We start from the raw sequence: 72,089 nt of genomic DNA, 5'->3' as shown, positions 1-72,089 counted from the left end.
TTTATGTTTGCTTCTAGGGAGTAAAGTTCTAAATCTTCAGTTGTTTCTCTTGGATTGACTCTTGGATTACGCCTCGTGTGTATTGCTGCCAGTTTGGTTTTTGTTTGATTACGGTAACGTGGAATATTTAAGTTATTTTATTGGCTGCCACTAAGGATTTATGGTTAGGGAAAATAATTTGGTATGCTTTGTTGTTTTTTTTAATGTTGCTGTAGTTTATCTTTTCTCGTTTGAACCAGAGTCCCATTTTTGTCTATTGAAAGTTGGTGTGTGAGTGTGGTGCCTGAACCTGCGGAGAAGAAGTAGAGGGCGAAGGTGGTGAGGAAGGCAGCCGGGGAGGGTGTGGGCGATGAGGTGAAGTGGATGTGTCGAGTTTGCGTTTTTGGGTGTTTTGAGGTGGCGAGTTTGCTGGTTTGGTGGGGGTGGTGTGTTTCGTGTTTCCGCCATACTCGGTCGTCCTTGTTTTCGAGTGACCTCCCGGAAGTGTTTTGCGCTTCCGCAGGCGTGGGTGAGTAAGGAGCTGGAATGACTGCAATCGTGACGTTGCGGGTGTCAGTCATGTTGTTTGGGTGTTGTGTTGGAGAGTTTGAGAGTGTGTGTTGTGGTGAGTGGTGGTGGAGAGGAAGTGGGGAGTGGTGTTTGGGGGAGGTAAGTTGGTTTGTTGTTTTTACTGGGTGACTTGTGTTTAGGAGGTGGAGGAGGGTGCGGTGTTATTTGTTGTTTGTTTTAGTAGGAGGGTTTGGGAAATGGATTAATTATTAAAGAATTATTTTGTTGCTGGAAGGCTGGGATTAGGTGAGACAAGTGGAAAGCGGGGATTAGGAGATATTTAGTCGAAGGAGTGGAGGTATGTGTTTAAATAGGCGAGTGGGGGGCGTGGGTGGTGAGTAGGAAAGAGCCTGCGTTGCGTTTAGGAGGTGGAGGATTAGGTGTTTGTTGTTTTTAGGAGTTGGGTCAAAGAGTGTGTTTGAGTGGTGGGCGTGGGTAGTGAGTAGAAATGAGTAAGAGCTGTGTTAAGGAGATGGGGGGTGGGGGGGGGGGGGGGGGATAAGGTGTTGGTTGTTTATAAGAGTTTGAGATGAAAGGGTGTGTTTGAGTGTTGTTGTTTTTAAGGATTTAAGGGGTTTGTGATTAATTCGGTGAGAGTGATTTTAAGAGTATGTGAATAAGGATGAAAGGATAACGTGATAATTACAGATGATGGAGTTCTCTTTGGCTGGCTATCAGGCAATGCTCTGTGCTGGCTTGGGAGTACAAATTGCAACTGCGTCACCCTCGCCTGACTGACTGATATCGGAGATTTAACGTGCGCTTTCCGATTGTAGCGTATTTCGCACACGGGCCTGGCCGGACCATTTAGTGTATGGAATTTTTGGAATGGGATGCACTCTGTAGTGTTATATGTAACAGCATAATCGGTTTAACCTCCCTGTGCACTCACCCCAAATGTTGTTATGGTGGATTATAGGGGATTAAGAGACACAGATAACTTAATCGCTTGGTATAGTCTGTGTCATTAAAGTGAACCCTCTTGTGTACATGATTAAATGCATAGGGATGATTAAAATGATATATGAGTGTTTGATGTGAATCTTGGTAGTGTATGAAAATGGCATTTGCAAGTCATACTGCCGAGCAGCTAAACTATCCCTTAAAATCCCAAAATAAGCTTAAACCTACCCATCTCCAAATCAGAAATTAAAAGTGTCAACAAACAAAAAATCACCAAAAATGGCATAATCTATATCAAAACTCAAATAGCCAAATCAAAAAGGTTCTTAAAGAAAACCCTAACCAAACCAAAAGTTCTACATCCGTCCAAAAAAATCGACAGAGTAATTACTAAACTCCAAACAGGCTATACCAACCTAAATAACCACCTCAAAATAATAAGAAAACACGCAACAGGAACCTGCCCACATTGCAAACAACAAGAAACCCCAGACCATGCACTCATACACTGCACCACTACCTCACACACCGAACTACACTACAAACCACCCTCAATCTAACTAAGGCCCTTACTCTAGAAGCAATCCTAAACCCACAAAATAAAATAGAAAAATTCAAAGCCTTAGGCGTATACTTAATCAAAACAGGACTAATAAATCGCATTTAAAACCCCAATAAACTACCAAAACCAAACCACATAATCAAACTAACAAACTTCCATACTCAGGTCCCTTAGTTCGCCCCCCAAACCCTCTTGGCATTTTTTCCAAATCTCAAAATTTCCAAAATTCTATATAAGCAACCACTAAAACACCCCTACTGGATTGCCAAACAACTTTTCCCCCTTTTTCGGAAACACATTAAATGGCTTGGCCGGGCCCGTGTGCGAAATACGCTGCAGTCGGAAAGCACACGTCAAATCTCCAATATAAATAAGTAAGTAAGCATACTGCCATAACAAAATGTCTAATGCTCAAGTTAATGTTCGATTTGTTGCTAACTCCGAAGGTGGACAGAGCTAAGTTTTCAACCGACTCAGATTCCGAATTAAGAACAGAAGAAACACCACCATACATCGGCGTTTCTGCAGGAATGACTGTTAGGCGACAATCAACGCTGCACACATTTTATGAATCTGACAGATAGTAGTTTTCTATATATAGACATGCAAGTGACTATAGGTAATCCCCCTATTGTTACCCACTTAACCACGGCTGACTACACCTGTACCCTACAACTATAGGTGAGGGCACAGTGAGGTGTTCCCGCGTAATCATCACAGCATTTGCTCGTGTGAAGGATTTACGAAAGGCATATAATGTGTTGATTGTTAACATTGTACTGGGTGATTTGTTCTATGGTTCATTGCACATTCACATTACAGCATAGCTTCATGATAACATTCCTTATTAACCTGAACACTCATTTTGAAAATGACGATAATCGACGTATGTACAAATACCACTCTCTTGGAGTGGTATTTTTCATGTTATAACGTCACTCACTTACTCCCTATTGAATGTGTGAGTGAGTGCCAGACAATACTTAGCTTGTATATATTATGGTAGATATGAAACTTATGATTGCATGTGGTCGGACTCTCCGCAGAAGTAGGTACACTGTGAAACAGAATGAAAGAGATTAGTACATGTGCGGTTAAATTCAATGTTGTACCACATTATCATAAGTAATTTCTTAGAGGTTCGTAGAAGACGTCTTGTATAATAGAAACAAGTTCGGTTGGGATGAAGAACAGTACTTCACATTTAAATGCCAGTATGATTCATTACAGTTAACACTTTCTCACGCTTTATTTCATCGAATACATTAGGTTGTATTTATGCGACATTTTTCATCACGATTTCATTTGTATGTTTTATGTTATAAACTAATTAGACAAAAACCTGTCGATAATTTCTTTTATATGTCAGTAGAGTAACTATAGGGAATGCTTGGTACAAATGTGATGATGTATTTTCTACTTTTCTGCCCTTCTTTTTTGAGTAGACCACTGAATTGCGTTTCGTTGCCTTGACAACATGTGAACAATACAAATAACAGTGTCACAGAACCCATGGTAACCTATACACCTTTCCCTTCCCTTCTAATTAGACAAAAACCTGCTGGCTGTATTTGATTCCAAAGTTGAGTGATCACTTTGTAATTGAGGTACAATGAATGGTTTTCATTCCTACTGTGATTTGTCGTAATACTGCTGAACCATGCTGAATGTTGCGTCATTCGTGAGATAACGTGAGATAAACGGGATAGAGCAGATAATCGATGTATGTACAAATACTAATAATAATTTGTACATGTTTGTATAACGTCACTCACTTACTCTCTATTGAGTGAGTGCTAGTTAAATACTTAGCTTGTATATATTATGGTGGATTTGAAACTTTTGACAGATTAATACATGCCTTGATGTCCAACAAGAACGGATCTTGTTTATTTCTACGCCGTCCTGAACATTCGTTTACTTCTATTTCAAGTGTGATTGGAGGCAAGCTAAAGATCAAAGGCTACGCCAAGTATGTACATGTATTAGGCAACAGAGTCGTCCATTTCGCTTTGATCCCCCAAAAAACACCCAACCTTTTGGTAAGAGTTAATCCGACCAAGACTGTGCAAAAATAGCTCGATAACGTTCACCCCTGCCTTTGAGGGTGTCAATGATATATAGCAATCAGTGGTTGGCATGTGGCATTTCTCGTGTCTGGGGTAATAATTCAACCTATGATTGGGTAATAATTTCATGCCTGTGGAGAATGTATTACCTGTTATGTAATATACACGAGGAAAGGTCAGTTGAGGTATTAATAAAGATAACATGTTGTTTGATTAATCACCGTTATCTTGCACAGTGTTACGAGGCGTTCAGATATACGGTTTACAGGATGCACATTTTACAAAAAAGCATGGAGATAAGATAAGGGAAGAGTGGGGCAATATTCAATGTTATTTCAACTCTTTCAAAAGATGCAAAGTTATTTAAGGTTCAAGTCTTTTCAAATGTGAAAAATACAACGTGATCCAAACGGTATCCTGTCTATAATTGAAATAGTGATTAATGACAATAAACGTTTACCATATAGGGACCGAACCATGATGATCCTGATTTCTACAATGAAGTTGACAAAACTGTGAAATCTTGGACAAGTGATCACATTATCCTGTGTGCACGTGATGATTGGAATATCATTCTAAAAGCACGAGAAAGGGTACTGAAACTTAAATCTGAAATGGACTTGGCTGATGCTTGGGTACTGAACCCCTTTCCTAAGCTATACACGTTGAGACAAGTCAGCCCTTTAAACCAAGCTCGACCTGACTACTTTCTAGTTTCTCACAATATGAGACAGAATTTCTGAAGGCAAATTGGGATGTAGCCACAATGGGATGTCACCATGATTTCACCTGATTTCTACAATGAAATTGACAACACTATAATATCTTCGACAAGTAATCACTTAATCCCGTGTGCACGTCGGGATTATCATTCAAAATTGTCCAACACTTTCGCGAAATATATAACACGTGACATTTTCGTGAACTTGACGATCTATAAAGAATTTGAACATCCATAATATTATAGTTTGTCATGTTGTAAATGAAAGTGTAATACAAATTATTTATATATTCAATGTTGGGAAAGATCCATGTGGTGAAATATCAGTGCGGGGTATTGTCCTTGTGGGAAATGTCCAACACTCTCGCGAAATATAAAACACGTGACATTTTCGTGACACTTTAATAAAATATTCTTCTTCTTCTATATATTTCGATATCTTCTATATACCGTGTTAAAATTTATTTTTTTGAAATAGTAATTTTCAAAGATAAGATGTCTGAGATATCAGTACTTGTCTATTTTGGGAATTAAACAAATGTTTAACTGTTGTAAATCAATTTATATATGAAAAAAAACCAGAACATGTAGAAGTATTCTTTGAGTGCTGAGTGCCAGTGCAGTAAAATTTTAAAATATTATCGATGTAATATTCTGCTCAAAACAAGCTAAGTTTTAAAATCAACTACGTCTGTACAGTTAAACTATGATTTAAGTAAATAGTGAGAAAATTGACACGTTCCCTCCAAATTGAAACAGAAAACACATGCGACCCTATAGTGGTCAAGAGGGGATATTGCTTTACCGCGAGAAAGCAATAAAGTGATAGAGCAATAAGGCGAGAAAACGATGATATAAACATATTTAATTCCATAAAGTGGAGGGATTGGCACACAAGCAAATTTTGTTTATCTGAATGCCTCTCCCAAACATGATACATATACAAATAGCAATGTATTGAAAGTGACATGAGTAATAACATACATTGTATAATTGGCATTAAAGATAAGTATTGTTCAGTAAGTGTTTAATTACTGGATTATCTTCCATAACTACAGTTACATTATTATTTACATTCAGTACAACAACACCGCAGTATCATATAACAAAGCAAACATCTGAGACAAAATCTCTAAATTGGCAAGAAGATAGAATAAAACTGTGCACCGATTTCAAAATTTCAAGATTTGTTACTGTCGTTAAATTTGCATTACCATTTAGAATTGAATTCAAATCGTAGCCTTTTACGAAATAATACATGTTTTGCCTTACTGTACTGTTTAAGGGACACATAAGGAAGAAATGAAATGCATTTTCCGTATGATAGCCACAACAACATCATCGGGCTGTCGGATAGAAATCTGGCAAATTTGTCAAATAAGATCACTGCAGCCAAGCATGAGACGGGAGTGTATAACCTGACAGAATCTTGATCCATAATTTGTATTAAAGTATATACCCTTCCTATCATTGCCTTTTATAAAACTTTTAAAACTTCCTAAGCTGCTGGCATTGCTGTATTCAATAGGTAGTGAGTTCCAAATATTAACTGTATCTGGAATAAATGATTTGGCATAATTATTTGATTTACACTTTGTGGTTTGCAGCTGTGTGCAGTTTCTCAAATTATAATCACTTTCATCCGACACTCTATTTGGAACTAAGGATGAGAGATAGTCCGGTACTAGATTGTTAACCATTTTATAAAAAAGATATTTAACTTTTAAATATGCCGTCTTTCTTCTAATGACGTATGATTTGTTTCTTAATAAAGTTTACCGTGACTTGTGCTACGAACAGCCCCACAAATAGTTCTGAGTGCATCTAGATTTAGTTTTTCCAGTAGTAACGCCTGTTCTTTTGTGCAGTTGTCCCATATGTGGCAACAAGAATCAAATATCAGTAATATGAAAGATTTATACATAGTTTCCAGTGTTTTTCTATTTAAACGATACTTGAAACTCCTGAGACAGTTAATCATTGGACTGACTTTCTTGACTAGGCTATCAATGTACTCGATCCACATAAAATCTTCTTAGAGAGTAAGTTCTAGATGTTTATGAGAACGAACTTCCTGAACAGTACTGTGTTACTCTAAAAAGCGATGTCCCCTCTCGGCCACCATAGAATGCAGTGACAGTAGTTATGAACATGTCTGTGTTTAATGTAGAGAAGGATGTGCTAGTGGTTTGTACATATATAAACCCAGAAGGATCAACTTGGTATATGGATAAAAGAACAAAGTGTGGAATGACTCATCCACTAGATTTTTTACTAGATACCCTCCAAAGTATTGGTGATGTCTATGTTCTAATTGGGGGAGACTTAAATGCACGAACAGGAACATAGCAAGATTTCATAGAGGATGATATAGCAGAGAGTAGAGTTGATTGATATAGTAGTTCATGCAATCAACCATTGTCTGTATTATGGGCCTATGGCCTTCTTACTGAATAAACTGTCTGTCTGTCTGTCTGTCTGTCTGATATTGCAGAGAGACTAGGTATTGATCATTTTTGGCTATTTGTTTGACAAGATAAACACTGAAAGATTCTCTTAGGGCCATAAAAGTCTTTGGGAAAAAGTTATTAGAACTATGCACTACTCGGGGTTTATTCATGCTAAATGGAATAAATGTTGTTTATAAAACGGAGAGCTTTTTATGATAAAAAATATTGATTATCATCTCTCACTTTCAATGTTAATATATTTTCAGTTCTTCTAAACTGTTACGAAAAACGTTAAGATGATCATAAGGTAATGAATCCGGTGAGCGTTAACCTGTGAGATCTATCACGAATGTGATGCTTTCCCCATTTTCTGTCATTTCCAATGGGGTGTTCTCACTTTGCCCGCAGATATTGTTCAGAACTCTTTAGTAAAACACAGGTTACTGATATATGATCACTTAATGATAGTAGACAAATCCAGTTCACCTACTGGTAAATTACGAGGCCCGCCTTGTTTCATGCCGTTCACCATGAGTTAATATCACCAATCAAGAGTGGTTTGACTTTGGCACAGCTATTATTGGAATCCTCTACTTTAAATGTATCTCCATGAGCAAACCTACTCTCGTTAATTAATTGCTGCTCTTTCCCAGCGTCACGACTATGTAGTCAAAACAGACGCAAGCCATCATGAAGTAATTAGGGTCAAATAAAATAATGCCCCGTGAAACCCCATACATTCAAATAATGGAAGTTGTCCTACTGGCTTTTAATGTCATATCACACAAACTTTTCAATGACAGAAACATTGTCCCGGATCATGAACTCCCTTAACACCATCGCAAAAGATCATATAGAAGTCAATGGTCGTAGAAATAAGATGACTCTTATTGATCACAACAGTTCTGATATTTTCCTTAAAAATCACATCTGAAAAAAATACACTGGCAAGTACCAAACATAATGTGTTTAACATTTTCATCAAGAAATCCAAAATGACTATCCTTGTTACTGTGTGTACGGGGAATGAACTTCTGGGCAGTAGTGTAGATCTGGTCCTTTTGTACTGAAATACGCGAACCCCTTTGTATTGAAAAATGACGATAATCAATGTATGTACAAATACAACTCCCCAGGGAGTGAGTGAGTGACGTTTTACGCAATATCACGGCGGAGGAAACCAGAAATGAGCTTCACACATTGTACCCTTGTCGGGAATCGAACCCGGGTCTTTGGCGTGACGAGCGAACGCTTTCACCACTGGGCTACCCAACCGCTTTACTCCCCATGGACAGATTTAATCTGATTCTAGATGCTCACCGGCACCATCAGCATCAATACGACCTACACTGGTAAAAGAAGACGCCTGGATTCTAAAATTCAAAGAAATACGGAGCATTCGGGTAGCCTTGTGTTTAATGCGTTAGCTCGTCACGACGAAGACCCGGGTTCGATTCCCGACATGGGTACACTGTGATAAGCCCATTACTGGTGTCCCCCGCCGTAATATTGCTGGAATATTGCTAAAAGCGGCGTAAAACCATACTCACTCACTAACTCAAAGAAATACGATTATAAACAAAATGATAACTTGAAATTAAATATCATCTGTCATCAATGTCTCGTAAGAAAATTTCCCACCCACTAAGAAACCTAGTAACAGCCATGTCGAGTCTTTTCCCGCAAGTAGAAACGGACTGTATCTTAAAAGTATGATGATAACCATTGTCACTAGTAGGTAACGGTAATCTAACACGTGAGAGTAAACAAGGTCCAACAATAGTACAAATTCTGTATTAAAATGTATCATGACACATTTGTCATCATCAATCATATATTTGTGTTTGTCCAGCATAATCATTGTATCCGTACCATCAAATATTCCATGCCCATATCAATATTTCAATTCACTTCATTTTATTTTAAATCTCCTCTTTCTATTGTAAACAAATCGTAGAGCCATGCGATGCGATGATTTCTTTTCTTGTATATGCACCCACAACGAGCAATGCTTTCGCAATAGTCCGGACCCGTGAAGATTTCGGGGTAGAATAGGTCTTCAGCACCCCATTCTTGCCATAAGAGACTACTATGCTTGTCGTAAAAGGCGACTAACAGGTTCGGGTGGTCAGGCTCGGTGACTTGGTTGAAACATGTCATCGATCCCAATTGTGTAGATCGATGCTCATGATGTCAATCACTGGATTGTCTGGTCCAGACTAGATTATTTTACAGACCGCCGTCATATGGCTGGAATATTGCTGAGTGCGGCGTTAAACAAAAAAAAATTAAAATGTAATGGTCCACGAAATATGTACAACGTCCCCTATGGACACCGCGACCTGTAACCTTCTCGTAGAAGTAGTGGTTGCAGTAATAGGATATGCAACGTGACCCAAACTGGACCAGAGTGTTGTCAGTAACCCATGAAAACAAGTTGTATTTAACAATGTAAACCAATTCGTGACTGCAAATAAAAGCTGAAACCATGAACGAACCTTGTTTTTCAGGCAAATTGCATACAAATAAAAGCGACAAAACCCCTTCCATATACACAAGCAGTCTCTGCCAAACACGATTGTGCGATTTTCTGACTACATCGCGAGCTTGTGTTTATGAAGCATTATCAAATAGTGGAGACATCAAGGTTTCGCGTCATACATCAATTACTACTCCCTTCTTGTCATCCATGTGTCATGTAACAAGCCTGCATCTATGTATTTGTCGCCTGATGCTCAGTTAATGACTTTATTACAGGTATAATTAGTGGTATAAACACTCACATTAGCCGACCAAGACTGTGCAAAATAGCTCGATAACGTTCACCCCTGTCTTTGAGGGTGTCAAGGATATACAGCAATCAGTGGTTAACACTTGGCATTTCTCGCGTCTTGGGTAATTATTCAACCTATGATTGGGTAATAATTCCAGGCTTGTGGAAAATGTACTACCTGTTATGTACTATACATGAGGAATTGCCAGTAGAGGTACTAATAAAGATAACGCGTTGTTTGATTAATCACCGTTATCTTGCACAGTGTTATGAGGGGCGTTCAATAATTCTTGCAGCTTCAATATACATTTGTAAGACCAAGTCGCAGAATATATTTTGAACTTTCATTTTTCAGTATAATCTTCATTCACCTCAATACACTTATTCCATTTGTCCTTCAAGCTTTTAATACCATGTTTATAGAAAAAACCCTCACCACGCTTCTGTGGCAGCCTTTCTGTCCTCGTCATCCTCGAAGTGTCTTTCACGTAGGGCAGATTTAATTTGCCCGAACAGGAAATACTCAGTGGGGGCTCTGTCTGGGACTGTGCAGTTACATCATCCACCCTACAAGTGTTAATCGGCACAGCTCCCATGGCCAAGATGTATTAACACACACTGGGAATGTTGTACAAGCTTCAGAGTGAGTGAGTGAGTGAGTGAATATGGATCTACGCCACTTTTAGCAATATTCCAGCAATATCACGGCGGGGGACACCACAAATGGCCTTCACATAATGTACCCTTGTGGAGTATTGAACCCGGGTCTTTGGCGTGACGAGCGAACGCTTTAACCACTAGGCTACCCCGCCGCCCCTACAAAACTCAGAAAACAGAATAGCTGACCTCATCCGAAGATGGAGCTGCAACAATCTATAGACTGTATGAAAACAGACGTGGCCGAATTAGAGCAAAGGTGGTTTCCATGGAACATGATCTATCGATATATGAGACAGAAATCAAACAGCTACGTTAGGACTTTGCAGAAAAAAAGGAAGTCCCGGAGAATGACAGGTAATTCCCAAAGATATTCATGACTGGAACCCAAATGTGTTATTTTACGGAATTACAGAAACTCCCCAAGAATATACTGAACTGAGAGAATGTTTCGTGAATACACTGAACTTTCATCATAACAGGGTTGGCGAAATGTTTCTTAAAGTGTCCACAGGTTGCCTCTATCAGAGAATAAACGTCATCATCGTCCTACAACACCTCGCAGTATCATTGCTACGTTCGTAGTTAGCGAGGCTGTCTTTGACCAGGATCAATATCCAGACTGACACCGCCCCTTTGCTGATTTAGAGCAGAGAGGTTGCAGGTATCTGAGAGAATGAGCAGACTTGGATGGGTGGTAGACATTAACCTGGTTCTGGAAACTAAACAAAAACGAGAACCAGGTTCAACATAGCGACAATATGACTGAATGATTGATTGACCTTCTGGAAAGAAATTGGTGGGTAAGTAAGTAAACATATAACTTTATGGATAACACTTCTGGTTTATTGCACTGAGTGTAACCACATGGCCAAAGACGCCAGTAAACCAATTATTATAAAACATTCCTTTCTATGCAAAAGTTATTTCACGCATAACATTCGTGGTTGTACTCAATACAAGTTCTATAAGATTACGTAGAAGGTTCAATTAGAAGGTTTCTTGTATAAATACTTTTATAATTCGTGGGAAGGCAGGACCTTAGGATGTATTAAAATGATCCTGTAATATTTCACTTTTGTAATCTCTTACTGTGTTGCATGAAACATATAATCCATACAGATCGCAGAGAGAATGAAATCCAGGTATTTTGCTTCAAATCATGTTTACAAACGATGCCTATCTGTTCTATATATGAAGTCTATATCGTTTTACAGAGATTTAGAGCATCGTTTTAACTGCACTGTCTTCATACACCAAACTATAGTATATAGAATATTAAAGTATAATGACTTGATTATTAATATCAAATAATTAAACTTCTATCACAAAATTGAAGGGGCGCGCATTGTAGAAATATGCGAAGAGAAAACTTCACTTTCCTTAAGAAAAAGAAGCCACAGATTTACAGTTTACAGGATGCACATTTTACCAAAAGGCATGGAGAAAAGATAAGGGAAGAATGGGGCAACACTCAATGTTATTTCAACTCTTTCAAAAGATGAAAATTTATTTTAGGTGCAAGTCACTTCAAATGTGAAAAACATTAGCCTGTCTATAATTGAAATAGTGATATTACTACTAATAATAAAAGTGTAATACAAATTATTTATATATTCAATTTTGGGAAAAATCTATGTGGGGAAATGTCAGTGCAGGGTATTGTCCTTGTGGTAAATGTCCAACACTCTCGCGAAATATAAAACACGTAACAACACGTGACACTTTAATAAAATATTCTTTTTCTTCTATGTATTGTCATTCAGTTTAAGGGGCGGTCGGGTAGCCTAGTGGTTAAAGCGTTCGCTCGTCACGCCGAAGACCCGGGTTCGATTCCTGACATGGGTACAATGTGTGAAGCCCATTTCTAGTGTCCCCCGCCGTGGTATTGCTGGAATATTGCTAAAAGCGGTGTAAAACCATACTCACCCACTCACTCACTCACTCATTGAGTTTAAATGCTACGTCACAAAGGCAATTTCTCATCAGCTTTAATGAGCGATATATATTTGTTGATAAACCTCACTGACACAATGAGGTAAATGCATATTTGATATGAGTCAAATACCTAGCTTGTATATAATATGGTAGATATTAAATTTATGACAGATGAATATGTGCCTTGATGTCCAACAAGAACGAATCTTGTTTATTTCCACGCCGTCCTGATCCACGTTTACTTCTATTGCAAGATCAATGGAGACGCCAAGAATTTATTACCCAAAAGACAGTATCGTCCGTTTCGTTTTGAACCCTCAAAACACCCACCCTTTTGGTAAGAGAAAACTTGTCAGTGAGCAAATAACTGTGCCCGCACTACTGAAGGGTTTGATTGGATATCAGTGTCAAAAGATGTTCTGATAGTTGTGAAAAACTTGTATTTTGTATAATTTTGATATTAAAGTGTTTTATGATACAAAAGAGTTGGGACACTGGCTGGGTTCACGTTTTATGATAATATACATTGTGCATTTTGAAGACTTATCTCGTGAACCTGTCCAACACTCTAGATTCATATCATTTGATTTTTGATGGACTAAATGTTCTAGAAAAGTAGGATATTTGAAACTTGGTGAAAACCAGATGTAGTTGAGCCCAAGTTCGTCAAAGGTTTGTTTGATTTATGTGATCTTAGTATGTTTTAATTTTCCAAATAGGTCGTCATCAAATAATAACATGTATACAAGAAAGGACAATTTACAGCATCTCACATTCACATTTACAGCATCGCTGCATGATAACACTCCCCACGCTCATTAACCTAATCAGTCACTGTTCTTAGGAAAGATGCCTTTCACACTCTCAGTAGCAGATTATAATCTACATGTCTCACTAATTCAACACATTGTCGCTGAAGGCAGGTGTACGATTGATTGTGTAGGGACTTTACTGCTTGAGGTGTTCAGAAACACTGTTGTGGCAAAATGATAAAAACCGAATCAAAATAGGTGGATTATTCATAAAAAAAATAGATTAATAACAAAAATGGAAGGATATATATATATTTTTTTTATCTCATTGAGATATTTTATATTGAGTTGAGTATATATATTGAGTATTCATTTATAAGGTTACCACGTCAACAGAAAATCAACAACTTCTATTCATCATGTATTCAATAGCTGATCTTAGTCATGTATTTCAACACGGCGTCAGCAGCACCTACATTCTATGCCTCCAAGAAGGATAATGAGGGTTTCTCTTACAGACAGAGGCCAACAGGTTGAGGTGTAGGTTTTGCCGATGTAACGGTGTATGATGTAATGACTGTTATGTCTTGCAGACAATGGCTTTCAGGTTAAGAGTTATAGTTCCATGCTGTGAAGCGATGGAGAGTGGAGGCGACAGTCTATTTCAAGTTACTCAGATTTACACCCAGAACCATTTATTCTCGTCACAATCAACTAAGCAGGTACATCTTCTATGTGTACCAAGACGCTGACGAGTGTGTCTGTGGCTGAAGTTGTCTGTGACTGTATTGAATGTCTTAACCCCTTTTCAACATGATTATGTTTCAAGGAGATGCATTTGATAGGGTGACAGAGGCCAAAAGGATGAAGTGTAAAGTTTTCTTTTTTTCTTGCAGAAATGACCTACAGGATAAGGTTTAGACTTCTGCATGCTGTGATTCTGTGGAACAATGGAGAGTTGAGGCAGTCTACTTCACAATCATCAACGTAGGTACAACTTCTCTCTGTACCAAGACCCTGACGTGTGCATCTGTGGCTGAGATGTACCCTGTGATGGCATGGTGACTCTGAAATATGCATCTCCTGCTGAGATGTACCCTGTGGTGGTATGGTGACTTTGAAATATGTATCTCCTACTGAGATGTACCCTGTGATGGTACTATGACTCTGAAATATGCATCTCCTACTGAGATGTACCCTGTGTTGGTACTGTGACTCTGAAAAATGCATCTCCTGCTGAGATGTTCCCTGTGATTGTACTGTGACTGTGACTATAATCAGCTAGTGATTGAAGTGATTGTTTGACCCTTCGTGTCTTCTGTTACTGTATCCATTGAGTGCTCCTTATATTTAAATGAGAGGACAATTGTACCACAACCTTTGTACAACGTCAGATGGGACAGACTCGACAGACTCGACAGACATGGATGAGAATAACAGAACTTGTGATTACCCGCATGGAGGCTTGTATCCGGAGGCAGTGCGGTATGGTTTAGGAGGAACTGGCATCGCCCTTGCACTCTGTAGTGTTATATGTAACAGCATAATCATCACAGCATTTGCTCGTGTGAAGGATTTACGAAAGGCATATAATGTGTTGATTATTAACGTTGTACTGGGTGATTTGTTCTATTGTTTTGCAAGTGGTTTTGAGATTGTGCCTTTATTTTGTATTGAACTTTTATGTAACGCAGTCTTCAATAGGGTTCGCACCTGGTTTCGTTTAATGTTTATGTTCCTAAGTTTTTTCAGCATCTCTGCAGTGGCATGTGAACGTTTTATTGCAATTCAGTTTCCCTTTCAATACGTTTCTCATGTAAGTTATTCGCGATGTGTTGCTGTCGCATCTGGAATATGGATCTTCTCAGGGTTAATGCCGGCCATACGCGGTGTTATTAGACATTTAGAACAACCAGTGGCAGCAATTCTGCTGGTTGTGGTGGTGGTGCTCTACACCCGCATCTATATCGTCTCCAGAAGACACACTGCGAGAGACTTACAAAGTGGCGTGAGAGTGAAACACAGCAAAGCCACGGCGGCTGTATTAACGGCTGTGGTGACCGGGCTGTCTTGGAGTCCAGTGATATGTACGGCAATTATGCATGTTGCTTTTGGAATACGAGCTCAACTAAAAGAAATCACGAATTTGTCTCTCCTACTTGGAACGTGTTTCAACCTGCTTATTTACACTTACAGAATGGAAGATTTCAGGAAGGGGGTGAAACACATACTACACCTGGATAGAAATATTGTCCAGGCCAGAAACACGGACTTGGCCATCACGAAATAAATATCCTACAGATAGTCGAACGTCTTTGTGTGTCTTAAACAGAAGGAATATTGGACAGACATTATTGTCATTCTATCCAAATGTTTCCCATACAGGAGAAATATTGGACAGACAATGTTTCGATTCTATTCAAGTGTTTCCCAAACAGGAGAAATATTGGACAGACACAATTGTGATGGTGTCCTTGTGTTTCCCCAACAGGAGAAATATTGGACAGACAATTCTGTGATTGTATCCATGTGTTTCCCAACAGGAGAAATATTGGACAGACAATGTTTCGATTCTATTCAAGTGTTTCCCAAAGCAGAGAAATATTGGACAGACATTATTGTGATGGTATCTATGGCTTTCCTCAACAGGAGAAATATTGGACAGAAGTAATTGTAATTGAGTCCAAGTGTTTCATGAACAGGAGGCATACTGAACAGACATTGTATTATCGGACTGGCATTGTACTCACGAGATCATTTACAAATGTAATACCTATTTTTGCCATGAAATCTTCTTGATCTTTGCATATTATGGTTGATTTTACAGTTGCTGAAACTATGAGCTATTTAATTAAGACATATTAGGATATATTCATCCACTATTAACGTAAATATGTAACGTGACTTTGTTTCTGACGTGTCAATAGTGCTCTTTTGATATAACCTTAGTTGTATGAGCATCAGTAATGGGAGTATGACATTCCAAAAGAAATGATAAAAGACGTCATATACAATTTCCCCTTCCATCAACAATTTTGTGTTTCACAAAACTTTGACATGTGCAAACCTTTGAACACAGGAGAAATAATCATCTAGTTTGTTTTATTTTTTGTCTAAATATTTTGATAATGAGTTTATTTCAAAACCTCAAGTTACGTCGCCCCATGGTCGTAAATGTTCTTATGTCTCATAAAAGGCGCAACTTATGCGATTTTATGTTTGAATCCCGAGGATTTTATGTATGAAATCCCCCCAATTTTACACACATAATAACGTCGATTTCACACAGAAATAAACGTTGTTGTTGTATTGCAGTGGATCGAACTTGGAACCTTCGTATATGTAGCCGATAGTCCCCGCCACTTGAAACAGAATTACCAAATATGGGTATTTCTTGAAAAGCACACTTTGCAACTTTGGCATTGCTGTGAGTAATATTCCTTATCAAGGGAATAGCTTGTTTTCACTTCAAGTATTAGCACACAAGCAGCTATTTTTGTTAATTAATCATCTCGATATTTCGTGATCCTATATCAAGTGGCGAGGACTCAAATGAGTGAACCTGTGGGCTGGTTGGCTCAGTCGTCTAAGGCGCCGCAATTAGCTGTGCAGAGTTACCTGCACTCCAGATAGAGATATTTTACATCCGTTTCAAAATGTTAATGGAAAGTCTGTTTGAAACTGAAGCCCCTCTCTCTGTTGAGGGTTTTAAATGTCATAATACAAGACATCGGACGTGCTTTATCATACACTTAGAAGTTCGTCTGTAATGGTTTTAATGTTTGAACCAGGTTTGTTTAGGACGTTTCTGGCTTCAAATGACAGGAATAATGATTTATATTTGAACCCTTTTTGTTCCATTTAGTATTTTACTTGATAATTAATCCGTCTGTTTTCATTTTGTTCTCCTGTTTTTGTAGTTTTCTTAAGTGTTTTCAAAATTCCATTTCCGTCGTTATTATCTGAGTCATCGATCAGAGTGCCGATGACTCTAACTAACCATGTCAACGAATAGACATCGGGTCCTCGCGGTCTGACGGGACGGTGAGGTAGCCCAGCGCTAGTGCTCCTAGTGTACTAGTGCTTTTACTTCTATGTATACCTTTGGGTTGTTGGATTGAGGCTTCTTTATGGATGACTAGAATCATGTCTTCTAGGTACTCCAGTATTGTATCCCTGGTAGGGGCGGTCGGGTAGCCTAGTGGTTAAAGCGTTCGCTCGTCACGCCGAAAACCCGGATTCGTTTCCTGACATGGGTACAATGTGTGAAGCCCATTTCTGGTGTCCCCCGCCGTGATATTGCTGGAATATTGCTAAAAGTGGCGTAAAACCATACTCACTCACTGTATGCCTTGTCGTAGTATTTGTATGTTTATACTTGTATCATGCGTCCACGCCAGAGAAAACCCTGACCCAATTATTTGCCGAAACACAGCGACCATTTATTACTTTAGGAAAGGGAATAGTGTGGCTTTGATGTTCATTGAGACAGCAAATATTTTACAGTCAGTCAATCAAGACATACAAAGTCAATAATAACATTCATATTTTTTTTCTCTCGTAAAATCTACAGAGTCGTCGTTTGCACAATACGAGAAAACTACCTTAAGTATCAGTTTGGCTCTTTGGGTTTTTAGTGCTGTGTAATTACCGGGGGCTTATCTTGTATTTCATCTACTACTAGTGGGTTTTCAGTGCTATGTAATTACCGGGGGCTTATCTTGTATTTCATATACTACTACTGGGTTTTCAGTGCTATGTAATTACCGGAGGCTTTATCTTGTATTTCATCTACTACTACTGGGTTTTCAGTGCCATGTAATTACCGGGAGCTTATCTTGTATTTCATCTACTACTACTGGGTTTTCAGTGCCATGTAATTACCGGAGGCCTTATCTTGTATTTCATCTACTAATACTGGGTTTCCAGTGCTATGTACTTACCGGAGATTTATCTTGTATTTCATCTCCTACTACTGGGTTTTCAGTGCTATGTACTTACCGGAGATTTATCTTGTATTTCATCTTCTACTAGTGGGTTTTCATTGCTATGTAATTACCGGAAACTTTTCTTGTATTTTATCTACTACTACTGGGTTTTCCGTGCCATGTAATTACCGGAGACTTTTCTTGTATTTCATCTACTACTACTGGGTTTTCAGTGTTGTGTGATAACCGGAGACTTTTCTTGTATTTCATCTACTACTACTGGGTTTTCAGTGCCATGTAATTACCGGAGACTTTTCTTGTATTTCATCTACTACTACTGGGTTTTCAGTGTTGTGTGATAACCGGCCGAGACTTTTCTTGTATTTCATCTACTACTACTGGGTTTTCAGTGCTATGTGATTACCGGAGACTTTTCTTGTAATTCATATACATGTTTACATTTCGAATTTGTTGTAGGACAGAATAGACCCTTCCCTAAAGATGCAATTTGTGGATCGCGGCTATTTTACCTCATGCTTCTATTCAGGAAGGAAGTCGGTATCCTGATCATAGTGGATTGGCATTTAGTTACATCTTGCATGTCTTTAATAAATATTGTGTTCTAATACATTACGGCACTCGTGAAGAGCAACCTCCTCGTGGTGAGTGCTGGGTAGCGCTAATAGCTCTTCCCCCGTGTGGACTCGGGGTAGAATTTGTCCACAGCACCCCATTGCTGGTCGTAAAAGGCGACCAAATTGGGCAACCTGTTTGCCGTGGGTTGCGCCCGTGTGTCGGCGGAGGAAGGGAGTCTGGTGGTTGAGGGCATTGGAGCCAGGAACCGGTGTTCCTTTTGCTCAACACACCACTTCGACCCTTACTTCGCCTAGACGGGTGGTAGAATAGGCCCGATTCTATCAATCGGCTGGTCACGCCATGCCCTGTGTATGCAACACGTTCATATTATAATTTTTCGATTGATATGAATGTTGGGTGTGAATATTATACATATAAATTCTTTGTTATCAACTTGCCTAGAGTCCCATGCCAGAAGGCGGTGGCTCATGGGCCAATCTGGTACTTTCGACCTCTGAGTTCTGTATGTCTTCAATTTCTTGTCATGGGCCGAACCAGCCTGGCAATTTATTTGATAGACAAATACAGCTATTCATGTTGTTCTTACTGGAGTATACCACCTCTGTATCCCTGATGTTTGCATGTTGGAGATCCGGTGCAATAAAACATCGCTCTTTATAGCACTCCATGGTGGGTGGGGAGCAGGGGTGCTGAATAAATTCCTTTCATCATGGCTCACAATTACTCTGGTTCGAACCGCAATGACAAGAAGAGGCGTTTGGAAGCTGAGATTTTCTCATCTGATGATGATGTTTCGACTCCACAAAATTCAAATTCTTGGGCACGATTTATAGTAGTTGAATCACAAAATCAACTACCGTTGAAAATTAATCCTTTCGCCATATGTAAAGCCATTGAAGGTATATGTGGTGAAGTGAAGAATGTTTCCCGGCTCCGGGGCGGCTCTCTTTTGGTAGAGTGTGCACGGAGACAGCAAGCTATCAATCTTTTAAACTGTACCACCTTTGCAAACACTGAAGTTGCTGTCTCCGAACACAGGACATTAAACTCGAGTAGGGGGATCATTCGCGACAGAGCACGTTGTCTTGCAGAAATGTCTGAAGAAGACATTCTTGAAGAATTGAGAGGACAATGCGTCACGTCGGTGAAACGTTTCACCAGGAAAGATGGTGAGAATATTGTGCCAACAAATACTTATTTATTCACCTTCTCTCTCTCAACCATTCCCCAATCTATTAAGGCAGGTTATTTTAACATCGGAGTGGAGGTGTATGTCCCCAATCCACTCCGGTGTTACAAATGTCAGAAGTTTGGACCCGGCTCCAAAACATGCAATCGTCCGATTATTTGTCACCGTTGTGGTTGCAACCATGACGGTTCAGACTGCACAGCAGACCTCAAATGTGCGAATTGTATGGGCCAACATGTGGCGTCGTCCAAGTCCTGTCCTTTTTGGCAACGTGAAAAGGATATTTTGACCATCAAATGTCAAAGTAACATTTCCTACTTGGATGCGAAAAAACTCTTTGACAGCCGGACACCTTCAACAAAACATTCCTATGCTGCTGCTGTTTCTCGCCCTAATCCCTCTAGATCTGTTGAATGTCAGACTGACCTGACATGGACACACACTGACCACCCGCTGCCTCTGACTACAACATCTGACAGTCAGACAAATCATTCAGACAATCCTTGTGCAATGTCTTCAACTACTGAAACTGTGACTAAGACTCAGGACCACTCTAAACCTACTCCTGCAATACCAGCTACTGTCACTCCACCAACAGAAAAAAAAAAAAAGAAAAAGAAAAAAAAAAACAGGAAAATTACAACACAGATCCCCACTCTTACTGAAACATCTGTTCATAACTCCTTTGGTCCTTTAGAGATGGATGTTACCCCATCTTCACATCACGACAACAGTTGTGATTCCTCTTCACGATCACGTTAGCGATCTCCCGTAGAACCACCATGAACCACTCTAATATACTTCAATGGAATTGCAGAGGGCTTAGACACAATTTTAATGAACTACAGTTATTAACATCAGATTTTGTTCCATCAGCAATTTGTTTACAAGAGACATTCCTAAAAAATACAGATAAATTTGATTTAAGGCAGTATAGTTCCTATCATTCCTTCTCTCCTCCGGGAGATAAAGCTACTGGAGGTGCTTCTATTTTGGTGCGGCGGGGCGTTGTTCACAGTCCTGTTCCGCTTGACACGAATCTGCAGGCTGTTGCAGTTAGACTTACACTGCATATTGCCTTTACACTTTGCTCCTTATATCTCCCTCCTTCCTCGAGTCTTCAGCGGAATGACCTTCAAAAACTATATGACCAACTCCCAAAGCCCTGTATCATCATGGGTGATCTAAATGGGCATAATCCTCTATGGGGAAGTTCAACCATTAATCAAAAGGGAAAAGTGATCGAGGATTTTGTTTCCGACAACGATCTTTGCATTTTTAATGATGACTCCGACACTTACTTACACCCTTCTACTGGTACCTATTCATCTTTAGATCTGTCTTTGACGGATTCAGTTTTGTTAAATGACTTCTCATGGTCCGTCCATGATGACCTATGTGGGAGTGACCACTTCCCCACGGTGCTTAAGCCCATTAATCCCGCTGCTGATCCTCTTTCACCTCGATGGAATTTTTTGAAGGCTGATTGGCCTTTATTTCAATCTTTATGCAAAGATAAATTAAAACCTACGTCTTTTCAGAAAGTTACTGACCCGATTCAGTTGTTTTCAGATCAACTGAATGAAATTGCTAATGAATCAATACCTAAGTCCTCTGTCAACCCACGTGTTCGTAAACCATGGTTTGATGCTAATTGCAAACAAGCTAGGAAATGTCGTAAGAAGGCGGAGAAGTACTTCCGTAAACATCCCACTGTCCATAATTTAAATACTGTTAAAATTTCAAATGCCAAGGCAAGACGTCTATTTAAGCAAAATAAACGTCAATCCTGGCAGACTTATGTCTCCAAAATTAACTCTCGTACCCCTATGTCCAAGGTATGGAACATGATCAAAAAGATCAAAGGCAAGGGATCAAATTCTACAGTTAACCATCTGAAGGATGGCGATACTTTGTTAACTGATAAATCTGCTATTGCCAATAGCATTGGTAAAACTTTATCTCATCATTCTTCTTCATCTAATTACGCTCCTGAATTTCAAAAATATCAGCTCCAACAGGAAAAGAAAAAAGTAAATTTTACATCTGATAATGGTGAAGATTACAATGAGGTATTTTCACTACATGAGCTATATACTGCCTTAGGGCAAGCTCATGATACAGCAGCAGGCGCTGATAATATTCATTATCAGCTGCTGAAACACTTGCCTGAATCATGCCTTGAAACTATGTTAACTATATTCGATGATATTTGGACATCTGGGATGTTTCCAGCTTCATGGCATAATGCCATTGTTATTCCCATTCCCAAACCTGGGCGGGATCATTCTGATCCATCAAATTACCGACCTATATCTCTCACTAGCTGCGTTTGTAAAACTATGGAACGCATGGTAAATAATCGATTAGTGTGGTACTTGGAAACGAATAATCTTCTTACCAATATACAATGTGGTTTCCGTAAAAACAGAAGTACTATCGATCACTTAGTGCGTTTAGAATCATTCGTTAAAAATTCCATTGTAAATAGACAACATGCTGTATCGATCTTTTTCGATTTAGAAAAAGCATACGATACAACATGGAAACATGGTATTTTAAAAGATCTTCATGATTTTGGATTACGAGGCCGTCTGCCTCATTTTATATCCCAGTTTTTAACAGACAGGCAATTTCAAGTCCGAGTGGGTACAACCCTGTCTGATCATTATAATCAGGATCAGGGTGTCCCACAAGGCAGTATTTTGTCTGTCACTTTATTCAGTATAAAAATTAACAGTTTGTCAAAAGTTTTAAATGATTCTGTTGATGGATCACTTTTTGTGGATGATTTTAATCTATCTTGTCGGGGTAAAAATATGCACACAATAGAAAGGCAATTACAATTATGTCTTAATAAAATTAACAAGTGGTGTCTAGAAAACGGGTTTAAATTTTCCAAATCAAAAACTAATTGTATACATTTCTGCAGAAAATATAAGTCACATAAGGACCCTGAACTATTTCTGAATGGCACTCCTATCAAAGTTGTTAAGGAGGCCAAGTTCTTGGGACTAATTTTTGATAACCACTTAACTTTCCTTCCACATATTAACTACCTAAAAGCTAAATGCCTGAAGGCACTCGACTTATTGAAAGTAGTTTCTAATTCCAAGTGGGGAGGGGATCAAACAACCCTCTTACACTTATACAGGTCACTGATCCGTTCAAAACTTGATTATGGCTCCATCGTCTATGGTGGAGCCTGCAAAAGTAATTTACAAAAACTAGATACCATCCATCATCAAGGTCTGAGGCTTTGCCTTGGAGCCTTCAGAACGTCTCCCATTCACAGTCTCTATATAGAAGCAGATGAGCCTTCTCTTAAACAACGCCGTTTAAAATTATCTTTACAATATGTCACTAAATTATATTCTAATCAGTCCAATCCAGCTTTTAATTGCGTCTTTAATCCTCTTTACCAAGATATTTACAATAAAAAGTCATCTCTTGTTCCACCACTCGGAATCAGAATCCAGTCTGCCATGTTTGCTTCCAATATTAAACTGCAAGATATAGCTCCTACTCAACTGTTTTCAACACCTCCTTGGCAAATGGTACGGCCAGAGGTAGACCTTACATTAACAAAATTAAAGAAATCTGATACTAACCAATTAATTTACCAACAAGAATACCATCAACTAAGACAAAATTATGACACTTATAAATCTATCTTTACAGATGGATCCAAGGATGGTGGCGCAGTTGCTAGTGCCACCGTCATTGGATCCAAAACAATATCTTCCCGTTTACCTGATAACAGTTCCATATTCACTGCAGAAGCAAACGCCATTTTTACAGCACTTAAATATATCAGTAATCAAGCTAAACATAAACAATTCATACTGTTTTCAGATTCTCTTTCATGCCTTCAGGCGATTAAAAATATGTCACCTAAACATCCACTTTTAATCGAAATTCTCGAATTATTTAATGATCTTGCTACTGGCCAATATGACATCGTCTTTTGTTGGTTACCAAGCCATGTTGGTATCATTGGTAACACAATGGCCGATGCTGCTGCAAAAGCAGCCCTCAAAAAATCTGTGACACCACTTCTGATCCCATACACTGATTTTAAACCCATGATTCGATCTTACATCCGAGATCTTATGCAACAGAAGTGGGACGCCCAAGTAGGTATCAATAAATTACATGAAATTAAACCAAATATCGGATATACCTTCTTGGGATGTCAGTCCAGATTTGAAGAGGTCATTATGCGACGATGTTGTATTGGCCACAGCAGATACACAAATGAATATTTATCAAAAGGTGAGGATCCTCCGTTTTGCATCCCTTGTGATGAAAGAATCACGGTCAAGCATGTCCTGCTTGACTGTATTGATTTTTCCATCACAAGGGATAAATATTTCAGTGTCAAAACAGTTAAGGACCTTTTTAATGATGTAAATTCTCATTTAATATTAAGTTTTTTAAAAGAAATAGAACTCGTCCATAAATTTTGATGTGCTTAATGTATTATTTTATAAATTGGTAGTGCTAATAAATAACTTAGATTGTGAGTGGCTGTACCCTTGAGGGGGGTTGAAGTAGCGTAAAATTATTGTCCCCCTAAGAGGGTATGTAAGTCCCACAACATTCGTAGTATTTTTATGCATACCAGACTTTTAAATCGTAGTATATTTGTTAGTTTTATTCCATGGCTAAACTTGCATATCATCGCCAGTGACTGAAGGGATGGTGTAAATCCTGCCGGGGTCCATGCAGGAAGCAAAGGTACTGTAAGTCCCCATGGTCCCTGGTGTGGTGATCTCCCTTTAGTTACTGACGATCTCTAGCCCATTTTTATATTGTGTTGTTCCTTAATACTTAATGCTTTTAAATGTTCCGCAACTAGTTTTAAATCTGTTCTGTGATATTCTAGTTCTCATACTGTCCTTCGATGACAGATTTTTATAAAGTTTAAATATATGTATATTTCATGTCTAATTTCTCGTCACGATATGGCTGAAATATTGCCGATGTGACGTAAAGCATTACCTCACTCACTCACTCTAATACATTACATAATATTGTGTTGTAATAAATGATAACATGTTGCGAGGTGTTTTGCTTCATTATTCCATCTTCTGGCTTGGGGTGGGATCGGGGACATTACTCCTACTACTTCCACTACAACTGTAACTGCAACCGCTGCCAACAGTGGGCCAGCCCGGTCACCCTATCTTAAATGTGGCACAAGCTGCTGATCGTCCTGCCCTTCTATGGGAACTCGGCAATTACTGAGAGCTACAATCTTCATTTCGCAACTATCCAGACACTTATTGGGAGCAAATAAAACACATGATTGTAAACTATTAATTTACATTAAAAAATATGTATTATCAACGCGAAACAATGGTTTCAATTTTAAATGATGCATAGCATCGAATAGCAAAGTAGAGATAATTTACTGTAAAGAAGACGTTTCGGTACAGATCCATCCACCATTGTCAAGCAAGATCTGTATAGAAACGTCGCCTTTACAGTAAATAAAGAAGTTGTTACCCATAAATTATCTCTACTTTATCATCCGTCAACTTCTAGGTAAGGCCTATTAAACAATTCAGGATCGAATAGAAGATACAACACAATACAAGAAATTTTTGGATTTTTCCGCTGAAATTACGTCAACCACTAATTTTTAAACGGCATCGTACAGGCCTTAAAGTGCGAATGCTTACGCTATGAGAATGAAAGGTAGAATTCAAAGTGTACAGAGATTGATGTGTACAAGTAATGATTGAGCATGCCAAACTCCAGAATGCCCAAATCAAAGAAACACTTCGGGCAGAGTACAAATGTAGACTTAAGAAAATCTGGCGTTCAGAGCTGAAGTCAAAGCCACAAATACTTATGCTGTACCCGTCCTTTCGTATTCTTTTGGTGTTGTTGATTGGACGAAACAAGAAATTCAGGGTATTGACACCCGCACGCGAAGAATCATGTCAGACAATAGATCCAACCACCCTCGCTCTTCCCTCAATCGCTTATATTTACCAATCATTATGGGAGGACGTGGTTTGATTAACGTTGGGGCTCTTCATGATAGAATTGTTTTGTGCACTTTTGCACACATTTATTTGTCTGATGATCTTCTTGTGAAGCATGGCAAGACTCATGATGAAAAAAAGGCATTCCACAGTTTTCTAAAACGAGCCAAAGATGTGGGACATAATCTCTAGGTCGGTGATGATTTTGTTGATGGTTCTGTACTGTTGGGCGGTAAAGAAATTAATGTCAACCAGGCGAAGTGCCATATCAAGTCGGCCCAGACTCAGTTTTTCAAGGAGAGGCTATCTGAACGACCACAGCATCGAGTATATGTGCAGTGTGTTGAAACGATCAGCAATCCTGCAGAGTCCTTCGCTTGGATGAAGTGAAACTGAAGGCTTTCTGTTTGCTGCTCAGGACCAGTCACTTCCCACTCGAAACCGTCAATGTATGATTTTGCATCAAAATGTAAATATGAAATATAGCTTATGTAATGAATTTAATGAGACTTTCCAACACATTGTCAGTGGATGCCCAGCTTTGGACCAGTCACTTCACACTCGAAACCGTCAATGTATGATTTTGCATCAAAATGTAAATATGAAATATAGCTTATGTAATGAATTTAATGAGACTTTCCAACACATTGTCAGTGGATGCCCAGCTTTGGCACAAACACAGTATCTTAAACGACATTATGGTGTAGCTCGATCATTTTATTACCGTCTTCGCCATGTTTGAAGTTTTGACACAGAGGTCCACCCATGGTACGACCCGGAATATGTAGAGTGCGTCATGGAAAATGATAAATACAAAATTCTTTGGAATAGGCCCATTTACAGCCTTAGACGTATCCAGGCCAACAAACCTGATCTTGTCCTTTTTGATAAATCCAATGAAATCATTTATATCATTGAATTTTCTGTCCCCTATGACACTAATGTGATTGACAAGATTGAGGAAAAACATGGCAAATATGCGGACCTCCCTTTCGAAATGTCACGCATGCATCCCAAGTACCAAGTTTTCCGACTCCCAATTGTTCTCGGTGCCTTAGGTTTGGTACCTCCCAATCTGTTGACTGACATTGGGAGAGTACCCGGGTTTCCTACCAGGAATACAGTCCTTCTGACAATCTGGGTAATGCAGAATGCTGCAGTGTTGGGGAGTCTTCACATTCTCCGAAAAGTTCTGGGTGGGTTCGACTAGGCAGCGCTTCCTGGGAGAAGTCCCATTCGCTGCCTGTAGAGGGGCCAAGGGCCCTGAGCCTATAATGAGCCTAACCAGTCTGACTGTGCCAGGATCACCCAAACCCTCTTTGCTGCATTTTTTATTTTAATCTGTTAATACGGCACCTCTATTTTTAATAATGATAAGAACAATTTTTGTAGTAATATATGTGGTTTATTTACATGGTATTTGATGTATTTACATGTTATTGGATGTATGTGATGTATTTACACGAACAGGTAAGAAGTCCTCGGCTATCTGAAAATATGAATAGAAGTTAAAAAACAATATTCGTTATGTTACAATATTGCGGTTATTCTGAGAATTTATACAATAGCATTATGTAGTTTATTTTATTATTATTTGTACCTCCAAGTCCAATGTCCTCGGCTCTTTGGGGCGCAACAGTTCCCGGGTTCAGTTCGCCATGCGAATGAGGGTTGAGTGGTTTGGGCGTCCACCAGCCTGATCAGGGTCGACGAGTCTCTGTTGAGCATCTTCAACGATACTGGCGCCCGATTTGTAGATGTTTTCAACAGCTGGTTCCTTTACCTAAAAGATAATACGTTCATTTACTCTACTGTAACAATAAACTATTCAACATGTAATTGACAGCTTATTGTAAATTACCGAGAACAATTACACAAATCAGTTATAACAACAATATTAATACCTCAACTCGGACTTGAATAGCTGTCAACACTGTCCTGGTACCTGGTTTGGTACTCTCATTTCTTCTGCATGTTCTGATTGGAAACTGACATCAAAGTTACCGATCACCTCTTCAATGATGGGATCTACGCATCTCAAACAGCGGAAAGGGAAGTCTTTTCTCTGTAACTGGCTACAGAAAGTCCGGTTCCACCTACACGATATGGGACCACTGGTCACAATTATCACAGGATACAGCATGTTGATTTTCTCTGACATTCTTCTCGCATGCAACACGTCGAAAGGCCATTATGAATAATTGTGATCTGTCAGCACCATGTTAGCTTAAATTGAGTAAAAGTACTTAAAACTTCAAAGCTATAGTGTTTTCACATTAAGTTAACTGCGCATACCAATCAGATTCGGCGAGTAAATTGGAGAAGGGGTCTAATTTCTTACTTGTTTTATGTAAGTTTATTATCATTTATTTGACCAAGGTGTAAAATAATAAGGTACCGTTTTCGACAGGCAATAGTAGCCGTTTTCGCCAATCGGTGCCGTTTTCGCCCGGTGACGTTTTGCTGAGGTGCCGTTTTCGCTATAACCCCTACAATCTACAATAGCGATTCAGATCTTTTGCCCCAGAGAAGAACAGGTGGAAAAACGCTTGCAAGTAGACTGACACAAAGTACTTCTTAGCGGTTGGCAGTTGGCGAAGTTACTTCCCTTTAAAGATGAGCGCTCACCGAAAGTAAACACGGGCAGGTTCCATTTCCAGTTCATTGAGCGCTGATCAACATGGACGAAGTGCCTCGTGTTGTAGGCAGATGTCAGACCATGTGCCCGGTGGAAGAATTCAAAATGTGAGTGACTGTCTGACTGTGATGAAATACTTCCGATTTCGTTCAGTGATTGTTCGGTTTTCGAGCATTGTCGTGGTCTAGTCATAGCGTGTGACAGTTACCGACAAGTTACTGATTAATGGTTGATTTTGATTTCATTGATGATACGTCCTTCGATCAACGCAGTGATAGGATCAAGTTCAATAGATCATCAGTCGTATAATTGAATCAACAATGTTAAAATACGAAACAAACTCAGGAAAAAAAACTTTGGATTATTTTTTTATTTGCTTTCGTTTTGGTTAATGATTAATATAAGGAGATAAACACAATGTAATTACCAGTTTTTTTACCGGTAAAATTAGGATTGGTTCGGTATTTAATATGACTGCCAGTCCCTGTGGACCAGCAAAAAAAGGACCTTATAAATCTGTGAACAGTCAGCTTGTGTGTTACCATCATGCATTCACCTTTGCTTTGCCTTGAGGTTAAATTTATTTTTCTTGCAACTTCTTCTCGAATTATTCACACAAAAAAGGCAGAATTGTGACTGAATTTTGTGTGAATGATACGTAGATCTAACTATGTTACTTCAGAGATAACCTCATTGCATTGAAACCGGTTATTTTCAGACATTTTATTATTTGTTTAAAGTTGGGACTGACAAAAATTAGAGGGAACAGGTATTTTTTAAAGGACTGACACTTTCAGAAGCCAGCGGGAACACTGTAAAATTTAACCTGTAGATTTAACCACTCTAAATTGGTAAATGGTGACTTTGCTTATTGTAAGAGGCTCGGGTTGTCAGGTTTGCTGTCTTGGTTGATGTATGTCATCGTATCCCATTTCATGGATCGATGCTCATGATGTTAATCACTGAATTGTCTGGTCCAGACTTGATTATTTACAGACTGCTGTCATATAGCTGGAATATTGCTGAGTGTGGCGTTAAACAACAAACCAAACCCAAACATGAGGTTTTGGCAAAGACTAAACTCTGAGTGTATTTAGTGGGCGGTCGGGTAGCCTAGTGGTTAAAGTGTTCGCTCGTCACGCCGAAGACCCGGGTTCGAGACCAACATGGGTACAATGTGTGAAGCCTATTTCTGGTGTCCCCTGCCGTGATATTGCTGGAATATTGCTAAAGGCGGCGTAAAATCAAACTCACTCACTCAAACTCACTGAGTGTATTTAGGTGTGATCCTTTTGTTTGTTTGTCAGGAGAGAGCGGGAGGGTCTACTGCATCAACTGGAACTGCCCCAAGGGAAGAAGTCAGTCGGCAGAGGTCGAGGTCGAGGTCGGGGTCAAGGTCGAGGTCGGGCCAGGTAGGCATCAGGAGCTATCATACCATAATCTGAGTTCTGAGATAGAATAGGTCCTCAGCAACCTATGCTAGTTGTAAGAGGGGATCAGGCTCTCTAACATGGTTGATGCATGTCATCGATCCCATTTGCGTGGATCGACGCTCATGATATCAATCACTGGATTGTCTTGGTCAGACTCGATTATTTAAAGACCGCCGTCATATAGCTGGAATATTGCTGAGTGAGGCGTTAAACAAATAAACAAAACAAACAAAAACATATTGATCACTGGTTAGTCTGGTACAAAAATTTGTTTCACAGGCTGCATCATGTTTGTTTGTTTGTTGTTTAACGCCGCATATAGCTGTAAATAAACGAGTCTGGACCAGTCAATCAAGTGATTAATATCATGACCCTCGATCCACGCAATTGGGATCGATGACATGCATTAAACCAAGTCAGCGAGCCTGACAACCCGATCACGTTAGTCGCCTTTTACGATAAGCATAGTCACCTTTGCCAGATTATAGATTTGACTGTAACATATTGACCACATGCACAAGTTATATGCCCTTATTCGATAACCGTCCTATTTGTCGACAGACCTCGAGGTGACCTGACCTCTGCTGTGAAGGAATACTCCCGCCCGGCTGCTGGTCGTGCTGACCCCGACCCTTGTGCTTTGCGACCTCCCCGAATTCTTCACCAAACCATCAGCTTCCTGTTCACTAAGTAGGTGAACACCTCAATGCAGGCTTTGATATTTATGCTAGACCACTAGTCCGAGACTAGTGGACTTTTGCTGAGGACAAGTCAAACTTCGATTATGGTGGTAGTCCTCATTGATGAACAGGGGTGACAGTTGGTATTCTGAACCAGTTCTCAATGCTTTAATTTTGCTACAAACTGGAACTGAATAAAACTGACGGAAAACGAAACTGTTACAGGCAGTTTGGGATGTATGATCACCAGGGAGTTGAGAATGTACACGGATCCCTTGACGGTCCACCTGTGAAGATCCAGGGTTAGAATCGGTCCTCAGCAACCCATGCTTGCCGCATATCACTGTTGCCGTGATCGATGCTCATGATGTCAATCACTGGATTGTCTGGTCTAGACTTGATTATTTACAGACAGCCGTCATATGGCAAGAATATTGCTGAGTGAGGCGTTATACAAGAAACGAACAAACAAACCTTTACGGGGGCTTCTTGAGAATACATAGTGTGGAGTCTCGTGCTATATATCTGGTATATTTTTAAGTGGTATATTATTATCATTATTATTAGTAATAGTAGTAGTAGCAGCAATAATAATAGGAATTAGGATTACTCTTCGTAGAGACACTGGCTTTACATACTTTTTCCTCCTTAAATGTTACAAGTGTTTGGAATTGGCACTAGTCCTGTAGTCCTTGCCAAAGTGCCCAATAGTTATGGTAACATAAGGACGAGTCAAAATTTGCCATTCTTTTGAAGCTTTTGCTATAAGCTATCATTATAAGGACTAGTGGACTAAAAATGTTAGTTTCTACCACTGGTTACCCTTTCTTTTTCTTCGAACAAACATTTTGAATTTTAGATTAAGCACAGGACAATTGGTGTGGCACATTTAACCAGATCATGTCTTTTGGTATGAGTGAGTGAGTGAGTATGGTTTTACGCAGCTTTTAGCAATATTCCGGCAATATCACGGCGGGGCACACCAGAAATGGGCTTCACATATTGTACCCATGTCGGGAATCGAACCCGGGTCTTCGGCATGACGAATGAACCGCTAGGCTACCCGACAGACCTCATTTGGTATGACGTGGCCTGGGAATCAAACCATGGACCTTCCACTCACCTGATGATGCATGCTGTACTTGTCTGCTGTTGTCTGTTCCAGTATAATTTCCCGGCACCACACTCAGAAATCCGGGTGGAACGAGGTGTATGACTTTGTGTTTGACCGTCTGAGAGCCATCCGACAAGACATGGTTATCCAGGACATCAAAGGCCATGATGCCATCATTATCCTTGAGGCCTGTGTCAGCTTCCATGTGTATGCTGCATATAGGTGGGTAGTCAGTCTATGTCATCTCCATGTGTGTGCTGCATATAGGTGGGTAGTCAGTCTCTGTCATCTCCATGTGTGTGCTGCATATAGGTGGGTAGTCAGTCTATGTCATCTCCATGTGTGTGCTGCATATAGGTGGGTAGTCAGTCTCTGTCATCTCCATGTGTATGCTGCATATAGGTGGGTAGACACTGTGTCATCTCCATGTGTGTGCTGCATATAGGTGGGTAGTCAGTCTCTGTCATCTCCATGTGTGTGCTGCATATAGGTGGGTAGTCAGTCTCTGTCATCTCCATGTGTGTGCTGCATATAGGTGGGTAGTCAGTCTATGTCATCTCCATGTGTGTGCTGCATATAGGTGGGTAGACACTGTGTCATCTCCATGTGTGTGCTGCATATAGGTGGGTGGTCACTCTGTCATCTCCATGTGTGTGCTGCATATAGGTGGGTAGTCACTCTGTCATCTCCATGTGTGTGCTGCATATAGGTTGGTAGACACTGTGTCATCTGCATGTCTGTGCTGCATATAGGTGGGTAGATACTGTGTCATCTCCATGTGTGTGCTGCATATAGGTGGGTAGTCAGTCTATGTCATCTCCATGTGTGTGCTGCATATAGGTGGGTAGTCAGTCTCTGTCATCTCCATGTGTGTGCTGCATATAGGTGGGTAGTCAGTCTATGTCATCTCCATGTGTGTGCTGCATATAGGTGGGTAGTCAGTCTCTGTCATCTCCATGTGTATGCTGCATATAGGTGGGTAGACACTGTGTCATCTCCATGTGTGTGCTGCATATAGGTGGGTAGTCAGTCTCTGTCATCTCCATGTGTGTGCTGCATATAGGTGGGTGGTCACTCTGTCATCTCCATGTGTGTGCTGCATATAGGTTGGTAGTCACTCTGTCATCTCCATGTGTGTGCTGCATATAGGTTGGTAGACACTGTGTCATCTGCATGTGTGTGCTGCATATAGGTGGGTAGATACTGTGTCATCTCCATGTGTGTGCTGCATATAGGTGGGTAGTCACTCTGTCATCTCCTTGTGTGTGCTGCATATAGGTGGGTAGACACTGTGTCATCTCCATGTGTGTGCTGCATGTAGGTGGGTAGTCAGTCTCTGTCAACTCCATGTGTGTGCTGGATATAGGTGGGTAGACACTCTGTCATTTTCTTTGTGTGTGCTGCATATAGGTGGGTAGACACTGTGTCATCTCCATGTGTGTGCTGCATATAGGTGGGTAGTCACTATGTCATCTCCATATGTGTTCTGCATATAGGTGGGTAGTCACTGTGTCATCTCCATGTGTGTGCTGCATATAGGTGGGTAGTCAGTCTATGTCATCTCCATGTGTGTGCTGCATATAGGTGGGTAGACACTGTGTCATCTCCATGTGTGTGCTGCATATAGGTGGGTAGTCAGTCTCTGTCATCTCCATGTGTGTGCTGCATATAGGTGGGTAGTCAGTCTCTGTCATCTCCATGTGTGTGCTGCATATAGGTGGGTAGTCAGTCTATGTCATCTCCATGTGTGTGCTGCATATAGGTGGGTAGACACTGTGTCATCTCCATGTGTGTGCTGCATATAGGTGGGTGGTCACTCTGTCATCTCCATGTGTGTGCTGCATATAGGTGGGTAGTCACTCTGTCATCTCCATGTGTGTGCTGCATATAGGTTGGTAGACACTGTGTCATCTGCATGTCTGTGCTGCATATAGGTGGGTAGATACTGTGTCATCTCCATGTGTGTGCTGCATATAGGTGGGTAGTCAGTCTATGTCATCTCCATGTGTGTGCTGCATATAGGTGGGTAGTCAGTCTCTGTCATCTCCATGTGTGTGCTGCATATAGGTGGGTAGTCAGTCTATGTCATCTCCATGTGTGTGCTGCATATAGGTGGGTAGTCAGTCTCTGTCATCTCCATGTGTATGCTGCATATAGGTGGGTAGACACTGTGTCATCTCCATGTGTGTGCTGCATATAGGTGGGTAGTCAGTCTCTGTCATCTCCATGTGTGTGCTGCATATAGGTGGGTAGTCAGTCTCTGTCATCTCCATGTGTGTGCTGCATATAGGTGGGTGGTCACTCTGTCATCTCCATGTGTGTGCTGCATATAGGTTGGTAGTCACTCTGTCATCTCCATATGTGTTCTGCATATAGGTGGGTAGTCACTGTGTCATCTGCATGTCTGTGCTGCATATAGGTGGGTAGATACTGTGTCATCTCCATGTGTGTGCTGCATATAGGTTGGTAGTCACTCTGTCATCTCCTTGTGTGTGCTGCATATAGGTGGGTAGACACTGTGTCATCTGCATGTCTGTGCTGCATATAGGTGGGTAGATACTGTGTCATCTCCATGTGTGTGCTGCATATAGGTGGGTAGTCACTCTGTCATCTCCTTGTGTGTGCTGCATATAGGTGGGTAGACACTGTGTCATCTCCATGTGTGTGCTGCATGTAGGTGGGTAGTCAGTCTCTGTCAACTCCATGTGTGTGCTGGATATAGGTGGGTAGACACTCTGTCATTTTCTTTGTGTGTGCTGCATATAGGTGGGTAGACACTGTGTCATCTCCATGTGTGTGCTGCATATAGGTGGGTAGTCACTATGTCATCTCCATATGTGTTCTGCATATAGGTGGGTAGTCACTGTGTCATCTCCATGTGTGTGCTGCATATAGGTGGGTAGTCAGTCTATGTCATCTCCATGTGTGTGCTGCATATAGGTGGGTAGACACTGTGTCATCTCCATGTGTGTGCTGCATATAGGTGGGTAGTCAGTCTCTGTCATCTCCATGTGTGTGCTGCATATAGGTGGGTAGTCAGTCTCTGTCATCTCCATGTGTGTGCTGCATATAGGTGGGTAGTCAGTCTATGTCATCTCCATGTGTGTGCTGCATATAGGTGGGTAGACACTGTGTCATCTCCATGTGTGTGCTGCATATAGGTGGGTGGTCACTCTGTCATCTCCATGTGTGTGCTGCATATAGGTGGGTAGTCACTCTGTCATCTCCATGTGTGTGCTGCATATAGGTTGGTAGACACTGTGTCATCTGCATGTCTGTGCTGCATATAGGTGGGTAGATACTGTGTCATCTCCATGTGTGTGCTGCATATAGGTGGGTAGTCAGTCTATGTCATCTCCATGTGTGTGCTGCATATAGGTGGGTAGTCAGTCTCTGTCATCTCCATGTGTGTGCTGCATATAGGTGGGTAGTCAGTCTATGTCATCTCCATGTGTGTGCTGCATATAGGTGGGTAGTCAGTCTCTGTCATCTCCATGTGTATGCTGCATATAGGTGGGTAGACACTGTGTCATCTCCATGTGTGTGCTGCATATAGGTGGGTAGTCAGTCTCTGTCATCTCCATGTGTGTGCTGCATATAGGTGGGTAGTCAGTCTCTGTCATCTCCATGTGTGTGCTGCATATAGGTGGGTGGTCACTCTGTCATCTCCATGTGTGTGCTGCATATAGGTTGGTAGTCACTCTGTCATCTCCATATGTGTTCTGCATATAGGTGGGTAGTCACTGTGTCATCTGCATGTCTGTGCTGCATATAGGTGGGTAGATACTGTGTCATCTCCATGTGTGTGCTGCATATAGGTTGGTAGTCACTCTGTCATCTCCTTGTGTGTGCTGCATATAGGTGGGTAGACACTGTGTCATCTGCATGTCTGTGCTGCATATAGGTGGGTAGATACTGTGTCATCTCCATGTGTGTGCTGCATATAGGTGGGTAGTCACTCTGTCATCTCCTTGTGTGTGCTGCATATAGGTGGGTAGACACTGTGTCATCTCCATGTGTGTGCTGCATGTAGGTGGGTAGTCAGTCTCTGTCAACTCCATGTGTGTGCTGGATATAGGTGGGTAGACACTCTGTCATTTTCTTTGTGTGTGCTGCATATAGGTGGGTAGACACTGTGTCATCTCCATGTGTGTGCTGCATATAGGTGGGTAGTCACTATGTCATCTCCATATGTGTTCTGCATATAGGTGGGTAGTCACTGTGTCATCTCCATGTGTGTGCTGCATATAGGTGGGTAGTCAGTCTATGTCATCTCCATGTGTGTGCTGCATATAGGTGGGTAGACACTGTGTCATCTCCATGTGTGTGCTGCATATAGGTGGGTAGTCAGTCTCTGTCATCTCCATGTGTGTGCTGCATATAGGTGGGTAGTCAGTCTCTGTCATCTCCATGTGTGTGCTGCATATAGGTGGGTAGTCAGTCTATGTCATCTCCATGTGTGTGCTGCATATAGGTGGGTAGACACTGTGTCATCTCCATGTGTGTGCTGCATATAGGTGGGTGGTCACTCTGTCATCTCCATGTGTGTGCTGCATATAGGTGGGTAGTCACTCTGTCATCTCCATGTGTGTGCTGCATATAGGTTGGTAGACACTGTGTCATCTGCATGTCTGTGCTGCATATAGGTGGGTAGATACTGTGTCATCTCCATGTGTGTGCTGCATATAGGTGGGTAGTCAGTCTATGTCATCTCCATGTGTGTGCTGCATATAGGTGGGTAGTCAGTCTCTGTCATCTCCATGTGTGTGCTGCATATAGGTGGGTAGTCAGTCTATGTCATCTCCATGTGTGTGCTGCATATAGGTGGGTAGTCAGTCTCTGTCATCTCCATGTGTATGCTGCATATAGGTGGGTAGACACTGTGTCATCTCCATGTGTGTGCTGCATATAGGTGGGTAGTCAGTCTCTGTCATCTCCATGTGTGTGCTGCATATAGGTGGGTAGTCAGTCTCTGTCATCTCCATGTGTGTGCTGCATATAGGTTGGTAGTCACTCTGTCATCTCCATGTGTGTGCTGCATATAGGTTGGTAGTCACTCTGTCATCTCCATATGTGTTCTGCATATAGGTGGGTAGTCACTGTGTCATCTGCATGTCTGTGCTGCATATAGGTGGGTAGATACTGTGTCATCTCCATGTGTGTGCTGCATATAGGTGGGTAGTCACTCTGTCATCTCCTTGTGTGTGCTGCATATAGGTGGGTAGACACTGTGTCATCTCCATGTGTGTGCTGCATGTAGGTGGGTAGTCAGTCTCTGTCAACTCCATGTGTGTGCTGGATATAGGTGGGTAGACACTCTGTCATTTTCTTTGTGTGTGCTGCATATAGGTGGGTAGACACTGTGTCATCTCCATGTGTGTGCTGCATATAGGTGGGTAGTCACTATGTCATCTCCATATGTGTTCTGCATATAGGTGGGTAGTCACTGTGTCATCTCCATGTGTGTGCTGCATATAGGTGGGTAGTCAGTCTATGTCATCTCCATGTGTGTGCTGCATATAGGTGGGTAGTCAGTCTCTGTCATCTCCATGTGTATGCTGCATATAGGTGGGTAGACACTGTGTCATCTCCATGTGTGTGCTGCATATAGGTGGGTAGTCAGTCTCTGTCATCTCCATGTGTGTGCTGCATATAGGTGGGTAGTCAGTCTCTGTCATCTCCATGTGTGTGCTGCATATAGGTGGGTAGTCAGTCTATGTCATCTCCATGTGTGTGCTGCATATAGGTGGGTAGACACTGTGTCATCTCCATGTGTGTGCTGCATATAGGTGGGTGGTCACTCTGTCATCTCCATGTGTGTGCTGCATATAGGTGGGTAGTCACTCTGTCATCTCCATGTGTGTGCTGCATATAGGTTGGTAGACACTGTGTCATCTGCATGTCTGTGCTGCATATAGGTGGGTAGATACTGTGTCATCTCCATGTGTGTGCTGCATATAGGTGGGTAGTCAGTCTATGTCATCTCCATGTGTGTGCTGCATATAGGTGGGTAGTCAGTCTCTGTCATCTCCATGTGTGTGCTGCATATAGGTGGGTAGTCAGTCTATGTCATCTCCATGTGTGTGCTGCATATAGGTGGGTAGTCAGTCTCTGTCATCTCCATGTGTATGCTGCATATAGGTGGGTAGACACTGTGTCATCTCCATGTGTGTGCTGCATATAGGTGGGTAGTCAGTCTCTGTCATCTCCATGTGTGTGCTGCATATAGGTGGGTAGTCAGTCTCTGTCATCTCCATGTGTGTGCTGCATATAGGTGGGTGGTCACTCTGTCATCTCCATGTGTGTGCTGCATATAGGTTGGTAGTCACTCTGTCATCTCCATGTGTGTGCTGCATATAGGTTGGTAGACACTGTGTCATCTGCATGTCTGTGCTGCATATAGGTGGGTAGATACTGTGTCATCTCCATGTGTGTGCTGCATATAGGTGGGTAGTCACTCTGTCATCTCCTTGTGTGTGCTGCATATAGGTGGGTAGACACTGTGTCATCTCCATGTGTGTGCTGCATGTAGGTGGGTAGTCAGTCTCTGTCAACTCCATGTGTGTGCTGGATATAGGTGGGTAGACACTCTGTCATTTTCTTTGTGTGTGCTGCATATAGGTGGGTAGACACTGTGTCATCTCCATGTGTGTGCTGCATATAGGTGGGTAGTCACTATGTCATCTCCATATGTGTTCTGCATATAGGTGGGTAGTCACTGTGTCATCTCCATGTGTGTGCTGCATATAGGTGTGTAGTCACTCTGTCATCTCCATGTGTGTGCTGCATATAGGTTGGTAGTCACTCTGTCATCTCCATGTGTGTGCTGCATATAGGTTGGTAGACACTGTGTCATCTGCATGTCTGTGCTGCATATAGGTGGGTAGATACTGTGTCATCTCCATGTGTGTGCTGCATATAGGTGGGTAGTCACTCTGTCATCTCCTTGTGTGTGCTGCATATAGGTGGGTAGACACTGTGTCTTCTCCATGTGTGTGCTGCATATAGGTGGGTAGATACTGTGTCATCTCCATGTGTGTGCTGCATATAGGTTGGTAGTCAGTCTATGTCATCTCCATGTGTGTGCTGCATATAGGTGGGTAGATACTGTGTCATCTCCATGTGTGTGCTGCATGTAGGTTGGTAGACACTGTGTCATCTCCATGTGTGTGCTGCATATAGGTGGGTAGTCAGTCTCTGTCATCTCCATGTGTGTGCTGCATATAGGTGGGTAGTCAGTCTCTGTCATCTCCATGTGTGTGCTGCATATAGGTGGGTAGTCAGTCTATGTCATCTCCATGTGTGTGCTGCATATAGGTGGGTAGACACTGTGTCATCTCCATGTGTGTGCTGCATATAGGTGGGTGGTCACTCTGTCATCTCCATGTGTGTGCTGCATATAGGTTGGTAGTCACTCTGTCATCTCCATGTGTGTGCTGCATATAGGTTGGTAGACACTGTGTCATCTGCATGTCTGTGCTGCATATAGGTGGGTAGATACTGTGTCATCTCCATGTGTGTGCTGCATATAGGTGGGTAGTCACTCTGTCATCTCCTTGTGTGTGCTGCATATAGGTGGGTAGACACTGTGTCATCTCCATGTGTGTGCTGCATGTAGGTGGGTAGTCAGTCTCTGTCAACTCCATGTGTGTGCTGGATATAGGTGGGTAGACACTCTGTCATTTTCTTTGTGTGTGCTGCATATAGGTGGGTAGACACTGTGTCATCTCCATGTGTGTGCTGCATATAGGTGGGTAGTCACTATGTCATCTCCATATGTGTTCTGCATATAGGTGGGTAGTCACTGTGTCATCTCCATGTGTGTGCTACATGTAGGTGTGTAGTCACTCTGTCATCTCCATGTGTGTGCTGCATATAGGTTGGTAGTCACTCTGTCATCTCCTTGTGTGTGCTGCATATAGGTGGGTAGACACTGTGTCATCTCCATGTGTGTGCTGCATATAGGTGGGTAGATACTGTGTCATCTCCATGTGTGTGCTGCATATAGGTTGGTAGTCAGTCTATGTCATCTCCATGTGTGTGCTGCATATAGGTGGGTAGATACTGTGTCATCTCCATGTGTGTGCTGCATGTAGGTTGGTAGACACTGTGTCATCTCCATGTGTGTGCTGCATATATGTGGGTAGATAATGTGTCATCTCCCTGTGTGTGCTGCATATAGGTGGGTAGTCACTATGTCATCTCCATGTGTGTGCTGCATGTAGGTTGGTAGATAATGTGTCATCTTCATGTGTGTGCTGCATGTAGGTGTGTAGCCACTCTGTCATCTCCATGTGTGTGCTGCATGTAGGTTGGTAGTCGCTCTGTCATCTCCTTGTGTGTGCTGCATATAGGTGGGTAGATACTGTGTCATCTCCATGTGTGTGCTGCATATAGGTTGGTAGACACTGTGTCATCTCCATGTGTGTGCTGCATATAGATGGGTAGACACTGTGTCATCTCCATGTGTGTGCTGCATATAGATGGGTAGATACTGTGTCATCTCTATGTTTATGATGCATATAGGTGGGTAGTCAGTGTGTCATCTGTATGTTTTAATGATGCATACAGGCGGGTTGATTCAACAAGATCTCTTCAAGTACTTGGTTGCTCTGCAATGTTTTCTCCCTTAGGCAATATTGGAGCCTAGATTCATCCAAATTGTGGCCTTTAATACAACAAAGAATTGAATTGATAAAGTTTCCAAAGATATAGTGGATGTGAATGAATTGATCCCAAGTTTGGTACAGCTAGGCATTCCTCTATGTTGGCAGAGGCACAGGGAGAATTCTATTTGCCATTGTAGGACAATAGTGTCTTTAGAGATTCTGTTGAGAAGCTCCCCTTGTCAACCCTTCCTGTGAAGTGTGTGAGATGTCTGTTGCAGGATGGGCACGGGTGGACCAGTTGCCTAAGGCGCCACAATTCACTGTGCAGAGTTGCGTTCCTTGGGCACGCAAGAAACCTATGATTGTAGGTTCACCCTGATTAACTTGTTTGATAGGCATTACTTAGAAGTTGACGGATGACAAGATAGACACAATTTTTATGGATAACAACTTCTTTAATACTGTAAAAAGGGCGGATGGGATGAAAATTCACCCTGATTGTTTCTAGGTTTGTCAGCACTATACCCGTGCTCGTGGGTTTCACCGAAGTGGTCTGAGACCTGCATCACTCGGACTTTCCTCCCACATTAAGCTGACACACCGTGATATAACTGGAATACTGTTAAAAGCGGCGTTAAACCCAACTCAATCATTCACTCTGTTGCAGGTTGTGTGAACATGGTCTGGACACCTATGATCCCGTGATCAACTCACAGCACACACAGGAGTGTCTGAAGAGGCTACTGTATCTGTACTCACACACAGACACAGGACAGATGGACGAGGCAGACACCAGACAGAGTTCAGACGCTTGGCGGAGAAGTGTCAGACATGTGTCTGATCAGACAGGAGGCCGACAAGCTGATTGTAGTCCAGCTGACAACAGACACACAAACATCAGACACACAGATACAGACAACAGTACATCTGGTCTGACTCACTTGGAGGATGGTTTGAGACTGTGTAGTTTATCAGACACAGAATCTCGTAACAGACACACAGACACAACAACAGACAATGCTCACCAAAGACAGGCAGAGTTCGAGAGTGTCTACCTCCTATATAACCTCGGAGACACAGACGCACTCAGACACTTCCTGCAGCTTCCTAAATCTTTAAGGTAAGTCTTCTTGGTTGATGTAGCAGAATGATGATGCTGACAAATCTAGAAACATAATCAGGGTGAACTGGGATTCAAATCCACAATCATAGGTTTCTGGTGTGACTAAGGGAAGCAACTCTGTAGGGCTGGGACGAGTCCAAATTTACTACCCGGGTACCCAACCCCCTATTACCTGACCCTACCCGGGTACCCACAGTAGGTCTCAAGAGATGCCTCGAGATGTCCGATTGGGAATGTTCTTTTCCCCTAGCCAGGGATAAACGTGTTTACATACATGTATTAAACAATCTGATCATGCATACACTGAAGTTACATCTTTATTCAAACATATGAAAAGTCAGAAAGAATGGCCGCACAGTCAGAAAGAAAGGACCATGGTGTTTGAGTTACTTTTTGTCATTAAGCTGTTGATAAATACGAGGTCAGGTGAAATGGGGTTTATTGTCACGTTAAAGATTATTGCAATTATATATCAACATCCAACTCAGACAGAACACTGACTCCGACCCAGCCAGTTCTTATTTAATCCCCTTAATGCCACGCTACAGGTAACAACAAGTTAGGGGTGGGATGAGAGGAAATTTACTTCCCAGGTACCCACCCCCCTATTACCCGACCCTACCGGGGTACCTACTGTAGGTCTCAGAGATGTCTCAATTGGGAACATTTGTAGCATAGCCCTGGCAAATAGTATTTAGATACATTTAAACAATCTGGTCATTCATACACTGAAGCTGAATTAAGATATATCTTTCTTCAACCATATGAAAATATCAGCAGGAATGGGTGCATATAGTCAGAAAGAAATGCAAACATTAGTGGTTTGTAGTGTAACCATACAGTTCAAGTTAATTTTTGTCATTAAACAATAAATCACGTGACTAACCACTGTTCCGGATAGTCCTGTGGGTACCCGGGTCTTACTCAGTACCCACCCGACCCAGGTACCCGAGTTACCCGTCCCAGCCCTCCAACTGTGCACAGCGAATGTCTGAACCACCTGCACCTCCAACCACATGACCTGTTTCAAGTAGAATTGTGGGGCACTTCCTGCGTACAGAGGAAACAAATCAGGGGAACTGGGCCACGTTCATCTTCCCGAGGCAAGGGAGTTAACTGACTTTTAAAAGTCCAGTTTCCACCCTTGCCGAACTTGGTTAGAATTTCATGGTTCAATCATAGTGCTAGCAGTGGCTATGATGAGTTATGTCTCTTCTATGTCCTCCCTACTGACAATCAGATTCCACCTCTCAAATACCTTGTTATGCTTCAAACAAAATGGAGGCTCAAGACACCCATGAAGATCTTTGGTAAAATAGGTCTTCAGCAACCCATGCTTGCCGTACAAGGCGACTATGCTTGTCGTAAAAGGCGACTAATGAGATTGGGTGGTTTGATGCATGTCATCGTATTCCAATTGCGTATATCGATGCTCATGATGTCAATCACTGGATTGTCTGATCCAGACTCGATTATTTAAAGACCGCTGGAATATTGCTGAGTGCGGCTTTAAACGACGACAAACAAACAAATCCTAGTCAAAACTATTTCATTCATAATAATGATCTTTGTTGTAATAAAAGTATTTTACCTCCTGATGTGCATTGAATCACTTGAGCACCTAGATTAAAAACATGAAACTCCATAATTCCAGTCTAGGTTGGTAAGGATGGATACTGGACTTTCAAAGTCAGTTAACTCCCTTGCCTCAGGAAGATGGGCCACATTGGTCACAGAGAGTAGTTGCATGGGTGACGCGTTTTTCTGTGGCTTGACTCTTGAGAGCCTCTGTTCACCGAGCAGTGAATGGGTACCCGGTAGGATGCGATTGTAATGTGAGTGTTCACCTTCTGGTACCTCAAGGGCTGCTTGAGTTGTATACTCCCCAGGGAGATGAGAACGAGCGTGCACACTGATCCATTGATAGGGAAAAATACTGTAATGCTTTGATACCTTAACTATAGGGCAGTTTGGCAAGGACAATATAATATTAGGCCATTTATATTGCGCATATTTCCACACCACTCAGGGGCATGCTGAAAAACGCTATCATTACCCTGGTCACTCGATCAGTGTGCACTCAAGAATCATTCTCAGCTCCATGGGGAGTATACAACAAGTTAACAACCACATTGCCATCTCATCATACCGGGTACCCATTCACTGTTGGGTGAACTCAGGCACATTTTGAACAAAGTCATTTGCCCAAGAAGATGCCACATGTGTTACATGTGCTTCAGTGTGGGCCAGGATCGAAGCCGAACAAACTCCCAGGAGCCAAGCCTGGGCACCCATCCAAGGACTCTCCGCGACCGACGTTGCGTAAATTCACCTGATTTGTGAGCTGTGAGGTGAGGTGAGGTGAAATTGGGTAAACGTCGAGTCCAAGATTATTGCACTTATATGGCGACGTGCATGCACGTATGTGTGCGTGTGGCTGCTTGTACTTGTCCGGACTGCTGCTGATTTCTAGTCCTAGTCCACCTAGATACCATGCCACAGCTTAGCATGAATACCCCACTCAGACAAAGAATACTGACTCCGAGCCGACCAATCCTTGTTTAAGCCTCTTTTAGCCCGGTATAGACCTTGTAACAACAAGCAACATCTTTTAACGTCTGCTCTCCAGGCGGACGCTCTACCGATGGACCGATGTGCACTGTGCACAGGACTGGTGCCAATGTCTAACGCTGTGTTCCTCTCCTTTACTCAGATGTCACCAGCTGTGCCATATCACCTACCAAATCAGCATCAGCTATCTGCTCGGCAACACGCTACGAGTCCTCCGCCTCGCTGCCCAGCTTCCCAGCATGCTGTGTCTGTGTGCCCTGCACCGCCATCTTGCCAACATACAGTCGTGAGTATGCTTACTTCTAATGTGTCTCCGACAGGTACGGCCTAAAGACCCTGTGTGCTCTGTACAGCAGTATTAATGATAATGTGTCTCCGACAGGTACGGCCTAAAGACCCTGTGTCCCACGTACTGCAGTATTAATGATAATGTGTCCCCGACAGGTACGGCCTAAAGACCATGTGTGCAGTGTACAGCAGTATTAATGATAATGTGTCCCCGACAGGTACGGCCTAAAGACCCTGTGTACCAAGTACAGCAGTATTAATGATAATGTGTCTTCGACAGGTATGGCCTAAAGACCCGGTGTACAGCGTACAGCAGTATTAATGATAACGTGTCTCCGACAGGTACGGCCTAAAGACCCTGTGTACCAAGTACAGCAGTATTAATGATAATGTGTCTTCGACAGGTATGGCCTAAAGACCCAGTGTACAGCGTACAGCAGTATTAATGATAACGTGTCTCCGACAGGTATGGCCTAAAGACCCTGTGTACAGCATACAGCAGCAAAAACTGTAGTTTTCCCGTGAGTCGACTCATCCAGCTGCTGGGGTGGGACACAGAGGCGGAGGCGGAGGCGGCGTGTCGGGAGCAAGGGCTCACAGTCAAGGATGGGAGGGTTGGCTTCCTCAAGGCAAACTTCACACCTGTTGAAAAGGTTTGATGTTTTTGAAAATATCGTGGACCATTGTTAATCTGTTTATCTGGAAGCGCTGACTGAAAACAATTGTCTGAAACACAAATCCCTCCCGAAGATGAAATGGTTGATTGGTCCAATAGAAATGTGTGGTTCCAGGTTAGAATTGGTCCCTAGAAGCGTAAGAGACAACTTTATGGACCAAGTGGTCAGGCTCAGTGACTTGGCTGATTGCATGTCAGCGTACCTGCATGACATGGATTGTTGCTTGTAATGTCAATGGTTTGTCATGTCCCTATTTGTAACAGTATATAAGTCTGTAGTTTTCGCTCTGAGGAAAATGTCATTTTGTTGGAAGTTTATGCTTGGTGTCCCACCATGTGATATTGGTCTCCTTCTTTCAGACCCGGTCTGTGAGATGGGAATTCCTGGAGAGCAAGCTTTGCTGTGTGTCACTGCCTGGGCTTCTTCGTGGAGACGCATGTCAAGAGACACTGATACTAACAACAGTGACGTCTGATGCTCCTACTAGCAACAGTGACGTCTGATGCTCCTACTAGCAACAGTGACGTCTGATGCTCCTACTAGCAACAGTGACGTCTGATGCTCCTACTAGCAACAGTGACGTCTGATGCTCCTACTAGCAACAGTGACGTCTGATGCTCCTACTAGCAACAGTGACGTCTGATGCTCCTACTAGCAACAGTGACGTCTGATGCTCCTACTAGCAACAGTGACGTCTGATGCTCCTACTAGCAACAGTGACGTCTGATGCTCCTACTAGCAACAGTGACGTCTGATGCTCCTACTAGCAACAGTGACGTCTGATGCTCCTACTAACAACAGTGACGTCTAATGCTCCTACTAGCAACAGTGACGTCTGATGCTCCTACTAACAACAGTGACGTCTGATGCTCCTACTAGCAACAGTGACGTCTGATGCTCCTACTAGCAACAGTGACGTCTGATGCTCCTACTAGCAACAGTGACGTCTGATGCTCCTACTAACAACAGTGACGTCTGATGCTCCTACTAATAACAGATGACACAGAGATGACAACCTGTTGAACAGAAGTCTGATGATGACGGCTCAAACTAGTGACATCATTCAGTTTGACGTACACACCAAGTGGAAAGAAAACAAGCAATGCACTCAGTGACTTCTAGTTTTTCTACCACATGAATGCTTTTTGTATCTTTGAATTTTAAAAGTTGAATGATTCTAAGGGGAGAGTTTTAAGCCCATTCATGAAAATGACCTTGTCTTTCAGTTACTGAAGCTTTGTTTCTACTTGCATGGGAACTGTACGTGAAACGGCTAAGGTGACATTTTATCTCATGCTATCAGAATTGCTGCTAGCGTTTGTAAGAAAATATATTTGAAATAATGACATTTTTATTCTTTTTACAATAGGATGTGTCTTTTGAAGCCACAGGTGGTCAAGTATGAAGGGTGCTTCAGGTTCACACGATCAGGTTCACATGATCGAGTTCACATGATCGGGTTCACATGATCATGTTCACAGCTGGGACTAATTACAATGTCGGCAGTGTTTGTTTGTCAGTTGGTTAACGTCACACTCAGGAATATTCCACCTATATGACTGTGGTCTGTAAATAATCAAATCTGGACCAGATAATCCAGTGATTGACATCAGGAGCATCGATCCACACAATTGGGAATGATGACACACATCCAGCAAGTCACTGAGCCTGACCACCCAGTCGTATAGTAAGTTGCCTTTTATGACCAGCGCAGGTTGCTTGGGACCTATATTCATACCTGAAACCCCATTGGTGTACAATGTCTGGAGTGGGACAGAAACTTCTCATCAAGCACCTGGCCTTGTAGTTGAGTCCCCCTTTTTGTCTTTGTGAGACTCTCTAGTGTTCATCTGAGGGGGTTCCAGGTAAGAATATATGTCCCCAGCAACCTATGCTTATCATAAAAGGAGACTAACTGCATCGGGTGGCAAGGCTCGGTGACTTGGTAAACTGCATTTCATCCTATCCTAATTGCATGGATTGATGCTCACGTCAGTCACTGGATTGTCTGGTCCAGATTTGGTTATTTACTCAGGGTCTACCATTTCTATGTTACAGCTGTATTTATGGTCTACAAATTCAGTCCGACAGTCAACCCATGTGAAGTCTTTCATGGTCTGCTCTGTTCATAATTGTATAAGTTCAAAGAGTCTGAGAAAACCGGGGTGCAGGTGCCCCCTTGCCCAAGGCACCACATTTAGGTGCTCATTACATCAATCAGTATATATCAGAATCTTATCATGGGTTCTATTGCCAGATTGTTATGTTACACATAGTTTGTCAGCACCATGCTGTTGCTTGCCCAATTGTAAATGTGGTACTTCTGAGACCTTACCCGTGAAGATCCGGGGTAGATCACCTTGAAGCTCATGCGAATATATAAGCGAGTTAGTCTATGATGTAGATCACCTTGAAGCTTATATAAGCCAGTTAGTCTATGATGTAGATCACCTTGAAGCTCATGAGTATGTATAAGCCAGTTAGTCTATGATGTAGATCACCTTGAAGCTTATCAGTATATATAAGCCAGTTAGTCTATGATGTAGATCGCCTTGAAGCTCATCAGTATATTTAAGCGATGTTGCTATTATCTACGTGCACTTCCTATTTATACGGAGCTAGACAATACCAGGTAATAGAGAGAGTAGACTCTTGAAAATCCAGGGTAGAATAGGTCATCAGCAACCCATGCTTGCTGTAAAAGGCAACTATGCTTGTCGTAAAAGCTGACTAACGGGATCGGGTGGTCAGGCTTGCTGACTTGGTTAATGCATATCATTGTATCCCATTTGTGGGGATTGATGCTCATGATGTCAATCACGACTGTCTGGTCCAGACTAGATTATGTACAGACCACCCTCATATAGCTAGAATATTGATGAGTGTGGCGCAAAACAAAAACAAAAAACTTCTAAGACCTGCATTCCTTTGGGCTTTCCTCCCACAAGAAGAAACTGATTACTTTCCAGAGTTGTACCAAACCAAAATCTCTTGCTCATGGAGCCTGGTAAAACACATACCACAGATATTGCCAAACCTGACAAAAAATGACAACCAATTGTTCATGATTTTGATTTGAAGTCATTTTCTTCAATGGCAGCAATCCACCATGTGTGCATGAAATTTAACAAATGTTTTCAGATATTTTATCAAGCTGATTTACATAAATATTGTCGAAGAAGGTAATCCTTTTAAAGTATTTCATGAATTCTTAGACATTTTAGATTGAAAATTGCATTTTATTGAATTTACTTGTTTTAATTTAGTCCAATGTGTATCATATTGTTTTCTAAAAAATCCTTAATTGTTTTACTGTAAATTTGATTTTCTGTGATGTATTTGCCACTGATAGTCGTACCATGTATCGACAACTTTATGTTTGTAAATAAACAGATAAGAATATATGTAATCCAGTGTCAGTGTTGTAAATCACATTGAAGCTCATCAGTATATATAAGCCAGTTAGTCAATGATGTAGATCACCGTGAAGCTTATCCGTATATATAAGCCAGTATATCTATGATGACATCACCTTGAAGCTCATCAGTATATATAAGCCAGTTAGTCAATGATGTAGTTCACCTTGAAGCTCATCAGTATATATAAGCCAGTTAGTCAATGATGTAGATCACCTTGAAGCTCATCAGTATATGTAAGCCAGTAAGTATATGATGTAGATCACCTTGAAACTTCTCAATATTTATAAGCCTGTTAGCCTATGATGTACATCACCTTGAAGCTTATCAGTATATATAAGCCAGTATGTCTATGATGTAGATCACCTTGAAGCTCATCAGTATATAGATCACCTTGAAGCTTATCAGCATATATAAGCCAGTATGTCTATGATGTAGATCTAATTAAAGTTTATCAGTATATATAAGCCAGTAAGTACATGATGTAGATCACCTTGAAGCTTATCAGTATATATAAGCCAGTAAGCCTATGATGTAGATCACCTTGAAGCTTATCAGTATATATAAGCCAGTAAGTACATGATGTAGATCACGTTGAAACTTATCAGTATATATAAGCCAGTTAGCCAATGATGTAGATAACCTTGAAGCTCATCGGTATATATTAGCCAGTTAGTCTATGATAGAGATCACATTGAAGCTTATCCGTTTACATAAGACAGTTAGTTTATGATGTACATCACCTTGAAGCTCATCAGTATATATCAGCCAGTTAGTCTATGATGTAGATCACCTTGAAGCTGATCAGTATATATAAACCAATAAGTCTATGATGTAGATCACCTTGAAGCTCATCCGTATATATAAGCCAGTCAGTCTATGATGGCGAACACCTTGAAATATATCAGTATATATAAACCAATTAGTCAATGATGTAGATCACCTTGAAGCTCATCAGTATATATAAGCCAGGTAGTCTATGATATAGATCACCTTGAAGCTCATCAGTATATATAAGCCTGTCAGTCTATGATGTAGAACACCTTGAAATTTATCAGTATATATAAACCAATTAGTGTATGATGTAGATCACCTTGAAGCTTATCGGTATATATCAGCCAGTATGTCTATGATGTAGATCACCTTGAAATTTATCAGTATATATAAAACAGATAGTCTATGATGTATATCACCTGAAACTTATCAGTATATATAAGATAGTTAGTCTATGATGTAGATCACATATTTATCAGTATAATTTATATAAGCCGGTTAGTCTTTGATGTAGATCACCTTGAAACTCATCAGTATATATAAGCCAGTTAGTCTGTGATGTAGATCAGCTTGAAATTTATCAGTATATATAAACCAATTAGTCTATGATGTAGATCACCTTGAAGCTGATCAGTATATATCAGCCAGTTAGTCTATAATGTAGATAACCTTGAAGCTTATCAGTATATATAAGCCAGTCAGTCTATGATGTAGAACACCTTGAAGCTTATCGGTATATATAAACCAATAAGTCTGTGATGTAGATCACATTGAAGCCTATCAGTATATATCAGCCAGTATGTCTATGATGTAGATCAGCTTGAAGCTCATCAGTATACATCAGCCAGTAGGTCTATGATGTAGATCACAAGATGGTTATCAGTATATATCAGCCAATATGTCTATGATGTAGATCGGTATATATAAGCCAGTATGTCTATGATGAAGATCACCTCGAAGATCACCTAGAAGCTCATCAGTATATATGAGCCAGTTAGTCTATGATGTAGATCACCTTGAAGCTTTACAGTATATATCAGGCAGTTAGTCTTTGATGTAGATCACCTTGAAGCTCATCAGTATACATAAGCCAGTATGTCTATGATGAAGATCACCTCGAAGATCACCCTGAAGCTCATCAGTTCACCTTCTTAGGCGAGCAATGTTTCCATACTACTTAAACCCCGCCCCCTCAAATATTGTTTCTGAAAACATGACCCCGGACAATGTCAGCCTTTTAAGAAAGTCATTCTTTCAGTAAAACTTCTGTTTCTTTTCGCAAAATCACATTGTCAATCTCTTAAGAAAGTCATTCTTTCAGTGAAACATTATTTCCAGAAGAGTACAAATTTCTTTTCGGAATACTTACTGCTATTGATACTACATGTACTATATTTTCCGTGGTCTCGTTGATAAAGCGCTTTCCGGGAGTGCGGAAGGTCGTTGGTTCAATGCCCGGCAGCGTCATACCAGAAGACGTTAAAGAATGGTACTTGTTGTTACCCACTGGACTCATTACTGGGATGAAACAAGGACTGATCGCCTCTGAATCATGGTGTGTTTGGGGTGGCCTGGTATCTCAGTGGTCTAGTACTGCAAAATCGGCTGACTACAAGCAGCCACACCCACACAAGCGAATGCGCGTCGCTACCCCATTTCACATCACTACAACTTTGTCCATTAATCCCGATGAGTGCTCGCTGGCTGACTCATAACTTGAGTGTTGTATCATCAAGGCTCACAATTTTAGCCGACATTCATAGTAAATAGTCTATAGTCCATATTAGCTTTTCCAGAAATTATTCTTTCAAATGTAGCTTACACAGACCTTCATTAATAGTTATATTCTGTAGAATATTCTGTGCACTCTGGCTCATTCGCTCACTCGCTAACTCCCTCACTCCCTCCCTCACTCCCTCCCTCACTCCCATACTCCCTCCCTCCCTCCCTCACTCACGCCGTTGTATCACCAAAGCTCACACTTTTATTCAACACTGATATAGATCAATTGTGGTTTGTTCCTGGTATTAGAAAGAAAGAACTTGTTTGCACCTAACACGCATGATTATCAATAAAAACAATTAGACATGAGATGCAACTTATTCATTTATTTGAGACAGTTTCTATCTCCTGCTCAGCGTCCCACATACATGGTTGTTTCCTCTGCTGCTCCCTTTCCTGATCCCTATCCTGGTCCCTCTCCCTTTCCTGATCCCTTTCCTGATCCCTCTGCTGGTCCCTCTGCTGGTCCCTCTGCTGGTCCCTCTGCTGGTCCCTCTGCTGGTCCCTCTGCTGATCCCTTTCCTGATCCCTTTCCTGATCCCTCTGCTGGTCCCTCTGCTGGTCCCTCTGCTGGTCCCTCTGCTGGTCCCTCTGCTGGTCCCTCTGCTGATCCCTCGTTTGATCCACAGTTGGGATCAGGGTTGAGGGCAGATGTGATCACCTCTTCCGTGGTCTGATCACCTAGTTTCAGAACATGATCCGATGAGGATGCGACTTCATTCACCGTGGAATTGCTCACCACGGAGCTGACTGTCACCACGTAAATCTCGGCCTTTGCTTTCAAATCCGCAAGGTGCGATTCGAGACTGGAACCATCTTTGCTTACACCATCAGTTAGAACCACAACGATGTTGTCTTCATCAACTCTGTCGCCGTTGTGGTGCGTGAAAACATCAAACACTGATAGTTCTATAGCACTGGATATCATGGTACCGCCGCCCTCTCCGTGCTGTGATCGTATGGCTGCCAGAACGTTGGTTTTGTTGGCATAAGTATTCAAATGAAACCCAACTTTTGCCGTTTTGGTGAAAGACATAAAAGCGACTCTGTTGCCCTCAGCGCTGATACTGGTGCCCTTGACCATGCGGAGGACGAACTCCTTCATCTTCTGGTAATCGTTGTTCATAACTGAGGAAGACACATCCTCAATGATGAGGATATCCAGGGGACCAGGTCGGCATTCTAAACAGAATGTACATGAATGTAAGAATGTTACATGGATCATATACCAGTGCTACATGGAACATATACCATTGTTACATGGAACATATACCAGTGTTACATGGAACATATACCAGTGTTACATGGAACATATATACCAGTGTTACATGGATAATATACCATTGTTACATGCATCATATACCACTGTTACATGGATCATATACCACTGTTACATGAAACATATATCAGTGGTATATTGAACATATACCACTGTTACATGGAACATATACCAGTGTTACATGGAACATATACCAGTGTTACATGGATCATATACCAGTGTTACATGGAACATATACCACTGTTACATGGAACATATACCAGTGTCACATGGAACATATACCACTGTTACATGGAACATATATCAGTGTTACATGGAACATATACCCGTGTTACATGGAACATACACCAGTGTTACATGGATCATATACCAGTGTTACATAGAACATCTACCAGTGTTACATGGAACATATACCACTGTTACATGGAACATATATCAGTGTTACATGGAACATATACCCGTGTTACATGGAACATACACCAGTGTTACATGGATCATATACCAGTGTTACATAGAACATCTACCAGTGTTACATGGAACATACACCGGTGTTACATGGAATATATATCAGTGTTACATGGAACATATTCCAGTGTTACATGGAACATACACCATTGTCACATGGAGCATCTACCATTGTTACATGTACATATACCATTGTTACATGGATCATATACCAGTGTAAGATGGAACATCTACCAGTGTTACATGAAACATATACCATTGTTACATGGATCATATACCAGTGTTACATGGAACATATACCATTGTCACATGGAGCATCTACCATTGTTACATGTACATATACCATTGTTACACCTTAACTTTGAAAATCAATAAATTTGCTTTTTTCGGCACACATTTACGTTTCAAACATTTAGGGGTCATATACCATTGTTACATGGAGCATATGCCATTGTTACATGGATCATATACCATTGTTACATGGATCATATATCAGTGTTACATGCAGCATATATCATTGTCACATGGCGCATCTACCATTGTTACATGTACATATACCATTGTTACATGGAACATATACCATTGTTACATGTTCATATACCATTGTTACATGGAACATATACCATGTTCATATACCATTGTTACATGGATCATAAACCATTGTTACATGTACATACACCATTGTTACCTACGGCATATACCATTGTTTCATGGAACATATACGATTACAATACATTGTTGTTGTTATTTTTTATCTTATTTTATATCCACATGTAAAATAATTAAGCAAACATAACTATATATCAGCCATGTAAAATAGCACATATTACATATTGTATCCTATACAGTTGGTGTTTATTAAGTTTCATGCCGATACCGAAATACAGTGACCAACACACAACATATTTCCCGGTAATAGTTATTTGAAGATTGCTACTCTGCTTCTCCACATAATCGGAAATGTGTCTTGTTGGAAATATTAAGTGATGAAATAAGTACATGTGTCTTGTTGGAAATATTAAGTGCTGAAATAAGTACATGTGTCTTGTTCGAAATATTAAGTGCTGAAATAAGTACATGTGTCTGGTTGGAAATAACAAGTGCTGAAATAAGTACATGTGTCTTGTTGAAAATATTAAGTGCTGAAATGTGTTTGTTAAGTTTGATCTATACCTTTGAATAACAGCAAAACTTAATCTTAGTGATAACTTTCCAGTATCGATCGACTGGCAAGCTCCAATCATCCTCAATCATGCTCTTGTGATCAAAACTGTTCCTCTAAGTTGATTTTATATTTATCAAAATAAAATTTGATCTTTGAAAACTGTTTAAAATGAAGTTTTGATTTTGAAAAATACACATCTGGGGATAGGTATCTTAGACACCTTAACTTTGAAAATCAATAAATTTGCTTTTTTCGGCACACATTTACGTTTCAAACATTTAGGGGTCATGAGATTGCAAATTAAATTCTTACATCGGTTTTCATTGAACCAATATATTTTTACCCACAATTACCGAGTCATAGATTACCTTCTACAAACTACCTGAAACCCAAACTCACTTTCCTTTCTTTCGCCCAATGACAATCTATTTTACACAAACCTTTCTTCATGATTTGATGATATCTTAGACGCTTTTTAAATGAGGTATATGTAATTTATAGATATTTCCGAAAGCTACAAGGACGTCGAAAATACAGGACTGGTGCTTCACCTTTTCCCAAATGTACAAAATAGTTTTTTTCTCGTACAATTTTCTTGTCCTTAGGATAAAAACAATAGAGCTGCTACGTTCTGATGAGTTTCGGAGATCAAATGTATTCAACTTCCGTCATGTCATATTTTATGATATTATATACACAACAGCAGATGAATTGTTTGATAGGCGTTACTTGGAAGTTGGCGGATGACAAAGTAGACACAATTTACGGGATAAAGCAACAATCACCACACCTATGTAAGCTTATCAATTGCTTCATGTCTCATTGGCTTCTACCTCTGTGTTCTTTGTCCAGCATGTTGTGAGTATTATCCTTCTGTTGTCATTACCTACTCATGTTATCCCACTCATGTATGCTTTTGTTGTTCCTGCTTATCCTCTGCTGCTAATCCTCCACCTACTATATATATTCTGTACAATGTTCCTCATTCGCATATGACGACTTATGCTACGAAATAAATACAAAATATCACCTTAGAACAATATTACATTAAACTGCCAGTATGAATCAATTATAATCACTGGAAAAACGAATATGTCTCCCGAAACCTGATGCATGCGCCACTTCTACACTCGATATGCATCATAAGTATACATTACCAAAACAAAAGTTTATAGGATCCCAAAAGGTACCGCCGTTCAGAGAATAGACTTTATTTCTTCCACAAGTTGCTGACAGGATAAAGAAGGGTTCGAAACAGCTATTGTAAGGACTTTCTTCGCACATGAAGTCCAGGTTGCTCCATGTTCCTGCAACAATAAATGAGTGAGTGAGTGAGTGAGGCAGTGAGTGAGTACGGGTTTAGGCCGCTTTTGGCAATATCACGGCATGGGACACCAGAAATGGGCTTCACACATTGTACCCATGTCGGGAATCGAACCCAAATCTTCGGCGTGATGAGTTAACGCTTTAACTACTATGCCACCCGACGGCTCCGAGTGAGTAGTGAGTGAGTGGCCCGGGATTTGAGTGAGTGAGTGAGTGGCCCCGAATTTGGGTGGGTGGGTCGTTGAGTGAGTGAGGGTGTTTGGATGTGTGGGTGTGTGAGTATGACCAGTCGCCTCAGTTATATATAACTCATACGCAAAAGCACTGCAAGTGGTCTTAAAGCAAATAGATAACAGACAGGGAACCATAACTTGATACGAGTTTTAGCATGTAGTGAAGCCTGATGGTCTTATCAACATTTTTGGTTGCATTTTGGAAGCCCCGAGTGAAAACTCAACATAAAAAACGAAACGCCAAAACGCACCATTTCAATGACTATATGGGTATCATCCATCTATTTCTCGCGAAATCGAAAATTCACGAACTGTAATAGGTATAAAACAGTGGCCGATTCTTGGACCTACCACTACTTGGTCAACAATGCCATGCCAAACTCAAATTCAGAGAAACAAGGCTCTCGGACCTTTGGAAGCTGGAGAGCCTGTCCAAGATGTTGCCCGTCATTTTAACGTTAACATAACCACAATTTACCGTCTCCTGCATCGATATGCTACACAGACCACAGATGGCCTTCCTCGGAGCGGTCGTCCTAGGGTTACCACACCTCGCCAAGATCGGCATCCGTTCCTAACTGCAAGTGAAAGTGCTCGACAGACCATAGGAACACATAATGGACACATTAGCCGGGGCTCTGTGATCCGACGTCTCCATTCCAACAACCTCAGATGTCGCCGACCAGCACGTCGTCCTGTTCTCCAACCACGGCATCGACAAGCATGACTTCAGTGGGCACAGGGTCACAATTCGCATCATCGTGAGTGGAGGCGTGTCATCTTCTCTGATGAAAGTCGCTTTTGTGTCTCGCCCTCGGCCCTGATCTGAACCCCATCGAACACTTGTGTGATTTGGTTCAAAGGCGTCTGCACAATGTTCGCCCAGTCCCTACAACTGCATATGTACTATCCACAGCTGCTCTGGATGTGTGCAGGAGGATCCCTAGGGCCTTCACAAATCGTCTGATCCACTCAATGTGCAGGAGATGTGTGGCAGTGATCAATGCGAATGGTGGTCACACCAGGTATTGACTGACATTTTGGTAGTTACCCGAAACTGTGTAAGCCCTTAACATTTGAAGAAATTGTATTTTATGTCATCTGCCTTTCAATCCACTAAACTTTCTTCAGTCATGTTTTGTCAATCTTGGCCTATTAGTATTTCTTGTCTTTACTGTTGAAAAAAATAGCATGTATACTGCATGCTCGACTTGCGTTTCTTTTGCGTGTGAGTATATATATATATATATATATATATATATATATATATATAGATAGATATATATATATATATATATATATAATCCATATTTTTTTCAGTCGACACAGTTATATATAGCTGTAGTTATATATCTCTATATGATTGGTCGAAACAGTTAGTTATATATCCATACATGTGCAGTTGTCACAGCTAGTTATATATCCTTACATGGTCAGTAAAGATAGCTAGTTATATAACCACACATGATCAGTTGACACAGCTGGTTATATATCCTTACTTGGTCAGTCGACACAGCTAGTTAAATATCCACACATGGTCAGTCGACACAGCTGGTTATATATCCTTACTTGGTCAGTCGACACAGCTAGTTATATATCCACACACGGTCAGTCGACACAGCTAGTTATATATCCATACATGGTCAGTCGACACAGCTAGTTATATATCCATACATGGTCAGTCTAGACACAGCTAGTTATATATCCTTACATGGTCAGTCGACACAGCTTGTTATATATCCTTACATGGTCAGTCGACACAGCTTGTTATATATCCACACATGGTCAGTCGACACAGCTAGTTATATATCCACACACGGTCAGTTGTCGCAGCTGGTTATATATCCTTACGTGGTCAGTGGACACAGCTAGTTATATTTCCTTACATGGTCAGTCGACACAGCTGGTTTTATATCCAAACATGGTCAGTAAACACAGCTAGTTATATATCCTTACATGATCAGTCGACACAGTTAAATATATATCCATACATTGTTAGTCGACATAGCTAATTATATATCCACACATGGGCAGTCGACACAGTTAGTTATATATCCTTACATGGTCAGTCGACACAGTTAGTTATATATCCACGCATGGTCAGTCGACACAGCTGGTTATACATCCACACATGGTCAGTCGACACAGCTAGTTATATATCCATACATTGTCAGTAGACACAGTTAGTAAAATATCCACACATGATCAGTGGACACAGCTGATCTGTCGACATGCCAGTTATATACTATTATCCACATGTTTACCTATAATTATATGTTACCAACCTGCACTCCATATTGGATTGTTTGTCCCGCAAGAAGGGATAGTTGGCAAGCGATTAAGGGGTTTTATCCCACGAGGCACTTCGTACCAGCCGATCGGGAGACGGTCATCATTGGTTTCCTCGATCACCCGGTTAGAAGGCTGTCGTTCATCCAGACGAGGCAATGGGCTCTTGTGAACACATGGATCTGCAGGCAGAAACCAATTGCAGTAAACTACGGTTAAAACGAACACGCTTATAACGAAGTGACTGATAAAACGAACTTACTAAGTAAAATTAGTGGTCCCTTCGAGTTCGCTATAACTGTAGTTTACTGTACAGTATGTCTGATTGTTACTGTTTCTGACGTAGTTTTATCTCATTATTTTTCACAACATATTTTATCAGGACACCAGCAAACAAATTTATTTTTTCTCAAAACCTAATACAAATTTTAAATCACCAATGATTTTTGGATCAAATTGTATTTTTAACACAAAATCCCAACCTAGAAAATTAAATGTTGATCCTAAGGAGGATATAGAAGAAGGACATCCAACCTACCTCCTTCACATGTAGGTCCAGAGAGGCCTGTAGGACAGGTGCAGGAAAAACCATCACGCGACGATCTGCATGTACCTCCATTGTGACAGGGGTAACCAGAACAGAAATTGGGTTCTGGAAAAAAGGTAAGAGGACATAATTGATAATGCTGTCGATGTTTAGATAAAGATTTTCGAGGTGTGGATGTTAATGTAGACAGACAAGGCTGCAAATCATTTGGTACTATGTGATACATGGGACGATTCACTATACAACTGTATTCATGCCGTGTGTCTAAAGTTACTTCTATGCTTTGAGAGAAATTACAACTTAAACATTGATTGTTGTTGTTTGTTTGTTGCTTGTTTAACGCCGCACTCAGCAATATTCCAGCTGTATGACGGCGGTCTGTAAATAATCGAGCCTGGGTCAGACAATCCAGCGATTGACATCATGAGGGGTGTCGTACTCACATATTGAGTTATTATTGAGTTATAATAGTTTAAATAGTGGACATTTGTACACAAAACAGTTCATTGCAGGATACTTGAGTGTGACGAGATCTAGGAGCGACGAAACACTATGACATACGACTCGTGCATCGTGTGTTGGAAATACTACAACATGCATATGTAGGCCATACACAAACGAGTTTCTCATCAATTCAAGATTTTTAAAATGGTAGAGAGGCCAATCTTCCATTTTTAGCCACATTTTTTTAATTGAAGATTGAAATCTAAAATGCTGAAAATTAAGAATGACTCAGGACGACACAAACAAAAGGATTGACTCGAGATTTAAAATGACCCGAACGACAATGAGAACCATTTTTTCCTCTTCTGTTTGTATTACTTAATGGATCAAATGTATTATCTAGTTATCAGTTACGTTTTTCAAACTAGTTTGATTTCTGTGCAAGCTGCCTGAAAATTACCTTGTACATCTAATGATAATTCCGTAGACTGATAAGATAATGTGAATGTACTTACGAACACAGAAGACGCTCCCTGTCACATTAGTTCTCAGTTGAAACACATCACTACCGCAATATTGAGTCAAGATCTCAAATTCCTTGAAACATGTTTCTTGCTCATTCTGTATGCACATCACGGATTTTCCTTGTCTATGTTCTGTAAAAAAAATAGATTCACGTTTGTCATCAAAACTGGCTCCTACAAGATAAATCGCTTGAGTGAGACCAAGCATTATCTATATTGACGTCATTGGTTACCATGACGTCATAATCAAATGACGTCACCAATGGCTCTGCTACTGAAGCTGTTGGCAGTATTTGTTACACTTAAGACACTGTTTATTACTGTCTACAAACGGAAAAAGTTGGATGATAAACTGAATCTAACCCTTGTGTCGTATTGATATCAGATATATGAACACTCGTCGATAAAAGTTTGAAATTCCGACTCGTGGAGATATGTTTGATATCAAAAGACACTCGGGTGAGATTCTCCATTTATCTTATAATATCGATGTGATTAACCATTTGAATAAAGATGAATAGTATGCAGACGAACTCCTGACATGAACTAGTTTTAATTCTCAATAATCGATGCGGCATGGTATCTCTGTGTGCACTCAAAACCTGGCATAATCCCGGTTTAGTCCAAGCAGAGACACACAGATGCATACACGTAGCCTCTATTATCATACGGACCGCCTCCGTGGTCTAGTGGTAGAGCGTCCGCCCGGAGAGTGGAAGGTCCGGGGTTCGATCCCAGACTGCGTCATACCAAAAGACGTTAAAAGATGGTTCTTGTTGCTACCCCGTCTGGCGCTCGTCTTGTCGGCTCAGAGTCAGTATACTGTGTCTGAGTGGGCTATTCATGTTAAACTGCGGCATGGTATCTCACTGTGCTAGCACTATAAATCGGCATCAGTCCGGACGAGTACAAGCAGGCATGCACGTCGCTATATAAGTGCAATAAACTTAGGCGCTATGTTAAACCCCATTTCACCACACCTCTTTTATCATACACGAAAATTCATACGGGTTTCTCAAGGTATTTCAGTGAGTTCATTGCCCAAATATGTTTTCGCAAAGTGAATATCACACATCAGGAATGATATAGAATTTAACCATGCTCGCTGAAGGGTTACATAATAAATGATTTTTTACATGAAAGAGAATATTGACGATACATGAACATATTCGGCTTAAAATCGCTGTAAACAGTCGAATTATAAGGAAAGGACAGTTAGCTTAATGGTTAGAGTGTTTGATCGTGGTCACGTTCACATGTGTTCTATTCTGTCTGGATCAACATAACATAGTCATACATGTGATTGTTTGTTGTTTAACGCCGCACTCAGCAATGTTCCAGCTATATGACGGCGTCTGGGAATAATCGAGTCTGAACCAGACAATCCAGTTATTGACGAGAATTCACGAGAATCGATCCCCGCAATTGGTATACGATGACATGTATTTACCAAGTCAGTGAGCTTGACCACTCGATCCCGTTAGTCGCCTTTTACGACAAGCATGGCCATGGGTTCCTGGAGACCTATTCTACCCCGGACTTCATTCGGTTCTTTGTTTGTTGTTTAACGCCGCACTCAGCAATTTTGCAGCTATATGGCGGCGGTCTGTACATAATCGGGTCTGGACCAGACAATCCAGTGATTAATATCATGAGCATCGATCCAAGCAATTGGGATCGATGACATGCATCAACCAAGTCAACGAGCCTGACACCCGATCCCGTTAGTCGCCTTTAACGACAAGCATAGTGGGTCCATATTTCAATCAGAACCATTTGACTACATATGATTTTAAAAAAGCAAACCAATGTTTAAAGAGAAATATACTTCATGTGAAGGTACAAATGTTGTCTCTATCTACCTTTCACCCAGATCGGGTACTTTCCACCACAGTGCCCAACGCCCGGGGGGTAGTCCAACAGCAATCCGTCGCCTGGGATCGTGTATGCGTTACCTTGCAGGGTTGAATCGTCCATGGTCTGATTTCTTTTGAAATAAGGCATTCGACTCAAAAAGTTATCCATACGAGTCCTTGTTGCACTGCAAATGTCTGAAAAATAAGGACATGTACACGTGAGACTGATGACGATAAACAGGTGATGTGAAATGGGGTTTAACGTCGCGTCCAAGATTATTGCACTTATACCACGGAGGCGGTCGACGATAAACGGGCGAAAACCGTCCATTAGCATCTGGGGTGTTTGTTATCTTCGTTTTTGTTAAAAACCGCACTCTCTAAATAATCGAGTCGGGACCAGACAATCCACCGACTGGCATCATGAATATAATTCCACTCAAGTCTGACCACCCGATCCCGTTAGTCGCCTCTTTCGACAAGCATAGTCGCCTTTTATCGCAAGCATGGGGTGTTGAATCCCTATTCTACCACGTATTTCTGGAGAGTATCTTACTGCCTGGCAAATACAGCGAACCCTGTTGACGTCTGTTGGAGCGTCTATGTAGATGTGAAGTGAGCTTAGGTTAGGTTAGTTTAGCTGACAACCTTTTGTAGCTCACCTGGCCATATGAGCTTATGTCGTTGCAAGTGGTCCGCCATTGTGGTACATTTACATTTACTGTTTAAACTAAGTTTGATGTCAATCAATGTAAGTTACTTACCGATCGACTGGCAGGGCACGAATTGCAGCAGCACCACAAAGAGCAAGATCCGTCCCATCATTTCCTGAACAGATATAAAATGAACTAAGTTACACTTGACGTTTCAAATTCAGAGATAAACATTACGTGTTTGAAGATTTGCGGATGTCACTGAGATGAGTGAGTGAGTTGGGTTTAACGCCGCTTTTAACAGTATTCCAGTTATATCGCGGCGTGTCAGCTTAATGTGGGAGGAAAGCCCGAAGTGTGGCAGGTCTCAGACGTTTACCACTTCGGGGAGACCAACGAGCACGGGTATGGTGCTGACAAACCTAGAAACATAATTGGGGCGAACCGGGAGTCGAACCCACAATCATATGTTTCTGGCGTGCCCAAGGGACGCAATTCTGCACAGCGAAACGCGGCGCCTGAAACGACTGGGTCACTCGTGCCACCTCATTGAGGTGAAATTGGGCTTAACGTCGCGTCCAAGATTTTTGCACTTATATAGCGACGTGTGTGTGTTTGTGTGTGTATGTTTGTGGCTGCTTGTGCTAGTCCGGATTGATGCCGATTTATAGTGCCAGCTAACTTAGATATCAAGCCGCAGTTTAACATGAATATCCCACTTAAACACAGTATACTGACACCGAGCCGACCAGTCCTTTTTTCAGCCCCTTAATACCGAGGGTAACAACAAGTAACATCTTTTGACGTCTTTTGGTATGAACCCCGGACCTTCCGCTGTCCGGGCCGACGCTCTGCCACTACACCATTAAGTATTTAATATATTCTGAGCATTGAAACCCGTACATCTTAAAACATAACGGTTATTTACATCGTAAATAGTTATATCGGCAATTTTCTGTTGCACACTCTACGTGTATCCAAACAATAATGAGCCATACATGCCACTTGTCAAAGTAGAGGTAATGTATGGGTCACAACTTCTTTATTACTGTAAAGGCGACGTTTCGGTATAGATCCTGATACCGTTGTCAAGCAAGGCTGAATAATAAGCATGGTACGTATACAGAATATATATATAGTAGGTGGAGGATTAACAGTAACAATAATTGCATATATCAGAGAGATTAACATGAGTAGGTTAAATAATAACAACAGAAGGAAAGAACTGTAACAACATGAGTGAGTGAGTGATTGAGGTTTTACGCCGCTTTTAGCAATATTCCAGCAATACCACGGCGGGGGCACCAGAAATGGGCTTCACACATTGTACCCATGTCGGGAATCGAACCAGGGTCTTTGGCGTGACGAGCGAACGCTTTAACCACTAGGCTACCCGACCGCCCTAAGAACACGATGGACAGAGAACACATGATGCTGAAGCCAAAGAGGGCGGAAGCCAGTTGAACAGGATTAAGAGTGGGGGAAAATCTGTTCCCGAAAATAGTGGTAAAACATAAGGGTTTACAATTTGTTTATATATATATGTATACATACCAGACACAAAAGGAAACTGTGCATGTGCTAAAATCATATATACAGTTTCTTTTGGTGCCTCGTTAATATCACTGTTTGATGATATAACACATGATGTTGTTGGTTTCCCCTTTCTGAGAATCAAGTCTGGAAGCACCGAGTGAGTTAAAATTTAATATCACAGGAATATTTCGGTCATATCGTGACCAGAGTAAGTTACACTTAATGTAACATAATAGCATATTAAAATCGACGACAGACAGTGTAAGAACCAGTATATCACACTTGTGTTTTTATACCTTGTATTAGAGCATTAATATGTTATGACTATTGTTTGGGAAAAAACAAAAACAGGCTAGAGATCAACAGCAACCAAAGTTAGTCCCCCATTCTAGGGACAATGGGGACAGATGGGAACCTCTGCTACCTGCACGCTTCCCCAGCTAAATTTGCACCATCTACATATGCTACGATTAAAAACGTGTCAGATATAAATATACTTTGAAAGACGTGGTCTTACATACCCTCTCAGGGGGACAATAATTTTACACTTCTTTAACCCCCTTCGAGGATATAGCCACTAACAATCTGAACTACTGTTTCACACATAAAAACATTCTTTGAACTGCATGGTCTTACGATACCATCTTAAGGGGACAGAAATGCTAGCTGACTATTCTGTCTCTAACCCGCTCCTCCCCGGTTACCAAATAGTTGGACCCTTAGATCTACCGGTAACCAAGCTGTACCCTCCCACATTATCAAATAGTTGGACCCTTAGATCTACAGGTTACCAAGCTATACCTTCCCAGATTATCAAAGAGTTGGACCCTTAGATCAACCGGTAACCAAGCTGTACCCTCCCACATTATTAAATAGTTGGACCCTTAGATCTACAGGTTACCAAGCTATACCTTCCCAGATTATCAAATAGTTGGACCCTTAGATCTACCGGTAACAAAGCTGTACCCTCCCACATTATCAAATAGTTGGACCCTTAGATCTACAGGTTACCAAGCTATACCTTCCCAGATTATCAAATAGTTGGACCCTTAGATCTACCGGTAACAAAGCTGTACCCTCCCACATTATCAAATAGTTGGAGCCTTAGATCTACAGGTTACCAAGCTATACCTTCCCAGATTATCAAATAGTTGGACCCTTAGATCTACCGGTAACGAAGCTGTACCCTCCCACATTATCAAATAGTTGGACCCTTAGATCTACAGGTAACCAAGCTATACATTGAAAAAGGCAGCATGTTTATCTCCTAATTCATACGGACAAAACCATTAACTTACTTTTTGCAGCATCACCGTAGACTGTATCATCAGGATGGGATACACCGGTTTATATATTGTCGCTTGTAATTAAATAGTCATTAAATGTCAGGGTGGCAAGGACATACAAAGATTCATTTCACAATATTGCTGCCATGGCACATTTCACAGTTATTATTTTCCATTCACAATGCTTATTATCGGAAAAAGGTGTCACTTATTGGCTTAACAATTGATCAAACTGTTAATGAAGTCCTTTATTAAGAGATATATTTGCGGTAATGACACATTTCAATCTTTGAATTAGTTATATTGTTTTGTTTGTTTGTTGTTTAACGCCGAACTCAGCACTATTCCAGCTATGTGACGGCGATCTGTAAATAATCCAAGACAATCCAGTGGTTGATATCATAAGCATCTATCTACGCAATAGGGATACGATAACATGCATAAACCAAGTCAGCGAGTCTGACTACCCGATCCCGTTAGTCGCCTCATACGACAAGCACGGGTTGCTGAAGACCTATTCTCTACCCGAATCTTCAGGGGTTGAATTATAGTCTGTTAAGCAGTTAAGTCTGATAAGGGGCATGGGTGGCCCTGAAAGTTGCCGCAATTCCTTGTGCATCCTTTACACATGACGGAAACCGCATTAGAGATTCGACCTGATTCTGTTTCTAGGTTTGTCAGCACCACACCCGTGCAGATGGGTTTCAGCAAAGTGGTGAATGTCTAAAACCTGCATCTTTTCAGGCTTCCTCCCTCATAAAGCTGGTCCGCCCTGATTTAACTGAAAAACTGAATTAGTTGGCGTTAATCTAACCTCACTCAATTACAGTCTGGTTTGGCAAGTGTTTCTATTGTAATCGCTAGATCTGAATGTTTCTGAAGTTCTGTATGGAAGAATGGTGGTTTAGGGCATTTCACACTGATGCTTTATTATCGGTTTCTTGCTCAGACACGGTTTACTGTGATAGTGAGTGAGTTGGATGTAACGCCGCTTTTAACAGTATTCCAGTTATATCACGGCGTGTCAGCTTAATGTGAGAGGAAAGCCTGAAGTGATGCAGGTCTCTGACTTTTACCACTACGGTGTGAACCCACGAGCAGGAGTCTGATGCTGACAAACCTAGAAATAGTATCGGGGCAAACCGGGAGTCGAACACACAATCATAGGGTTCTGGCATGCCCAAGGGACGCGACTGCAATTGTGGCGCCTTAGACGACTGGGCCACCAGTGCCCCCGATTTACTGTGATAATGGACTGTGATCTTGTCATCATTTTATAAAATCAAATTCTCGCTGAGAATAGTTTGCATATTGCTATTGCTGTTTAAAGCAATATTTACGGCGTCTAAACAATATTATCACGGCAACATCTATCTTCCACAACCAGAGGTCACAGATTATTATTAATTTCAAAATTGATAGCATCTGTACTTTGATGCCTTTGTACGAAATGTATCTTTTCTATGGCAATATTTAATTGAAATTCTCAAGTTTTATTAGGAATTAATATCTAACATCAAGCTGGCACTTGCTGATATTACTAAAATATTGTTTGCAGCAGCCAAACTTGCGAACACAAGTCGTCCGTCATCGTCAGGTTTGAACATTTTAATTTTGACTTCTCTGAAATGTCCTGATGGATTCAGATAAAATTTTGTGTTCAGATATTATGTTTGTTTGTTTTATAACGCCGCATTCAGCAATATTACAGCTATATGACGACGGCCTGTAATATTCGAATAATTGACCACCCGATCCCGTTAGTCGCCTATTACGACAAGCATGGTCGCCTATGTCGGAAAGCATAGGTTGCTGAAGACCTATTCTACCCACCCCGGGTCTTCACGAGACCAGTCTCTCTATTACCTGGTATTGTCTAGCTCCGTATGTATCGGAAGTGCACGTAGATAATAGCAACATCGCCATTGTGATACATTTCCCTTGTCACAAAAATAATCACCACTGAAACGTACCATTTTTTTGGTAAAAGTGAGCTATCTGTTTAACCACGTGCATTCGGATAATCAATCACCCTCTTATTACTTACGTATTTATCGAAATTATTTATGATGTAAAATGTTTACCGTCTTTACCGAAGTAAATGTCAGGTCCCTAATCCAATCACTCCGCACAGTTGCTATATATGCTATTTGTTTGTATATTATATAATCAACATAATGTTAACGATAGCCATAAATCGTTTACCGTACATGTTTTATAAAAATGTACTAATTACTCAATGTATCTGTAAAGTTAGTGAGTGAGTGAGTGATTTACAATTTAAGGTCGCATCGGCATTATTTCAGACATATAGCGAAGAAACCAAGTTAATATATTTACAATTTTGTCATTAATGTTGTAAAACATATTTGACCAAACTATATTTAGAAACAATTCATGAAACATATCTGAGCATAACAATATTATATATAGTTTTAAAACATGGGCTATAGGCAACCAGCTGCAGTAACCAAAGCTAGGCCACCTCATTGGGGATCATGGGGAGTTACAGTACATCTGCTTCCTGCATGATAAGCCAGCAGGAATTACATCATCACTTTAGACCACAAGTTAAAAACAAGCGTTTAACTATTCACATACATATTTAAAATTTATTATACAGACCCATTTCTTTCAAGTAATTTATGATGAGATGCCCGCTGACACGGGAAAAGAGATCTTGTAGATTTACACTTTGATAAATTAAATCCCTTGCAATTGCAAACTCCACACAGTCAGGCAATGACGGTGAACCTTTTATCACAAGGGATAAAGTAAGGAGGTTCGTCCTCATCTGTCTTAAGCAGATTTTCGTGTGTAAACCGACATCGTCATGTCTTGACTGACAACCCAAGTAGGTATGACCGATTGTTGGTTTCAATTCGTGTAGTTTATTACTTCCTACTTGGGTGTCCCACCTCTTTTGCATAAGATCCCGAGTTTAAGATTTGATGGTTTGAAATCACTGTACGGGATACGAAGTGGAGATAACGGTTTGTCAAGAGCTGCTTTAGCTGCATCATCGGCTTTTGAGTTACCTGTTATGCCTACATGACTTGGTAACCAGCAAAAGACGATGTGACATTGGCCAGTAGGAAGATCTTTATAGAGTTCTAAAATGTCAAAGATATTAGGGTGATATGGTGAGACACTTTTAAGTGCCTGAAGGCAATATAACAAATCAGAGAAGATGATGAATTTTTTAGATTGGTTTTGCTGTTTAATATAGGTCAAAGCTGTTAGCTGTTAGCTTTGGCCTCAGCAGTAAAAAATGAACTAAAATCTGGGATTCTTGAGGAGACAGTTCTGGATCCAACGATGGTGGCACTTGCAACTTTGCCACCATCCTTGGACCCGTCTGTCAAAATAGACCTGTGAGAACTATATTTGGAGCGTAATTGGTTATACGATTGTTGATGTACCGAAGGATTGGTATCCGACTTTTTTAGATTGGTTAGAGAGAGGTTCACTTCTGGCTTTACCATCTGCCAGGGAGAAGAAGACAGAAGACGGTGGGGTGATATAATATTTAAATCTATTTTAGCTGCAGTGATGTATGGTTGAATTATGATCCCAAGTGGTGGAACCAGGTTAGATTGATTTCGAAACAGGTTTTCATATTGAGGGTGAAACACACAATTGTACGCTGGGTTAGATTTATTTGAGTGCAATTTAGTGATATATTGCAGTGAAAGTTTAATGCGGCGCAGTTCGAGTGAAGGTTCATCTGCCTCCACATACAAACTGTCCATAGGAGAGGTCCTAAAAGCTCCAAGACAGAGTCTTAGGCCTTGATGGTGTATAGTGTCCAATTTTTCTAAATTGCTTTTGTAGGCTCCACCATAGACAATGGAACCATAGTCAAGTTTGAAGCGTATTAATGGTCTGATCCCCTCCCCACTCGGAATTTGAAACGTCTTTTAACAAGTCGAGAGCCTTGAGGCACTTTGCCTTGAATTATTTAATGTGGGGTAAGAATGTGAGATGACGGTCAGATATGAGGCACAGGAATTTGGTCTCCTCTACTACCTTGATAGGAGTACCATCTAAAAATAAATCTGGATCCTTGTGAGATTTGTATTTATGACAAAAGTGAATACAGTTAGTTTTGGATTTAGAACATTTGAAGCCGTTTTCGTTGGCCTATTTTTAAATTTTGTTAAGACAGAGCTGTAGCTGTCTTTCTATTGTCTTCATATTCTTGCCACAAGAAGAAATGTTGTAATCGTCCTCAAAAAGTGAACCATCAACGCTATTGTTTAATTCTTTAGTGAGACTATCAATTTTTATCCTGAAAAGGGTGACTGATAGATAGTATGCTGCCTTGAGGGACGCCCTGATCTTGATCGAAATGATCAGACAGGGTAGAGCCCACTCGTACTTGAAATTGTCTGTTGTTTAAAAATTGAGATATGAACTAAGGTAATCTGACCCTCAATCCAAATTAATGCAAATCTTTTAAAATACCATGTTTCCACGTTGTATAATATGCTTTCTCTTGATCGAAAAAGATTGATACAGTATGTTGTTTGTTGACAATGGAATTTTTTATGAACGATTCTAAACGCACCATGGTACTTCTGTTTCGGAAACCACACTGGATGTCACTCAGGAGGTTATTGGTCTCCATGTACCAGACTAATCGTTTGTTGACCATTCGCTCCATGGTTTTACAAACACAGCTAGTTAATGATATTGGACGATAGTTGGATGGATCTGTATGATCCCGTCCTGGCTTTGGAATAGGAATATTAACAGCATTGTGCCACGAAGAAGGGAAATTTCCGGTTGTCCATATTTCATCAAATATACTAAGTAACGTTTCCAAACATGAATCGGGCAAGTGTTTCAGGGGCTGATAGTGGATGTTGTCGGCTCCTGCTGCAGTGTCATGAGATTGCCCTAGGGCAGTATATAATTCATGGAGTGAAAATGTTTCATTATAGTCCTCACCAGTATCAGAGTTAAAATTGACTTTTTTCTTTTCCTGCTGTTTTTGAAACCTCTGAAATTGAGGATTATAGTTTGATGATGAGGAATGACTTGCCAAAGTGTCACCAAGTTTGTTGGCAATTTCGGATTTAGTAGTTAAAAGTGTATTACCATCTTAAAGATGGTGAAATCCAGATTTAGATCCTTTGCCCTTAATCTTTTGAATCATGTTCCACACCTTGGACATAGGTGTGCGGGAATTACTTTTTTAAACATAGTTCCTACAGGATTCACGTTTATTCTGTTTAAAGGTACGTCTCGCTTTAGCACCCGTGATTTTAACCTTATTCAAATTGTGGACAGTTGGATGTTGTCGAAAATATTTTTCCACTTTCTTCCTATTTTTTCTAGCTTGTTTACAATTATAATCGAACCATGAAGGTTTGCAGAGGACTTAGGAATGCTTTCATCCCCAATAGCATTCAATATATCTGAAAAAAGTTGTATAGGATCAGGAACATTCCTGAAACTGTCAGTTTTAGTTTTTCAGTACAAAGTGTTTGGAATAAAGCCCAATTGGCCTTTGTAAAGTTCCACCTTGTTGAAGGTGGTTCGTCAGACGGATTAATGGTTGTAATTATTGTTGGAAAATGGTCACTGCCACAAAGGTCATCATGGACCGACCATTCGAATTCATTTAAAATATTTGAATCTGTCAGTGAAAGGTCAAGAGCAGAGTATGTGCCAGTGGCAGGATGGAGATATGTGGTATTACCATCATTGAAGATGCATAAATCATTGTTTGAGATAAAATCTTCAAGTACTTTTTCCCTTATTATTTGTGTCAGTACTCCCCCATAGCGGATTTTAACCGTTTAAATCGCCCATGATGATACAGGGCTTCGGGAGCTGATCGTACCTCCATGTCCAGACGACCGACCAAAGGAGTTATGGACCTCTACTGGGACTTCTAAAGGAGAGGTGGCCTTTGATGTTTGCAGCTGTTTTTGCTGCTTCTTTTTCAATAATTTCTTTTCCCTGTTTGTAAGTTTAGTCATTTCTGTTTCGGGTTCTGTTTCGGGTTCATGTGTTGTTTAGGAGTCTGAGACTCAACATTTTTAACAGTTTTGTTTTTGTGAGTCACAGACGAGGTTGTCGCAGCTGGTTTATGGAGTGGCTGAACAGACCTGACCCATGTCAGATCAGCCTGGCAGTCGATAGAGGCAGTAGTGACAGGAGGACGAGAGACAGCAGCAGAGTAAGAGAGAGTGGAAGTGGTTGAGGGAAGACCCGCAACCCTCTTCTTAACTTCGTTGTACGAGACATTTTGTTCTGCCTTGACTTTAATAATTTGGATCTGGCGTTTCCACACAGGACAGGATTTTGCAGAAGCCATATGGTTCCCACCGCAGTTGGCACACTTCACATCCTTCCTGCAGTCAGTGGCCTCGTGTTTGTCACCGCAGCAGTAACAAACAGCAGAGGGATGGCAGGACTCGGATCCAAGTCCAAACGCTTGGCAGGTGTAGCACCAGAGTGGATTGGGGATATACACCTCCACTCCGATGTTACAATAACCAGCTTTGATAGATTCAGGGATAGTCGTTCGGGCGAAAGTGAGGAGGTAGGTGTTGGTCGGTTGGACCACACCATCCCTCTTTACAGCGAATCGTTTCACAGCTGTGACGGACTGTTGGTCAAGTTCCTTGGCTATATCATCTTTCGACATGTCGGACAGGCAGCGAGCTCTGTCATGGACAATGCCCTTACACGAGTTCAGTGTCTTGTGCACTGAGACAACAAGTTTGATATTGACAAACTGATATAAATCGAGAAGATTGATAGATTGTTGTCTCCATGCACATTCTACAAAGAGAGAGCCAGAACGAAGCTTTGTGACTTTTGTAACCTCTCCGCAGATACCAATGATACCTTTGGAGATAGCAAATGGATTGAGTTTGATTGGTTCTTTGTCTAAAGCTTCTATAACCAAGAAACGTGGCCAATAGTGGGATAGAGTGGGCGTAGTATTTTCAACAGTCTCTAAATGTCGTCTTTTTGAACCAGAGTGATGGGAAGCCATGTCGAAATGAAAATAATTCAGCACCCCTTTTCCCCACCCACCATGGAGTGTCTACAAGGACAGTCATGCTGCAGCGGATCTCCAAACTGCAAAGACCGGGGATAAAGGGGTGGTATACTCCAGCAAATTTGACACGAAGAGCTATTGCATTCTACCAAATTAAAGGAAGTACATAATTCGGAGGTCAGCATCACCAGATTGGCCCATGAGCCACCGCCTTCTTGGCATAGGGCTCTTAGCAAGTATCATACAATGAGAGATATGACATAGACATGTAGAATA

At 41.1% G+C, this 72,089-nt stretch overlaps 3 protein-coding genes across 3 annotated transcripts; 1 reads left to right on the top strand and 2 right to left on the bottom strand.

The window, feature by feature from the left end:
* The first annotated feature begins 28,700 nt into the window (after positions 1–28,700).
* LOC139460476 (SAC3 domain-containing protein 1-like) lies at positions 28,701–45,782 on the top strand. Its single transcript, XM_071241956.1, has 8 exons — positions 28,701–28,829; positions 30,030–30,134; positions 30,717–30,845; positions 32,001–32,171; positions 41,226–41,678; positions 44,395–44,538; positions 45,007–45,193; positions 45,577–45,782. Exons 1-8 carry the CDS (start codon positions 28,765–28,767, stop codon positions 45,718–45,720), a joined length of 1,398 nt encoding a protein of 465 aa, XP_071098057.1. The 5' UTR covers positions 28,701–28,764; the 3' UTR covers positions 45,721–45,782.
* Positions 45,783–51,592: 5,810 nt separating this feature from the next.
* LOC139461385 (uncharacterized) lies at positions 51,593–62,142 on the bottom strand. The gene is made up of 7 exons (XM_071242991.1): positions 62,082–62,142; positions 61,324–61,512; positions 59,453–59,593; positions 58,485–58,598; positions 57,943–58,128; positions 55,256–55,405; positions 51,593–52,371 (listed from the first exon to the last, which is right to left on the bottom strand). Exons 1-7 carry the CDS (start codon positions 62,140–62,142, stop codon positions 51,593–51,595), a joined length of 1,620 nt encoding a protein of 539 aa, XP_071099092.1.
* An 8,636-nt stretch (positions 62,143–70,778) lies between these two features.
* On the bottom strand, positions 70,779–71,807 carry LOC139461384 (uncharacterized). The gene has a single exon (XM_071242990.1). The coding sequence runs from the start codon at positions 71,805–71,807 to the stop codon at positions 70,779–70,781; it is 1,029 nt and encodes a 342-aa protein (XP_071099091.1).
* Positions 71,808–72,089: the final 282 nt, after the last annotated feature.

The sequence above is a fragment of the Haliotis cracherodii genome, unplaced genomic scaffold, assembly GCF_022045235.1.
Source record: "Haliotis cracherodii isolate W230 unplaced genomic scaffold, xgHalCrac1.p SCAF_14, whole genome shotgun sequence".
Classification (NCBI taxonomy): domain Eukaryota; kingdom Metazoa; phylum Mollusca; class Gastropoda; order Lepetellida; family Haliotidae; genus Haliotis; species Haliotis cracherodii.
Note: the sequence above shows the minus strand (reverse complement) of the source record. Positions and strands in the feature narration are given on the sequence as shown.

Coding starts and splice junctions, on each gene's coding strand:
- LOC139461385 (XM_071242991.1), bottom strand. CDS start 62,142: ATGATGGGACGGATCTTGCTCTTTGTGGTGCTGCTGCAATTCGTGCCC. Junction 58,599..59,452: donor AGGGAGCGTCTTCTGTGTTC/GTAAGTACATTC, acceptor CCTTTTTTCCAG/AACCCAATTTCTGTTCTGGT. Junction 55,406..57,942: donor CAATCCAATATGGAGTGCAG/GTTGGTAACATA, acceptor TTATTGTTGCAG/GAACATGGAGCAACCTGGAC.
- LOC139460476 (XM_071241956.1), top strand. CDS start 28,765: ATGGACGAAGTGCCTCGTGTTGTAGGCAGATGTCAGACCATGTGCCCG. Junction 30,135..30,716: donor CAAGGTCGAGGTCGGGCCAG/GTAGGCATCAGG, acceptor ATTTGTCGACAG/ACCTCGAGGTGACCTGACCT. Junction 45,194..45,576: donor ACTTCACACCTGTTGAAAAG/GTTTGATGTTTT, acceptor TCCTTCTTTCAG/ACCCGGTCTGTGAGATGGGA.
- LOC139461384 (XM_071242990.1), bottom strand. CDS start 71,807: ATGGCTTCCCATCACTCTGGTTCAAAAAGACGACATTTAGAGACTGTT.